The sequence below is a fragment of the Stegostoma tigrinum genome, chromosome 43 (assembly GCF_030684315.1).
Source record: "Stegostoma tigrinum isolate sSteTig4 chromosome 43, sSteTig4.hap1, whole genome shotgun sequence".
Taxonomy (NCBI): Eukaryota; Metazoa; Chordata; class Chondrichthyes; order Orectolobiformes; family Stegostomatidae; genus Stegostoma; species Stegostoma tigrinum.
Window position 1 is genome coordinate 11956562 of NC_081396.1, and position 72089 is coordinate 12028650.

General features: G+C 43.3%; 1 protein-coding gene across 1 annotated transcript; it reads left to right on the forward strand.

Annotated features, from left to right (window-relative positions):
- Window positions 1-26272: 26272 nt before the first annotated feature.
- On the forward strand, window positions 26273-53364 carry LOC132206798 (neuropeptides capa receptor-like). The gene is made up of 2 exons (XM_059641843.1): window positions 26273-26489; window positions 52323-53364. The coding sequence occupies exons 1-2, from the start codon at window positions 26273-26275 to the stop codon at window positions 52946-52948; spliced, it is 843 nt and encodes a 280-aa protein (XP_059497826.1). The 3' UTR covers window positions 52949-53364.
- Window positions 53365-72089: the final 18725 nt, after the last annotated feature.

Below are 72089 nucleotides of genomic sequence, written 5' to 3' on the forward strand. Positions count from 1 at the left end.
GAGTAATTTGACTATTGAAAAACTTAACCTATCCAATACCAACTTAAATAATGAATTGTTCCAATATACTAACGTCCCATAAACATAACCCTTGGCCAAAAGGTAAATCCAAATACAGATATATATAGGCAGAAGGGAACAACATCCAGAGAGAGATTTCAGAGTAAGTCAGTCAGGAATCATTTAATGAAACTTGTCATACTTCTAGTCCTCCAATATCTCATGATTGCGACAGCTAAGCAAAACCCAGAAAACTACTGAACAGGGAGAACTGGCCACGCTCCTTCAGCGCCACTACCTTTACAACCTCTCTTCAAAAGAATGAAGGGCGAAATTGTGGCAGCATGGTGGCACAGTGGTTAGTGCTGCTGCCTTACAGTACTAGGAACCTAGGGCCAGTCCCATCCTCGGGCAGTTGTCTGAATGGGGTTTGCATATTGCCCTTGTGTCAGTGTGGGTTTCTTCTAGATGTGTACAGTCGGTTGATTGGCCATGCTAAATTGTCGGTAGTGTTTCAGGGATGTGTAGATTAGGTGGGCTATAAGAGTTTGGATCTGGGTGGAATGCTTTGAGGGTCATTGTGGGCTTGTTGGGTCACAGGACCTGTTACCACAATGCAGGAATTCTATGAAAACAACTTTTTCAAAGTGACAGAATTGCCACACCTGCCCCTTATAAAGAAAATGAACCACCAAGAAATAAAGATCACTTCATTTTAGAACCACTCCATCTTTCTCCGATAGTACCCTACACGACAGATACCTTCCACTGACTATAAGCATGCAAGCACTCACTGCCACATTCCATTCCAGTCCATTTACTTCTGCCACTGAATGTCTCCTTCTTTCTTCATCCAAGTTGTGACAACTTGGTGCCAATTACTTTACCTTGCCCTGCCGAGTGCACAGTTTTCAAATTGAATGGCGGCAGTAATAAACTCTATCTACTCTGTTTGGAATTTTTGTCCTTACATTTCTCCGAAAACCTTAATAGGTTATGATCAGTATGTACAATTATCTGAGTGGAAAGTTAAATGTTGAAAGGCTGTAATGCCAACACCAATCTCAAAGTCTTCTCAATTGTGGAATATTTCTGTTGATTCAACTTCCTAAAGAAATATCTGATAGGTCTTTCTATTTTCTCACTATCTTCATGTAGGAGTACAGCACCCATACTCACATCACTCGAATCAATAACCACTTTGAATGTTAGATGTGGCTAACACTGAATTAGTGGTTAACCTAGTTTTCAGGCTGTCAAATGCCTCTGACAGCTTACCATTTACTGTAATTTTCTGTACTTCTTCAGTAAGTCAATCGGTGGAGCAACCACACTGCTAAAATTTTGTTTGGATTTCTGATAAAACACACCTAATCCCAGGAATCGTAGTACAGCCCTGTTCATCGATGGTACATGATATGATAATAATATGTCCCAGATATGCGACATGGGCTTTGACAGATTCACTCGTATCCAGGTGTATCACCAAGCCTGCCACTGAAGTTGTTTGAATAATTCAGATAAATGCGCAAATGCCCCTTCCATGTGTGACTGAAAAAACAACAGATCTGCAATGTACGCCACACAAGTGGTTAATCCAGAAATGGCTTTCTTGGTTAGTCTTTGAAATGTGGCTGGTGCAGTTTATATGCTAAATGGCATGACTTTAAATTGGTTTCACCCAGTCGGCATTGTGAAAGCCAAAATTGTCTTTGTTTGTTGTGATAAAGGTACCTGTCCATATTCTCTAAGTCTGATCTTCTCAATGCAGTATGAAAAACATAGAATTGGATGTAAATTAAATTTGCTAATTGCATTGCCTTTGCATTAGCCTACACATAACCATTGGATACCATCTGGTTTTGAAACCATTACTATGGGTGAGCTCCAGTCACTGCAACTCACTTTGTTTATGTTGGCTTGTAGCATGTGTCAATCACTCTTTGAACCTGTGCCAACCTTTGAGGGTTAGGTCTATCAGGATGTTGTCTAATTGCAATAGCATTTCTTGTGTCTACATCATTCATAATTAAGTTCATACTTTCCAGCTTACTCCCACATATCGCTCCATGCAACAGTAATAATTATTTCAGATAATCTCGATTTTCCTCTGGAAACTAATTCAATAATTTATCCGATTTTTGAGACGTTTCTCATTGTTCATTCTAATTTAAGGAACGTTCAATTCAGAATCCTGTAAACTTGGTTCTTCACTCTGTGTTGTAACCAGAAACACATTGCCCTTCCCATCAAAATACCTGTTGAATATTCACATGAGATTTCTCTCTATCCACTGTTCTTATTAAATAATTGACTTTACTCAATCTCCTTTTGGATTGATAAGGAGCACTAATCCGTGTTTTTAAAGGTTCACCTATCAGTGGAAGTGACACTAACAGTGAGTTAGCAAAATTGTGAGATTTTTTATTTATTTTCTGCTTCAAGTTTCATCATATGCTATGATACTTTTTAAATGCTGGCTAGTCAACTTTCCCACACTGTTTAATCATTTCCTAAAATTTGACAAATGGTAAATATGTGATCTCTGAACTCTGACTCACCCATTTCTGCTCAATTAATTTCGGTGGTCCTTTCATGTTATTCCCCCCAAAAAAAATTCAAACGTAGTGAACTTTGTCGATTCATTTTGTGCATTCCTGAAGGCAAAAAAGAATAATTGGAATTCCTTTATCCCAAACATCTGGATAGTCTTGCCTTTTAAGCCCTTAACATGGTCTTTAAAGTTTCATTCCCTCCTTCTAGCGCCACCTGCAATTCGGGATGATTCACAGTGGATTTGAATTGTTTTAATCCGAAACTGTCCACAACTGCCCTCAACAGCTTTGATGTAAAATGTTTGATACGATTGCTACAGTTTGTTGTCTTTTTGTTATATCCCAGTTAATTTCTCTAAACTTACAATATCCACCTTGTCATCCACCTGTTGTTTCCATTCTCCTCAACTATTCAATCAAACATGGTTTCTGAATATCCTGCTTTAACTCTCTTATCTGTATTCTTTGATTTCTCCTCCTGTTTTAGCTTGTGGCTTTGTGACCTTGTTATCACACAGTCAGGAAAAGTCCCGGGATATACTTCCTGTAATACCTCAGTTGCCTGATTTACTATGACTTTTCAACCATTGTAGACAACATTCCTACCAGTGAATCATCCGTATGGCTACAACAGACAATTGTATTCCCAGAGCCGACAACTTCTCCAGTACTCGTTCGACCACTTCTCCAATTTTCACCAGACATTCCAATTTCACTTTATGTATTTGCGCTCTGGTTGCCATGGTGTAATGGTGAGCAAGCTGGTTTCTGAGCCATGTGATCCGAGTTCAACTCGAGGTGCAGCCTATGTCCTGGGGCGGTATGGTGGCTCAGTGGTTAGCACTGCAGCCTCACAGCACCAGGGACCCATGTTCAATTCAGCCTTGGGCAACTGACTGTGTGGAGTTTGCACATTCTCCCTGTGTTTGCATGGGCTTCCTCCAGGTGCTCCGGCTTCCTCCCACAGTCCAAAGATGTATGGGTTAGGTGAATCGGCCATGCTAAATTGCCTGTAGTGTTCAGGGGTGTGTGGGTTATAGAGGGATGGGTCTGGTTGGGATGCTTCAAGGGGCGGTGTGGACTTGATGGGCTGTAGGGCCTGTTTCCACACTGTAGGGAATCTAATCTAATCTAATCTTTTCTGCTAAAGCTGTTTTCTAGTCAATGCCAGCTAATTCTACCCCTATTCTATTTAAATTGCCATTATTTAAGTTCAACACAATTGTTTCTGAGTCATGTTTTTCGATCGTAAAATGAATGCTACTTTTATGTTGCATTCACTGTTTCCTGCTTGAACTTTATTTTGAAATCCTTGAAGAAAATTGCTTCACTGTACATAGCTAGATCCAAAATAGTCCAGACCTTGGGAGAATGTATGACATATTGTTCTGGAAAATTATCACAAATACACCTTGTGTGTACTTCTTCATATCTACAAGTACTAATGCAATTTTCCAAATCTGCATGATAACTAAAGTTACATATATTGAAGCTGGTGGCTTTATATTTTGATGCACTGATCTTATATTGATTTTTTTTTTCTGTCCAATAGTAAAACTCTATTTTCTGAAGAAGGGTTTCCAATTTTCCTGCTCGTCTGAAGCAGCCCAGTCTGCTGTGTTCCTCCAGCTCCGTACTGTGGTGTTTCTGGCTCCAGCATCAACAGTTGCTGCTATCTCTGAGTGATTTATAACTCTATTTAGGTAGCTATTGACAAATGATACCAATTTGTTACTTCTGTTATCTCGTACCACCATTCAAATGGATTCTTGGCCTCTTGAGTCAACATTATATCTAACTATCTTATTCACCAGGTCTCCAACTTACAAAGCCACTGCGTCATTCTTTCCAATGGCGCCATATCCCTAAGTACTTCATTATCCATCTCATATCCCATAGCAACACACAGTCAAGGTTTCTATTCTGATCATTATTCAGTGCATGTGGTCAGAAGTCATTGTGAAATCTTGTCACAAACCTTTCCAATAATGTGTATTAACAGTAAAGAAAATTCCTGTAAAATTACTGTTAACAGTTCAGAAAGTTACTTTTGGTGTGCTCGCATGTTCTTCTTTGTATTTAAATTCAAAATTAACTGATCAACTTAATTATAGTTTCATGTGACCTGCAGAGCTTCACATCAATGTTGTTGCGTTAACAGTGGACAGGATCACTGCCACAATGGACAGAATCACTGCCACAACATTTCTTAGTACGATCACTGGCCTAACTTAGCATGGGTAGATTTTGTGTTGACACGCCCAATTGCTTTGATCCCAACTGACAGTAATACTGGCCAAGTCAGAACTCAGAATTTAAACCTGTGTTTTCAGATCGTAAGTTACTTTTGTTTTTGAAATTATTCTGTCACTGAAAATATACACAACAGACTGACAATGCATTTTCAATTCTTTCCCAATTCATGCTCACTTCAGACAGTCATTCCCAGTCATCAGCACGGTGACGTTCACTTTAAAATTTCTGAATCGACTTATTGGGTCCTTGTGATGCATTTCTGCTTATCCACCAGATTACGCTGATGGCTGCCAAAAAAAATTGTATTTAAAGCACTTAAAACCAAAAAAAAAGCATCAATTCTTCATAACTGAAGTTTATTAATAATAACAACGGTGTTGATGATAACAACAATAACAACAACATTGTACTAAAGAGCTTCATAACAAACTTGGCTACAGTTAAATGCAATCTTGATATATCCAATTCCATATCAAAGAAACATTCAAAACAGAATCATTACGTCCAGAACGTAAAGTTTCAAATGCAGAAATATGCTTCAGCAAGCCTAAAGACAGCATTGACCAATGTCTAGTTTGGCATGATTATTGTTTGGTTGGATAGTGTAACTCAATAGATTCTACTCATCGTCTAAATACCCAATTCAATGCAGTAACATTCGCCTTACACAAATTGACTGTGGCCCCATTATAATCACCCTGTTCAAATAACATTCAGCCAGCTTGCTGTCTGCATTCACAACATCCTATTGAGCAGAGATAATGGGAACTGCAGATGCTGGAGAATCCAAGATAACAAAGTGTGGAGCTGGGTGAACGCAGCAGGCCAAGCAGCATCTCAGGAGCACAACAGGTGACGTTTCAGGCCTAGACCCTTCACTGACATGTAAAGGTAATTTATTCTTATTTTTATGTTCTTTTTCAAAACTGTGAGCTGGATTGAAAGGAAACTCTTGAAGCTCAACAACTTACAAGGATTGCTGCGTGTAGCAGAAACAAAGAATTGGATACCTTTTGCCTGCCACATTTGTGTAGTGATGATTTCCAGTGGTGTGCAGACAAACTGACACAAACAGGATATTTAAAGGTGCAGCTGATAGACGTAAAACTTCCTTCACAGTCCATAGATGCATCACATATGATCCTGGTGCCTTGTAAACATGAAGTGTAATCATCTACCCATGCCTTTTTTGTTGATTTTGAGCATTTCTAGCTACCAAGTTTCTTCCTCTATCTCCATGGCCTGAGCAGCATCTGGTTATTTTGTATCAACTGGTGCAAAGTGACCATTTAATAACACTTTTTTGTTTTTTTAAATTGGCTCAACACCTCCTTTAACCACTCTCATCCCTCTTATTTGCCTAGAGATGACTTCAAGCTTTCAATTTTTGTTAACCGATCATCTTTGTACATTGTTATTCTTTCTTTCTCATTGTCATTTTCAACAGAGTCTAAAACCTTTTGATAGGCCAAATACTTTTCATTTGAACTTGCTATTTTACACCTGTTATCAGCACACCTTTGCTTCATGTTGTGCATTTCTGCCTCTTTGTTGTTTGAGAACTCCAGGTTTTCTTGTCCCACGTTTCCCGTTGTAGAAAATACATCTCCCAATACTCAAACCACCTGCCATTAGAAGGTGGTTTGTTGTTCATTTGGTGTTTTGCTTGTCAACTTCTGCTTATGTTGGAAACAATTACAGTTATTGTTGGGCCGAATGGCCTTACTTCCACTCCTATGTCTTATGGTCTTATGGTTATTCAGATTCCTGTCCACTTCAAATAACAATAAATGTAACTCGATTATGCGTGATGAATCCAAACAGTTTTTTGATGGATTTTCCAACGTTGAATACAACTCGTAAATGAAAAGAAACCACTGTAACTTTAGATTGTTTCAGCTTAGGCTTGCAGTACATTTTGAGCACTTGTCAGAACGGAGTAATACTGGAGTTGAAATATTAACCTTCTTCCTGTGTTCAGAGATGCTGTCAACCTGCTCACCTTTTCCAGCATTCCCTGTGTTTGTTTCAGATTCCTATGAACCACAGTATTTACAGTTTATCATGCTAAGGATAACTGTGTCAAACAGTACTGAAACCAACATTACTTTAAATTGCTAGGCTACACATAATCACATTTATAATACACGTGAACAAACAGAATTTAACCAGGAAGCTGTACTGGCAGAAGGCACTGGATTGAAATTTGAATAGAACGAAGAAAACACCTAGCAACGCCCACCAAATTAAATCGCGCTGATCTTAATTGGATCATGTGGAATTTTCCAACTGCAAAAAGAAAACGTTGGTATTCAATGTAAATATGCTGAAAAGGACATGTCCACAATTAACATAATGGCTATTACTAGAATAGTCTGCTCTGAATGCAATAAGGATGATGGGCGCAAAAGACTGGAGATAACTGAAAGTGAGCAAACCTGCCCAAAGCCAAGTTGAGTTTAATCTGAAGATATTTGGAACAATGTTGCATCAGATAAATGAATACCATTACACAGTCGGTGTGTGTGCGTATCTTTATCTCCACAGAAAATATCCATTTCTTTGCCCAGTCAGAAGTGAACTATGCTGCGTTTGCATGACTTTAAGTTCCAGGCAGTCTTTGTTTCTACAAAGACATGTAAATACAATAACTCTGCGTTGTCTGGATACTTACTTTTCAAACACTTGCAGGTCACAAGGAAATACTCCCATCCCATTACAACATTTGCAACAGCTGGGCAATAGCCGCATTAATCATTTTGTTCCATAGTTTTGTCAGCTGCAAAAGATTATAGCATCTAATTAAATCCCTGGAGCCACTCAGAAGACATAAATAAGTACATTTTTCAAGGAAATGCAAAATGCAGTTTGTTCTCCTGAAAGAAATGCACGGAATTCCAAGAGGTCTGGTTTTTGGCATTTACTATCCCATCCTTTCAGCAGTCGGAGTTCCAGGTAATGTTCTATCATTAGTCAATGCAAGAATCTATTGTCAATTCCATTATCTTTAAGTATGGCTGTTGTATCTACTTTTCCTTGATGCACTGATTGCTCCCACATTTATTTTGATTGTCATTAATTACTTCATCTTCAATACTAGCCCTCGTACAATAATCTTCGATTTCTGTATCATTGATATGTCTCATTTCAAATCTCAATCAACATTTCACATGCGGAGTCGGATATATGTAGCTTTATGCTTAATTTCCAAATGAGAACCACATCCTAAATTTTGAAAACTTACACAAAACATATTAAAATGCTTAATTGTTTTGGAAATTAGAACACGACATTCCATGTTCTATAAATGTATGTTCACTAATTCCATCTCTCACATTATTTCAGCGAACTTTGCAGTAATTGTGATCCTGTCTCGAAGAAGCTGTGGTCTCTCTAGATGTATAATTTGTCACCTCGTCGCCATGGCAGTGACCGATCTTTTAGCCATTATCATGACTGTGATATTAAACAGAATTTCTGGGATATATTTCCTGTTTATCACCCGATATGCAGTGTACATTCTGCCTTAAGTTATGCAGCCATAGACAGCTCTGCCTGGTTAACGGTTGTCTTCACCTTTGATCGATTTGTGGCTATTTGCTGCCTCAAGGTGAAAATAAGATATTGTACCGAGAAAACAGCTGCTTGGGTAAATGCAATAGTGTCCACACTGTCCTGTGTAAAGGATACCTTTGTATACTTTGTATATGAACCAAGACACATAAGTGATAATGTTCCCTGGTTCTGCAGCATAAAGTTAGAATTTTATACTTTATCTGCATGGTTTGCATATGACCTAATTCGTTGTATTTTAACCCCTTATCTTCCATTCATTCTGATTTTACTGCTCAATGCTCTGACTGTCAGACACATTCTAGCAGCCAATCGATCCCGCAGAAAACTCCGAGCCCAGAGCAATGGAGAGAATCAGACTGACCCAGAGATGGAGAAGAGAAGAAAGTCAATTGTGTTACTCTTTACCATTTCAGGCAGTTTCATCATATTATATTTTTTATACTTTATCATGGCTCTTTATGTTCGAATTGCAAAGATTACTTACTTCTCAGGCTCTGTTTTCAATGAATCAACATTTATATTTGAGGAAAGTGGGTATATGCTTCAGTTTTTGAGTTCTTGCATCAATCCATTTATTTATGCAGGGACTCAAAGTAAAGTGAGAACTGAGTTAAATAATGGGATTAAATATCCACTAAATCTACTGTTTAAATTATTTAAAATTTGGAAAATGTGAAATCCTTCACTCAGGGAGCCAAATTACCTCTTCAGATTTACATCACATTTGATCATATTTCCAAGGAGCACACACTTTTAAATCAAGGTCTGTTTTCATAACCAAGAATATAGAAACGACAATACGTAAGCATACCATTCAAATGTGTCAACGATTTTCACTTAACCGACTGTTGTCTAACTGGTGCTGACTCAGCCTGACACATACACAAAAAATTCTCAGCACTGAATGGAGTTGGATCAGCACATGCTATGGCTGTAAGGGAACAGTTCCTTTATCTGATTAGCAAATTGAATACATGAATTTCTGCATAGCCTAACATCTGACTGTCTATTCTTAACACCCTCCCTCAGACTGGAGCTTTGTCTTCACTCATCCTCTGGTATTGTGCATTATTATATGTCATAGCATCTTCAAAGTTTGCCAGATGTTTGCACAACTTGCTCTGCATCATCACTTACCCATTGCCTTCATGTCAATCCTAGAGTAAAAGAAGTGGGTTGAGGGTAGGGATTTCCCAACAATTCCACAATCTTCAGAGGTTCATTGACGACAATTGCTATTGACTCGAACTGATCTTCAAATTCATCTGTGCTATGCTCACAATCTTGAGTCTGTGTCAATAGTTTGTATCTACGATTTTTTTTCATACCTCCTTTTTCACTCATATTTGCCTTTTTATAGCTTCCTCTTAGATATTCTGTAGCCCTCTGGTGTTTCTGTTTTATTGAGATCTCTATCTGACATGCATTCTTTTCTGTATCTTTAACACATGCTGTTTACTGCGTGCTAGCCAAAATTCACAGGTTTTGTTTGTTCCACCCTTTGTCTTGATTGAACATGTTACCCCTATAAACTCCGTATTTACTCCCTGAGTCCCTGCCACTGCTCTGACATAGATTTGCATGAAAGTGACTTCGATTAAATCATATATGATTTTATTAAATTTGCCCTTCCTCCAGTATAGGACTTTGACTTCATGTCCATGCTTATACTTTGCCTCAGCAGAATCGGATTTGACAAATTTATGATCACCGTCCACAAAGTATCCCTGGACCACAACCAAGACATCAACAACTTTCCTGACTCGTTACCTAAAATTTGGTCCAGGAACATACATTCTTTCTTGCACTACCTTTTCTGTATTGGCTCAAAATACCTCCTGCAGCAATTTTAAGAATTCCCCTTCCTTTCAACCTTCCTCAGTATGACTACGACATTTAATGTTAGGTAAGTTGAAATACCTTATTAGAAATCATCTATTGCTATTGCACTTCGGTGAAATTTTCCAATGTATCTTTCAGACTTTTGGGGGGTTGTTTTTGTACACTTTTAGCAATGTGATTTGTCCTGTTTGGCTTTTATCTTTTTTCCAAATATGGTTTCATTTGAGAGGGACTCTAAGATAACATCCCTTCTTACGGCTTCATTTAGTTCTCAGGTCAGTGTTGCAACACCGTGTTCACTTTGACCTGTTTTCTTGTTTTGGTTGAATACCATATATTCTGCAATATTGTGCTGCACATCCCGTCACCATATCAAAAACTTCTCAGTGAAAGCAATTACATCATGTCCCCATGTTCTAATTTGTGCCATTAATATACCACTTTTTAAAATTTTACAACATCAATGTATCAATGTGTTTAGTTTGTGACCTTAATGTCCTCCCCATGTCTGAACATATATCCTCAATGTGATGCCATGTTGTAGTTTGGGCCTGTAGATGTTCTTTCTGTGTGTTCCAGTGGGAACTTCTGGAAATTTATTTTCAATGCCTGTTTCCTTCCTCAAGATTCTGTTTTCATGTCATCATTATCAGTTGCTAAAGTAGAATGGATTGTCTGACCTATAACTGCCTTTCACAGTTTTACATGTCTTTTTGATTTGCTGTTCGAAAGCTCGACTGGTTGATTTTGTTATCCATGGATGGTTCATCATTCTCACATACTCTTTAATTTTGAATGGAATAAAGTTTCACTGAACATTATGAAACCTTCACTTAAATGTTTGCTACTGTTCATTAGCGATTACCTCCTCTCAATTGATGTCTGCCAGCTCCAGCATCTGACCCTTCATAGGTCTGACAGTTCTGCATAGAACGTACCGTCTCTGGCTCTCCCCTTTCCCCTTGTGTTTTCGCAATCATCCTCTGCAAGTAAATGTATTTATACTATTGAAAGTCAATCCATAATTCACACTATGTCCTTAACTGTGACATCAGAACATGTTTAAATGGTCACAGGCACATTGTCTTCATGTGGCTGGCAGTAAACGTGTAACTGATATTTGCTATAATGATGCACGGAAAGGCTGCTATTTGTTTTGATGAGCAATGCTGACACCCCAGCAATACCTGGCTTGGAAACCGTTAGGTTTATTCGTGATTTTACGGATGCATTTGCGAAATTGTGCTCTCCCAGGCCGGTGGTTAAGGTCAATATTCATCCTTCTGTGCTGGAGCAATATTGACAAGTGAGACTGACTCTCTTTCCTCACATCCTCTTACTTTATTGGTTATTTCTGATGTGTTTGCAAAGCAAATTGCCTCAATTCTTCTGGTGAAAGTAACAATCCTGTGAATTCGTGCATTCTGCCTTTTGTGCAGACAGGTTCTCCTAAGAACAGGCGGATGCTTTTGTTTCTGCAGTATTTCATATCATAATTCCTGGCTGCATCATCGAACAAGTTTATCAGAAAGCGATGGTGTACTTCCGCAGTGAAGTGGCAACCATACCTTCATTGATATTCCTTCAACTGGGAAGACTCTCATGGACTGGTTCTCCAACTCAATAGCCTTCAATTAAATGGGCTTGTGTCAATGATATTTCCAAATCTACTCCCACAGCTATCCCACCTCCTTTCTGTCCAGAGTTAGGAATAGAATCATTTTGGTGACCAGTAAGTTCACAGCCTGTTTTGTCAAGGAGGTTGCTCTCTACAGAGTGACCGATACTTTTGATTTTAGGTTCATTTATTTTTTATTTCGTATTCTTCTGTGACAAACGTTTATTTCTGAGAGGGTATAAACAGAGATGTTCTGTTGCAGCAGTTTCCAATTTGTTCAATCTGAATTTCTTCACGGATATTGCATTTCAGTGAAGGACATCATTCAAGCAATACTTCCTTTGATATTAGGCAAATTGTAAATTACATGGATTTCCAATTCGTCTCAACATTCGTTCAAGTTCCTTTGTTACCGATTGCGAGTTTGAAGGCAGAAAATCCGCCAGTTGTCAATAATAATATGGGACAGACTCCCAAAATAAGATGGTTTCTGGATGAGGGAGCTCCCAACAACAAAGCACAACATGGAGAAGCCACTACTGGTACACATAAACAGATGTTTCCACGCCTGTAAAGAAAATGCTGCATGATAAAAGTCCTGCAGGTGATTTTCAGGGATGCACAGCGACAAAATTTTGGGAGAGATTCAAGAAGCATGCTGGTCTTTTGACCAAAAATTGCTTGATGCGGTGATCCAGCCATTCACATCAAACCATCTGAAATAATTTGTCCTGCCCTTGATTCCTTCCCTCTCTGGGAACCAGCAATTCAAGAAGTCATGGCATTAATGGGAAGTGTCTTTGTCCCATTTACACATTTCACTCAAGAGTGCCTGACCTTACCTGGCAGGCTTCGAAGTTCTGGTGGTAAACCCCAGCCTATTCTACCCCTGCCTATAGCTCAAAATCTCCAATCTGAGCGTAACATAACGTCCCAACTCCTAGCGTCAAAACACTGATCAGTGAAGGTGAACATATTCAACAGATTCCACATTACCTGGTCTACCTGTGATGCCACTTTCAAGAAGCTATGTAGCTGCGCCTGTACATCTCTGTTTTTGACAAAACAGCCAGTGCCCAACTATTAATTCTGTAAGTCCTGCCTTGGTTTGCCTTTCCAAAATACACCATCTCAAATTTATCTAAATGTGACTTAATCTGACATTTCTCATCACATTGCCTCATCTGATCAAAGCCCCATTGTACACTGAGATAACATTCTGCACTGTTCATTGCATCACTGACTCTGACAAAATGTGCAAACTTACTAAACATATCTTTTTTATTCACAGGAGCCCAAAAATCAAACTCCATCACCACTGTCTGTCTTCAAGCTATTTTATTTATCCAAATGACAGGCAGAAAGAGAAATTGATGGAATGCTCAGCAGGTATACTGACATCTGTGTAGAGAGATTAGATTGGAGAAAGGTGGTGGAATATTGCTGGTGGCAGCACAAATGCGGGCTAAAGATGCCCTGGATGTGATCATTGTTGGGAGGCTCGGTGAAGACAATAAAGATCATATTGCTGTTATTGGATAGAAGCAAAGAGGTGAGGGCAGAAGTACAGGAGGTGAATTGGACCCACTTGAGGCTCCTATCAATCACAATGCTGTTGAATCCTCGCTTGAGGACAAAGGTCGACATTTTATAGCCCCCCTCCTGTCAATTATTGTTGGCAACATTAAAAAGAACAAAGAACAAAAAAAAAGCACAGGACAGGCCCTTCGGCCCTCCAAGCCTGCGCTGATCGAGATCTTCTGTCTAAGCCTTTCATCTATTTTCTAAGGGTTTGTATCCCTTTGCTCCCTGTCCATCCATGTACCTGCCCAGATACATCTTAAAAAGACACTAATGTGTTTGCATCTACCACCGCCGCTGGCAACGTGTTCCAGGCACCCACCATCTTCTGCGTAAAGAGCTTTCTGTGCATATCTCCCTTAAACTTTCCTCCTCTCACTTTGAACTCATGACCCCTCGTAATTGAATCCCCCACTCTGGGAAAAAGCTTCTTGCTATTCACCTTGTCTATACCCCTCATGATTTTGTAGACCTCAATCAGGTCCCCCTTCAATCTCCATCTTTCTAATGACAATAATCCTAATCTACTCAACCTTTCTTCATTTTTAGCACCCTCCATACCAGGCAACATCCTGGTGAACCTCCTCCCCACAATCTCCAAAGCGAACACATCCTTTTGGTAATGTGGCGAACAGAACTGTACACACTATTTTAAACGTGGCCGAACCGAATTCTTACACAACTGTAACATGACCTGCCAACTCTTGTACTCAATACCCCATCTGATGAAGTAATCATGCTGCATGCTCCTTGAACGCCCGATTGGCCTGCATTGCCACCTTCAGGGAACAATGGACCTGAACACCCAGAACTCTCTGTTCATCAATTTTCCCAGGAATTTTCCATTTACTGTACAGTTCGCCCTTGAATTAGATCTACCAAAATGCAACACCTTGGATTGAACTCCATTTGCCATTTATCTGCCCAACTCTCCAATCTATCTATATTCTGCTGTAATTTAACTTATGCAATTGAGATGGAGGAACTGGGAAAATGGAATGGAGTGTGTTTTTTTTTAATGGGAAGCAGGCTGTGACGATATATAGTCGAGGTAATAGTGGGAGTCAATTGATTTGTCTTGTACAAATTAGAAACTACCTGTCATGTATCTGCAGAAAATGGGAGAAGGATGGCCATCCACAGAAGATGACAGACTCAGAACAAAAACAGAAATTTCCAGAAAAAGTCAACAGATTTGTCAACACCTGTTGGGGAGATAACAGAGTTAACATTTCTGTCATTTGATTCTTCGTCATAAACTGGACTTAAAACAATGAATCTGCTTTCTTCCCAAAGATGTTGCCAGACCTGCAGAGGTTTGCCAGAAATTTCAATTTTGTTTCAGATCTTCAATTTCTGCAGATCTTTTTATTGTTTTGCTGAGAAGTCATCATCTTTATTGGGGATGTGTCCGCTTGGCACATGTGTGCCTCTCATATTGACAGGGGACAATATTCAGCATAATGCATGCACAGCCTTCATTAAACAATAGGACAGAAGTAATGATTTAAACAGAGAAACTTCAACCAGAAGACATGCATGTCCCTTCTGAATTACTCTCCAGGCCTGAGAGTGTGGGGTTTTCTTTGTAAAATCCTTTAACAGGATATTAAATGAGAGGGATTTTCGAATGGGAGACTCATCAAAGCTTACCTGAAGTTCTGACAGAATTAAACGATTCCTGTGGATCTGAATCCTGTCAACCTTTGACCATGGAAAGATTCAGGTTTGTCTGTTCTGTGAATCAAAACTTATGGAAGCAAGGCAGGAAAACATTTCGAGGAAATGGAGAACAAGCGTGTGCATTTACGAGATAATGGGAACTGCAGATGCTGAAGAATTCCAAGATAATAAAATGTGAGGCTGGATGAACACAGCAGGCCAAGCAGCATCTCAGGAGTACAAAAGCTGACGTTTCGGGCCTAGACCCTTCATCAGAGAGGTTCTCTGATGAAGGGTCTAGGCCCGAAACGTCAGCTTTTGTGCTCCTGAGATGCTGCTTGGCCTGCTGTGGTCATCCAGCCTCACATTTTATATTCTGTGCATTTATGATTTGGAATACTGCTCTACCAGGAGTCAATCTCCATTAAGGCCAATGTGGGTGACAATGAAAGGAGTCTGGTGCAGGTATTGATACCAGCAGCATTGGCCTCATGACTTCAAGCTGTTTCTTAGACTGAGTTTAGAGAATGTGTCAGAGTTGTCAAGTATGCAGTTCACAGATGAAAGGATGCAACTTTTAGGGACAGATGAACTGAGGTAAAATCAAAGTTGATGGTATCGAAGACATCGTTGCTAGGCTTTCCCGATCATTCACCCCTCCAACCACATGATGTTGCTCAGGTGCACTCACCGTATCACAAGTCCCACGGCACCATTTCAGTTACTCAAACTGATGCCACTGACACTTTTTCTGAGATACAGGGAAATCTGATCAAGATCTGCAATGTTCAGTCTCATTCTGTTCACAGTCTGCTGAAGCACACTGATATTTTCGGCTCTGTTTCCTGAGCTTGGAGTCGGCATCTTGGTGATGATGGGACATGTGAGTGGAAGCTCATCCTGGAGTGAAATATGTCGCAACAAGATTACTACCAGTCTGGTAAAACCACAAGAAATTCTCGCACAGAGGCATTGAGATGGTAGTGAGGGAATGAAATCTATAGTAGAAAAAGATTACATGGTTTCAGAATCCTCACAGCTTAATTGGAGTAAATTTCTGCTCATCCACTACTGGATGTCAGAATGGTCTGTGATTTGGAGCGAACATGGAAGTGATGGTGTTGATACACCCCTGTTACCCCGGTCCTAATCGATGAGGAGTTTGAATGCTTCAGAAAGTCTATTAAATGTTGGTTGAGTTGTCGGTATATACCATCGTCTTGAGCAGTCCTTCCCCACTCCCCCCCAACATATGTCCCCTTGTTTCACTACCACCCCATTCTATCTTTCTACTTTTGCTACCAGTGAGTTCAGAGCTTTGTGTGGACAGGATAGTAGGTTCAATTTCCAGAAGGAAATTATTGAATCACTTGAGTTTCTAATAAAACTTCAGAAGATATAATGATCATGTTATTGATTGCTATCCCTGAAAATTGCAAGAATCAGTCAGCTCAATTTCTCTACTACTGTTTGTATTTTATGAAGGCTCACTCACCCTCCATTTTAGTTCTGTTTTCCATCCATTACACAGGGCATGAAAACATGACAATTTGGGGTCTAGAAACTGATACTTCGCAGATTCTGATCGAGTTACCCAAATTAATGTAAGATGGCTAGCATCAAATTTGAACATGTAAGTCAGAAATGAAGCACCATTAACAATGGTGAGACGTTGAAGGTGTGTCCTGCGTGTCGACAAGACTTCAGACAAATATCTGGACATAAGAACGCTGACAGTGCATGGAAACTAACTAAAAAAAAATCAAAGTTTCCGTAGAGGCTCAGCAGATCCGGCAGCATCTGCGAAGGGAAAAACAGAGCGAACATATTGTGTCTTGTGACCTTTCCTCAGAAATGATGGTGTTGGGGAAAACATCAGTTTATATGCAGACAGTCGGGAGGTGGGTGTGGTAGGGAGTAAATGATCGGGTAGAGCCCAAAGAGAGAGAAAGACAGTTGGTCAAACAAACAAGTTGCTCACGACCAGGCTGGGAGAGTGATTAGTTATCTTTGGGGACAGTTAGTGACTAACAACAGGCGGTGTGTAATGACAGGCTATATGGTAACAAGGCCTGGTGTGTTGGGTAGGGGGATGGGACATGGGAGAGTTTAGGCTCTAAAGTTATTGAACTCACGTTGAGTCTATTGGGCTGTAGGATCCCTAAACAGAAAATGAGTCCTGTTGCTCCAGCTTGTGTTGGTCCTTGATTGAACACTGCAGCAAGCCAAAGACAGAGGTATTGGACAGGGAGCAGGGTGGTGCATTCAAGTGGCAGACATCAGGTAGTTTCGAGTCTTTTTTTGGGAGCAGAACATAGATGTTCTGTGAAGCCATCACCAAGTCTATGCTTTGTTTCCCCAGTGTGGAGAAGATCACAATGTGAGCAGTAAATGCAGCAGACTAGATTCTGGGAAGAGCCTGTGATGTGTTGCTTCTTTTTCTGTTTTTATGCAAAATTGTGAATTCTTTGGTGTGCATTGAGGTTAGATGAATGTATGAAGCCTTTCCTGTAGTGAGAGCATCTGAATGATCTCTCAACAATGTGAACATGTTGGTGGGACAAAAGTTCACAAGTTTTACAGCAATTTCCACAATCCGAGAGCTTAAAATATCTCTTGATAGTGTGGTGTCTCAGCTTGGTGGAAGAAGGGGTGAATCCCTTCCCATCGTCGAAGCAGTTGAACAGCTCCTACTCAGTGCAGATGGGAATATGAGTCCAATCCCACAGTCTCCACATTTCCATGGTTTCTCCCCAGCATGAATGTGTTTATGTCTCTACAGGGCAGATGATCGGCTGAATTCTTGTCCAAAAACAGAATGCGTGCTTGGTTTCTTCCCAGTTTAACCGAATACATTTGCCCCTAGGATCAAAATGCGATGTTATACAGGTTGTGAAAATGGGGATAGTCTGTCAGACCCCGATGGATGTTTGGTTTCAGTTTCATGACTGAAAATCTTCCCCCTTTAAAACATTGGAATTTTAATTGAAAACAGAATTAAGGGAGTGAGGGAAACCCAAATAGAAAGGTAAGCTATCAAAATGAGCTGAATGAATTGATAATTTGTGGAACTGGGCACTGAAAAAAGTTACCATCAGATTTTCCAGATTGTTCAGAAAATCTCAACTGGTTCACCAATTTCGTTCAATGTCGAGAATCTGACACCCTTCTGGATATAAACAAGACTTTCCCCCCGTTAGGAGCAAAGAAGTCAATGAGACAGGCAGGGAGTATGAGAGACAGGTTTTATAATTTGACAAACTAAGTAAAAATTGATACAATTGCCCAAACCTGCGGCCTCCACTGACGAGAACAGCCATGGCAGCAGGTGGACGTGGACACCATGACCCGTTAACCCAGTGCTTTTAAATTAAACATTGTAGAAACAATTTAACATAGCTTTCGACAATGATTAATAATTGAATATCGAAGAACTTTCCAATATGAGGAAAGTCCAAACTGATTATGCTGAATATTCCTTAAATAAAGTGCACAAACCCCTCTTGGAGAAGCAGCAGGATTACTGATTCCCTGCCTGTGTTCCAATCAGCCCCAATTACAAGTTGAACTCGGACCTCTACGGAATCATGCATTCTACTCTTCTCAATCTTTTGTATTGATTTTTCTTTCTTTCATTGTTTGGATTATTCTGGAAAATCATTCCCACATAGAACAATACAGTGCAGAACCGGCCCTTCGGTCGTCCATGTTGCGCTGACCTGTGAACTAATCTAAGCCCATCCCTCTACACTATCCCATCATCATCCATATGCTTATCCAAGGACTGTTTAAATGCCCTTAATGTGGCTGAATTAACTGCAATGGCAGGCAGGGCATTCCACACCGTTACCACTCTCTGAGTAAAGAGCCTGCCTCTGACATCTGTCTTAAATCTATCACCCCTCAGTTTGCAGCTATGCCCCCTCGTACAAGCCAACGTCATCATCCCAGGGAAAAGCCTCTCACTGTCAACCCTATCTAATTCTCTGATCATCTTGTATGTCTCTATTAAATCCTCTCTTAGCATTCGTCTCTCCAATGAGAACAGACTTAAGTCACTCAGCCTTTCTTCATAAGACCTTCGCTCCAGACCAGGCAACATTCTGGTAAATCTCCTCTGCACCTTTTCCAATGCTTCCAAATCCTTCCTGTAATGGGGTGACCAGAACTGCACGCAATATTCAAAGTGAGGCTGCACTAGCATTTTGTACAGTTGCAGCATGACATCACGGCTCTGGAACGCAATCCCTCTACCAATAAAACCTAACATACTGTATGCCTTCCTAACAGCACTATCAAACTGGGTGGCAACTTTCAGGGATCTATGTACATGGGCACCAAGGTCCCTCTGCTCATCCACACTACCAAGAATCTTTCCATTCACCCAGTACTCTGCCTTCCTATTATTCTTCCCAAAGTGAATCACCTCACTTTATCTGCATTGAACTCCATTTGCCACCTTTCAGCCCAATTCTGCAGTTTATCCAAGTCTCCCAGCAACCTGCGACATTCTTCCACACTGACCACCAATCCACTGACTTTAGTGTCATCTGCAAACTTTATAAACCATCCACCTATGCCTGCGTCCAAGTCATTTATAAAAATGACAAACAGCAGTGGTCCCAAAACAGATCCTTGAGGTACACCACGAGTCATCGCACTCCAGGCTGAATATTTTCTATCAACCACCACTCGTTGCCTTCTTACAGAAAGCCAGTTTCTAATCCAAACTGCTTAATCTCCTTCAATCCCATGCCTCTGTACTTTTTCCAATAGCCTACCATGTGGAACCTTATCAAAGGCGTTACTGAAGTCCATGTACACCACCTCAACTGCCCTTCCCTCATCCACATGCTTGGTCACCTTCTCAAAAAACTCAATGAGGTTTGTGAGACACAACCTGCCCTTGACGAATCCATGTTGACTATCTCCAATCAAATTGTTGCTTGCTAGATGATTATAAATCCTATCTCTGATAATCCATCCAAAGCGTTTCCTACAACAGACGTAAGGCTCGTAGGTCTATAATTAGCTGAGGCATCCCTACTGCTCTTCTTGAACAAGGGCACAACATTTGCAATCCCCCAGTCCTCTGGTACTAAACCTGCAGACAATGAGGACTCAAAGATCAAAGCCAAAGGCTCCGCCATCTCCTCCCTAGCTTCCCAGAGAATCCTCGGTAAAAATCCCATCTGGCCCACGATATTTATCTACCTTCACACTTTCTAGAAGTGATAACACCTCCTCCTTCCTAACCTTAATCCTTTCAAGTCTATTAGACCATAACTCAGTCTTCTCCTCTACAAAATTCTCTTTTTCCTGAGTGAAAACAGACCAGGCATATTCGTTGAGCACCTTTCTGACCTCCACAGCATCCACACACAACTCCCCACTTCTGTCTTTGACTGGCCCTATTCCTACTCTAGTCATCCTCTTATTCCTCACATACCAATAGAAAGCTTTAGGGTTCTCTTTTATTCTTCCTGCTAATGTCTGCTTATGTCCCCTCCTTGCTCTTCTTAACTCTCTTTTTAAATCGTTCCTAGGTTGGTATGGTAGCTCAGTGGTTAGCACTGCAGCCTCACAGTGCCAGGGACCCGGGTTCCATTCCAGTGTCGGGTAACTGTCTGTGTAGAGTTTGTACATTCTTTCTGTATCTGTGTGGGTTTCCTTTGGGTGCTCCCGTTTCCTCCCACAGTCCAAAGATGTGCAGGCTCGGTGGATCAGCCATGCTAAATTACCCGTCGTGTTCAGGGGTGTGTGGGTGATAGGGGGATGAGTTTGGGTGGGATGCTCCAAGGAGCGGTCTGGACTTGTTGGACTGAAGGGCCTGTTTCCACTCTGTAGGGAATCTAATATAGCTAATGTGTACCTCTCCATTGCCTCATCTGAACCATCTCCTTGCAGCATCAGATAAGCTCCCTCTTCTCTTTAACAAGGGACACAATTTCTTTAGTAAACCACAGTTCCCTTAACTTACCACTTCCTCCATACCCATCAAGACATGCAATATCTGATGCTTAAACCAGCCCACATTTTGATTGTCCCCACCCCCTGCATTTTGCTACTCCATTCTATGCCTCCGATGTCTTGCCTAATCACGCTATAATTGTTATTCTCCCATCTATAACTCTTGCATGTTCCTATCTCTTTCTATCACTAAACTAAACGTGAGTGAATTATGGTCATTCTCTCCAAAGTGCTCACCTACCACTAAATCAAACACCTGGCCTCGTCCATTGCCAAGTACCAGCTCCACTGTGGCCTCCCCTCTTGCCGGCCCTTCAACATACTGTGTTAGGAAACCCTCCTGCGCACATTGGACAAAAACTTATCCATCCAACATACTTGGTTTATAGCATTTCCAGTCAATGTTGGGGAAATTAAAGTCTCCCATAATGACCACCCTGTTCCTTTCACTCCTGCCCAGGATCATTTTGCCAATCCTCTTCTCCACATCCCTGGAACATTGAGGAGGGCTATATAAAACTCCCAGCAGTGTGACCTCTCCTCTCCTGTTTTTGACCTCAGCCCATTCCACCTCAGTCGGCAAGTCCTCGTCAAAAATCCTTTCAGCCACCGTTACACTGTCCTTGGCTAACAAAGCCACATCTCCCCCTCTTTTACCACCTTCCCTGATCTTTATGAAAGATCTAAATACTGGAACCTGCAGCATTCCTAATTAAATCCTGATTGAAGTAGAATCCGGTGATTGTTCTACCAATTACCCGAATTTCATTAAATACACTTTGTTTAAAGAGTCATTTCGAGGCAGTTGTACATCACAGAAGAACAGGAATTCATAACTGATTGTTGTAAAGTGTGTGCCCTTCGCTGGGCTAAGCTGTCTCCCCAGGCACCCAAAGTATTTGTTGGGTATCAGTGAGCTTCAGAATATTTACAGAATATATGCAGGCCTTAAGGATATCATGAGCTATCCAACAGCACAATTTGGAGATAAACAGATTGAGTGGAGGTAGACTGAGTGAGTGAGAGGGCAATAGAAAGAAACACAGAGACAAAGAAAGTGAAGGGAGATAAACTGAGCGAGGGGAAATAAAGGAGCAACATGCTGAGCAAGAGAACAAGCTGTGTTAAACAGGAAGTGTTGGAGATAGATTATGATACAGGATGTGAGGAGATAGACAGTGACACTTAGAGGATGCATGGTTTTTTTAGAAATAGCCTGGAAGAAGAATAGAAGCAACTTAAACAAACACACACTGTGTGAGAAACTTGGGCAGAGAATCTAAATCAGGGGGATCACTGAGAGTGGTGATCAGCTGAGAATTTAATAATGATTTATAAAGAATGAACACCACTTCCACGGTTTTGTAATCTATGTTTCTGTTTCTTTTAAGACAGTTATGAGAGCATTTTAACTATTTTTATTTGAAAGTTCGGAGAGGTATTAGTGTGCACAGAAAGAGACTTTCTCCACACATTTGGTGTGGAATTGACCTGTGAGTATTATCTCCCCTCATTCGTCATTGTAGATGTCTCCCTGAATCTGTTATCAAACAAGGAAGGCAGTTTTTCAGGACTGCAACTTTGCCTCCACGGCGGTGGAGAATGCCCTCGACCATGTCTCTACATTGCCCGCAACTCATCCCTCACACCCTGTCCCTGCAATAACCACCAAAAGAGAATCTCCCACATCCTCACATACCACCACACCAATCTTCGGATCCAATGCATCATCCTCCAACACTTCCGCCATCTGCAATCCAACCTCACCACCAAAGGCATTTTTCCATCCCCACCCTTGTCTGCTTTCTGAAGGGATCACTCTCTCTGAGACTCCCTTGTTTGCTCCAGACTCCCCTCCAACCTCAACACACCCAACACTTACCCCTGCAACAGCAGGAAGTGCTACATTTACCTCCATATCTCCTCCCTCACCCCCATCCCAGGCCCCAAGAAGACTTTCCACATCAAGCAGGTGTTCACCTGCACATCTGCCAATGTGGTATACTGCATCCGCTGTACCCGTTGTGGCCTCCTCTACATTGGGCAAACCAAGTGGAGGCTTGGGGACTGCTTTGCAGAACACCAACACTCGATTCATAATAAACAACTGCACCTCCCAGTTGTGAACCATTTCAACTTCCCCTTCCATTCCTGAGAAGATATGTCCATCCTGGGCCTCCTGCAGTGCCACAATGATGCCACCCAAAGGTTGCAGGAACAGCACTTCATATTCTGCTTGTGAACCCTGCAGCCCAATGGTATCAATGTGGATTTCACAGCTTCAAAATCTCCCCGCCCCCTACTGCATCCTAAAACCAGCCCAACTCGTCTCCCAAACCTGTCCATCCTCCCACCTCAAGGGCACTACCATTTCCTACCCACTAACCTCATGCCGCCCCTTTGACCTGTCTGTCCTCTCTGGACTGACCTATTCCGCCCTTACCTCCTCATCTACACTCACCTCAACTGGCTCCATCCCCGTCTCATTAACTTGTCTGTCTCCTCTCCCCATCTTCGATCCACCTCCCCCTCTCTCCCTGTTTATTTCAGTACCCTCTTCCCCTCCCCCTTTTCTGATGAAGGGTCGAGGCCTGAACAATCAGCTTTTGTGCTCCTAAGATGCTGCTTTGCCTGTTGTGTTCATCCAGCTCCACACTTTGTTATCTAAGGCAGAGCAATGTTCCAATACTGATGACTGGTGAATATCATTGACCTCCCTACAAGTCTGAACAGACATTCCCATCACAGACAAAGGGGGCAGCTATGGGTACTCGCAAGGACCCAAGCTATGCCTGCCTCTTTGTAGGACATGTGGTACAAACTCAGAAGCTACACTGTGCTGATCCCCACCACTTCCCCATTATATCAATGACTGTATTGGCACTGCCTCGTGCTCATACGAGGACCTTGACCAGTTCATCCACTTCACGAACACATTCTATCCGAACCTTAAGTTCACCTGGGCCATCTCCAATACCCCGTCTCCCTCCTGGACCTGTTTGTTTCCATCGCTGGAAACCACCTGGAAACCAATATCCATTTCAAGCCTACCAACTCCCACAGCTACTTAGAATACACATCCTCTCACCCAGCTACCTGCAAAAATGCCATCCCATGTGCCCAATTCCTTCACCTCTGCCGCATCTGCTCCCGAGATGAGGCATTCCACTCATGGGCATCCCAAATATCCTTGTTTTATAATGTTCACAACTTCCCCTCCACAGTGGTTGAAAACACCCTCGACCACATCTCTCATGTTTCCCGCAACTCATCCCTCACAACCCCTCCCCGCAATAACAAACAAAACAGAATCCCCCTCGTCTTCACATACCATCCCACCATCCTTCGGATCCAACATATCATCCTCTGTCATTTTTGCTATCTGCAATCCGACCCCACCACCAGAGACATTTTTCCCACCCCAACGTTATCTGCCTTCTGGAGAGACAGGTCTCTCCGTGAATCCCTTCTCCACTCCATTCTCGCCACCAGCCCTGCCACCTCCAGTACTTTTTCCTGTAACTGCAGGAAGTGCCACACCTGTCCCTACATTTCCACCCTAATCCCATCCCAGACCCCAAGAAAACTTTCCACGTCAAAGAAATGTTCACCTGCACATCTTCTAAAGTGTTATACTGTATCCGCTGTTCCTGATGTGGCCTCCTCTGCATCGAGGAAACCAAGCAAAGGCTTGGAGACTGCTTTGTGGAACACCGATGCTCATTTCACGACAAATGACTGCACCTCCCAGTCACGAACCATTTCAACTCCCCATCCCACTCCTTGGACGACATGTTCATCCTGCCCCCCCCCCCCCCCCGCCAGTGCCACAATGATGCCAGCTGAAGCTTGCAGGAACAGCAGCCCATATTTTGCTCGAGAACCCTGCAGCTCAATGATATCAATGGGGACTTCACGAGCTTCAAAATCTCCCTGCTTCGACAGCATCCCAAAAGCAGCCCAGCTCGTGTCCGCTTCCCTAACTTTATCCCACCTCAACACCCACCCTAACCTCCCATCTACCAGTCTCACCCCAACCTCCTTGACCTGCCCGTCTTCCCTTGACTGACCAATCCCCATCCTAACTCCCCACCTACACTCACTTTTACTGGCTCCATAAACACCTCCTGGACCTATCCGTCTCCTGTGCACCTATCTACTCCTTTATCCATCTTCCATCTGCCTCTCCCCCTCTTTCTATATAATTCAGAATCCCCTTCCCCTCCCCAATATCTGAAGAAGGGTCCAGACCCGAAATATCAGCTACCCTGCTCCTCTGATGCTGCTTGACCTGCTGTGTTCATCCAGCTCTACACCTTGTTATCTATCCACCAGTTCTCTCTGTTTTTTTTTTGTTGCTCCACTAATGTCATGTGCATACTTTGATTGAAGTCCAGTAAACGATCACTTGGCCATATTTTATTAACATAGGTAACATCAACAGCACCGACATCATCAGCCCTCTCCGACCCTGGTATAGCCATCTGAATTCTGCTTGTCAGGTACCATTCTCGATTTACATACTTCTTTTTTTAAAATAGTCTGTTGTAAACCTGTAAATCTGTTTGTCAACAGATTTTCCTCTCCAATGACAGACGTTCAAATTGCCATTAATCATTCACTTGTATTAGAAAGAATGGGAATGGCCAGTTGTTTCGGGATGTATACCTCATTTTATGAATACAGAGGCATATCTATGTTCCGAGAGTCCTCTGGTTTCAGTCTCAGATCTCAGGTAGTTTGAATGGTATACACAATTTCCAACATTGCTTCCGACAATGACCTTTATTTATCCACACAGAGTGTGTAAATTTTCTACCTTATTTTAAATGTTAAGGGAAAGTTTTCAATCAAACAGCGTTTATTAAACCTGAGATAATGGGAACTGCAGATGCTGGAGAATCCGAGATAGGGTCTAGGCCTAACACGTCAGCTTTTGTGCTCCTGAGATGTTGTTTGGCCTGCTGTGTTCATCCAGCTCCATGCTTTGTTATCTGGGGTTTATTAAACCTGTTTGTTTAGTAACCACAATTAATGCTGGTCTCCATGGATCCTGAATCTGTCACTGGAGGGCTTTTTCTTCTCTTCTAATAAGGAACTTCGTGCAACATGTTATCCCATGGTATGACTGGGACCCTGCACGTATCAGCAGCTCCAGACAGAGGGGAGTAGAGATCAGAATTTGAGAAGTTTAGATTGGAATATTAAAGCAATGGAGCAGAATCTGAAAGCAACACACTGGAATGTTACAACAAGGTGTCAGTATCTGGGAACAATAGGCTGGGCTTTTACACCAACAGATAGGAGTATTTCCGAGGGTCTTTTCTGGCTTTCTCTGAATGGGCTAACATTGGCATCGCGGATAAAATATGTATTCTGGGTTATTCAAGGTGGATACTATCCAATCCTCGCTATTGTTGGTGTTCCTGGTAAGTCAACCGTTTGAAATTAATTGCTGCTCATAATTTTTACATTTTGTGAAGATTTTTCAATTCCAAACAAAAGTGGAATTCCTTGAAAATTACAAAATACAAACTGCAAATTACTAATTACTAATGACTGAGTGTAAACCCCTCTTTCACCAATACCAGATGAGGAATCAGGCTGTTCACAACCAAATTTTTACCTTGCACCTCTACAAACATCCAAATCATCGCAAGCATCACCGTCATAATATTGCTGCCTTCACCTCAACGTGGTGCAGCTTCCAAATAAATCATCACTCTTGTGAATGTTAAATCTAGGTTCAAATGTGGGAAACTTCTTTTTACTACACTCCTACTTAAAAAAAAAACACAATTACACCTGAAGTGGGAACTCTTTCTCCTTTCTGTGGCATTTGCCAGATGGGGAGAGTATTGCGTCCTGGTCAGGACATTGATGAGTAATATTCAAGTCCAGGAGAATAATGCTGGGTCATTAGTCCATATCCCATGAATGGAATTAGTGAAGTTTAAATCGAGACCATGAAACCATCATCATATGCTGTAAATTGGCATCTGTTTTACTCAGGCTTTTTAATGAAGGCAAGAAGCCATGGTTCCCCTGTCAAGTCTCCTTGTGACCCGCAGACCCACACCAATGCATTTTACTGTTTACTGCCCTGTTGAGCAGCCAAGCAATGTACCCAGTTCAAGAAAAATGTCAGGATTGGTGTAAGATGCTGGCACTAACAAGAATGCACACAGCCTATAAAAGCATAACCAAGTAAAGATCGACCCCTTCCCGAAACGTCAGCTTTTGTGCTCCTGATATGCTGCTTGGCCTGCTGTGTTCATCCAGCCTCACATTTTGTTGTCTTGGATTCTCCAGCATCTGCAGTTCCCATTATCTCTAGACCCCTTCCTTTGTCTGTTTCCCAAACCTGATGAGCCACTTCCATTCAGTTATGTGAAAATTCCCTTTTCCAGTTGGATTTCTTTCTCTTTGTGTCCCTGTCCCGAGCGTGATCGTCTTAGGATGTCAACTTTCATGCCAGCTATATTGATGCAGTGGCAAAGAAAATGGTGCAAGGAATGCTTATAGTCCAGTCAAATCAGTGTGTAGAGAGGGAATAAGATTCTCAGCAAAAGGAAAAAACTGGAGATGAGTAAATTGATGGAAAAGGGAGTATTAAAATAACATTGAAAAACTTGTTGACAAAGTACGTGTGGTATTGTGAACAGATTCAGTCGCTTTTGCAAGGAAAAACAATCTTTGGCCTGGAGCGAGAAAAAATGACTTTCAGCAAGCTATTCCAATGGATGATAGCAGCAAGAGGAATGAGTGAAAAATCTCAGCGTTTAGATGGTGAGGGAATAAAAGGTGATTGCTTTGAAACCTGACTGTTATGGACAATCTTTCACGAAGTCCAAAACAAACCGAGATAGTGTGATAAGTTCTCTGTTTGTAACCAGGATATAGAATTTATAATCGTTTAAGTGCATTCGCTAATTCCCAATGTTGATTGAGAGCCACCCAGGCTCAGAATGATGGCTCTCTCTCTAAATATTTTGTGGCCCTGCACTGAACTTCATGTTGTTCACAATCCCTACAATTGCCACAATACTCTCATTCTGAAACAGCAAGCTATTCCCACCAGATTCTGATCTTCATAGAGAACTCGAGTTTGTCATCTCAGATATCAAGTGTCTTCTTGAGACGTGAAACAAAACATTTGACCTCTCACTCTTAGCGAACGATATTAAAGTTTCAGGTGTGCACAACAGGCAATGGAGCCATGAGTAACAAACAGGAACAATTTACGTGTGTTACCTCTTCTCCATTTGCTCATCATGTTGCAGTGTCAGGAACCTGCTCTTACCCCAGTACAAGTGACTTGAAGGTTTGAAAGGTCTCTTCTTAATCCATGGGACAGGTTGAATGACATATTTGTGATCTCTCATTGCTGTGTAAAAAAATCTCATTGTGACTATCCCTCTTCTTGTCCAATACTTTCGATGGGCTGAATGGCTTTCTCATAATCCTGCAGATTTATTTATAACTGTGCATGTCCGCTGAGCATGATCATCTCAAGATATCACCTCTTATGTTGGCTTTACTGATGCAGAGATACAGAAAATGATGCAAGAATCTTTTAATTGAAGGACGCTTGCATTAATCCAAAAGAAAGAACTGGAGAGGAGGAATGTGATGGAAGAGGAAGCATTGTGATCAACACTGAAAGTTTTACTGGGAGAGAATTGTTATGTTCTGTCCATATTTAGTGCACTTTGTAAGGGACGATTTCCTTGGCTCGGAGAGAGTACAAAGAGGTTTTACTTGCCTCATCCCTGTACTGACCGTACCATGAGGGGAATGTAAGGAAATTGAATGTTTAATCTGTAGCACTATGAAGAACTAAGAGGCAATTGTTTTGAAACTTTCTGTGGAATAGGCACGAATTAGAGAATGGGCGAACCCTCTTCTTACCCAAAAGCTTTGATGTGCTGAATCGTTTCCTCATATTCCTGTGAAACCAGATGAGGTGCTGAATGAGCTCTTCGTTTTAACAGTGGATATACGCAGTGTCTGGCAGTACTATTGCTGACGATTTAACAGCACAAGCTTGAATACTTTCCAGGTCTTGCTGCACATGGACATAGACAGCTTCAGGAGGGAGGGGTGACAAATTGTTCTGAACATTGTAATCTGCTTTGAACATCTCCCCTTCTGACCTCATGACGCGGTAACACCATTGATGAGGCAGCTAATGATTGTTGTGCTGAGGAGGCTACCCTAAGGATCTCCTGCAAAGATGTCCCATGATTGACATGATTGACATCCACCAACCACAGACATCTTCCTTTTTGCTATAAATGAATCCAACCAGCGAAGCGTTTATAACCCATTCCTATTAAGTTCACTTCTGTTTGCGTTCCTTGATGCCATCCTCACTCAAACATTGCCAGCCAATTTAGCCCATGTCTTCCCTTCTTTTGTTATTGTTAACAGGTCATAGCGTGTGTGGGGAATGTTTTCTCAGATGGAGTGCAATGACTGTGAAGAATTCTCTAATCGAGAATGGTAGAGATGATAGAACATTGAAAGTATTCAAAGAGGAGTATCTACCTGCAAATGAACTGAGATTTATGAATAATTAGCCATGAAGCAGGACTTATTGAATGACAGAGTCTTAGAGCTATTTAATATGGAAACAATCGCTATGCCCCAACTCGTGCACGCCAACAAGTCTTCTTCAACTGAACCAGTCCCATCTGCCTGCCCTTGGCCATTATTTTCAGAAACACTTTCTATCCATATACCTGTCCAAATGCCACTTAAATGTTGAAACTGTTTCACCTCCATTACTGCCTCTGATTGTTCAATCCAAATACCCACCACACTCTTGATGAAAAAAGTTGCCCCTTCGGTTCATTTTGAAATTTTATTCTCTCACTTCAAACTCATGGAGTCCAGCTGTGGGATCCTCTGCTCTCAGGCAAAGACCTTGACTCTGCACTTTAACGATGCCTCTCATGCTGTTATAAATCTTTAAAGTCTATAAGGTCACTCATCAACCTTTTATGCAAGAGGGAATATGTCCCAGGGTATCCACCTGAATGGCAGTAAATTGGGAGAGGGGAGTGTGCTCCGAGACGAGGGTGTCCTTGTGCATCATTCGCTGAAGGTTAGCATGCAAGTGGAGTTGTTGGTAAATAAGCCAAACGGTATGTTGGCCTTCATTGCGAGACGTTCTGAGTACAGAAGCAGGGATGCATTGTTGTCGTTATACGGGGCCTTTGTGAAGGGACATCAATAATACTGTTGCAGTTTTAGTCTCCTTCTGTCAGGAACGGTGCTTTTGCTCTCAAGGGGGTACAGAGAATATTTATAAGGCTGATTCCGGGACTTACCTATGAGGAGAGATTGATTACGTTAGAATAGTCTTTGATGTAGTTCGGACAAATGGTAGGGACCTCACTGACACTGATAAAATTTTAACAGGATGAGACAGTGCAGATACAGGAGGATGTTCCTAATGATAGGTGTGTCCAGAACCAATGGTCACAGCCTGAGGATTCTGGATAGATCACTTAGGACAGAGATGTGGAGACATTTCTTCACCCAAATGGAGGTGATCCTGTGGAATTCACTACCAAAGGAAGTAGTTGATGCCATAAAATTGAACGTATTCAAGAGACAGCTAGATATACCACTTGGTGCGAATGAAATCAAAAGTAATGGTGCAAAAGCAGGATTGGAATATTGAGTTGGATGATCAGGCATGAATGGCGAAGCAGCCTCGAAGATTCTAATTGCATCCACCTGCTTCTGTCTTCTATATGTCTAGTTTTCAATGTTTCTAACCATATAACACAAAGTTTTCAGACTTGGTAACATTATTTAAAACATTTTTGCACCCTTTCCAGTTTAAGAACATCTTTCTTAAGGTAAGGCAACAGAATTGTATGCAGTGCTCCAACTGAAGCCTAACCATTGACTTCAACAGCCGTAAACCAACGTCCAATGCCTGCAGTCAATGCTGTGATGGAGGAAGGGAAGCATGCCTAATGTCTTCTTCACTGCACTGTCTACTTCTGATTCCACTTTCAAAGAACTATGTACTTGCACCCCACGGTCTATCTGTTTGCCAACAATCCATTGGGACCTACTACTAACTGTGTAAATTGTGATGTGGTTTGCTGTACAAAATGCAACAAATCACATTTGTTGGCATGAAAACCCATCTACCATGCCTCAGCCAACTTGCTCAGTTCATCAATATCTCTTTGTCCACTGAGTTAACCTTCTTCATTGTCTGACATATAAGCAATTTTGGTGTCATCTGCAAACTTATCAGCCATGTCACTTGTATTCTCATCCAAATCATTTATATAAGCAATGATCAGCTGTAGATGCACCGCTGAGCCATGAGGCACGCTGCTGATCACAGGCCTCTTTCAAATTTCTTCCACCACTTTCTGTTTATTACTTTCAAGCCAAGTCTGCATCCACTTGACTAACTCTTCCTAATCCTATTTTATCCAACCTTACTGACTTGCCTGCCACGAGGATCCCCATAGAACGCCTTGCTAATGTCCACCAGCAAACATCTATTGCTTTGTCTTCATCTATTTTCTTGACCAGAGCCTCAAAATCTCTCATGTTTATGAGATATGATTTCCTATGCACAAATGCACGCTAACTCTCCCAAGTCATTCAATGACTTTCCAAGTGAATCAAGATGCTGTCTCTCAGAATTCCTTCCCACAACTTAACCACCAATGTAATCAGGTTCACCGGTCTTTAGTTCGCTAGTTTTTTAAAAAATATTACAGCATCTTAAACAATCTCGCCGCCTCTCTTCAATAATGTCACAGCGTTTTTCATCATCTCGTTTTCCGGGATCTCACCCATGGCTGTTGATGTTATAAATATCTCTGCTGGGGCCCGACAATTGACACTCATTCTTCTTTCAATGGCCCAGGTGACAATTCATTCATTCGGGCACTGAAATAATGGCACAGAGTCTGGTATCCCATCACAACGTCTTTAGTTACTCGAGTATGGATGAAGTAGTCCGAACTGAGGAGATCAAATCTCCTAGTTCCATTGGTTAGCCAGGTTTTTCCTGATTGGCCCAGTTTAATAACCGACCTCATATTCAACAACACCAACATTGTTCTAACCACTATGTCCATTCCCCCATTAAATCACAGATATAGGCGTTAGAGCTTTTCCTAAGACATTCTCATCCTGAAATAATGGGAACTGCAGATGCTGGAGAATCCGAGATAACAAAGTGTGGAGCTGGATGAAAACAGCAGGCCAAGCAGCATCTTAGGAGCACAAAAGCTGACGTTTTGGGCCAAGACCCTTCATCAGAAAAGGAGGATGGGGGAAGGGTTCTGGAATAAATAGGGAGATGGGGGAGTTGGATCAAAGATGGATAGAGGAGAAGATAGGTGGAGAGAAGGCAGACAAGTTAAAGGGGCGGGGATGGAGTTGTAGAGGTGAGTATAGGTGGGGAGGTAGGGATGGGAAAGGTCATCCCTGGGAGGACGGACGTGTCAAGGCGGTAGGATGAGGTTGGTAGTTTGGAAATGGAGGTGTGGGGGAACAGGTTGGGGAGATAGGAACGAGCAGGGCTGATTTTTGGATCCAGTTGTGGGAGGGGAGATTTTGAAGCTTGTGAAATCCAAATTGATATCATTGGGCTACCGGGTTCCCAAACGGAATATAAGTTGCTGTGGCATCGGGTGGCATCATCGTGGCACTGCAGGAGGCCCATCATAGACATGTCATCTAAGGAATGCGAGGAGGACTTGAAATAGTTTGCAACTGGGAGGTGCAGTTGTTCATGCAAACCATGTGTAGGTCTTCTGCAAAGCAGTTCCCAAGCTTCCGCTTGGTTTCCCTGATGTGGAGGAAGCCCCAAAGGCTACAGTGGATGCAGTATTCAACATTGGCAGATGTACAAGTGAACATCTGCTTGATATGTAAAGTCTTGTTGGGTCCTGTGAGGTGGGTGAAGGAGGAGGTGTGGGGGCAAGTGTAGCACTTCCTGCGGTTGTAGAGGAAAGTGTTGGGTGTGGTGGGATTGGAGGGGAGTGTGGAGTGGACAAGGGAGTCATGGAGAGTGTGGTCTTTGGTGGTGGGGCCAGATTGCAGATGGCGGAATTGTCAGAGGGTGACGTGTTGTTTCCGGTGGTTGGTGGGGTGGTATGTGAGGACAAGCGGGATTCTGTTTCGGTGAATATTGTTTGGAAGGGTTGTGAGGGATGAATTGTGGGAAATGCGGGAGACATAGTCAAGGGCATTCTCAACCACTGCCGGGGTGGGGGTGGGGGGAGGTGGGTGGGTGCAGAAGTTGTGGTCCTTGAAGAACGAGGACATCTGAGAGGTACAAGTGTGGAACGTCTCACCCTGGGAGCAGATGTGGCAGTGGCGAAGGAATTGGGAATAGGGGATGGAATTTTGCAGGAAGCTGGGTGGTTGGAGGTGCATTCTAGGTCGCTGTGGGAGTTGGTGGGTTTAAAATGGATATCGGTTTCTAGGTGGTTGCCTGAGGTGGAGACAGAGAGGTCCAGAAAGGTGAGGGATGTGTTTGAGATGGTCCAGGTGAACTTTTTATTTCTCCCCATCCCCCTTTTCTGATGAAGGTTCTCGGCCCAACACGTCTGCTTTTGTGCTCCTGAGATGCTGCTTGGCCTGCTGTGTTCATCCAGTTCCACACTTTGTTATCTCACATTTTCATCCCGAGCCTGGTTCCTCCAATTCGAACGTTGACATGGTATAATGTACCGGGCTATAGACAGCCTCTTGCATTTGGAGCATAGAACATAGAACATAGAACATAGAACATAGAACAGTACAGCACAGAACAGGCTCTTCAGCCCACAATGTTGTGCCGACCATTGATCCTCATGTATGCACCCTCAAATTTCTGTGACCATATACATGTCCAGCAGTCTCTTAAATGACCCCAATGACCTTGCTTCCACAACTGCTGCTGGCAACGCATTCCATGCTCCCACAACTCTCTGCGTAAAGAACCTGCCTCTGACATCCCCTCTATACTTTCCTCCAAACAGCTTAAAACTATGACCCCTCGTGCTAGCCATTTCTGCCCTGGGAAATAGTCTCTGGCTATCAACTCTATCTATGCCTCTCATTATCTTGTATACCTCAATTAGGTCCCCTCTCCTCCTCCTTTTCTCCAATGAAAAGAGACCGAGCTCAGTCAACCTCTCTTCATAAGATAAGCCCTCCAGTCCAGGCAGCATCCTGGTAAACCTCCTCTGAACCCTCTCCAAAGCATCCACATCTTTCCTATAATAGGGCGCCCAGAACTGGATGCAGTATTCCAAGTGCGGTCTAACCAAAGTTTTATAGAGCTGCAACAAGATCTCACGACTCTTAAACTCAATCCCCCTGTTAATGAAAGCCAAAACACCATATGCTTTTTAACAACCCTGTCCACTTGGGTGGCCATTTTAAGGGATCTATGTATCTGCACACCAAGATCCCTCTGTTCCTCCACGCTGCCAAGAATCCTATCCTTAATCCTGTACTCAGCTTTCAAATTCGACCTTCCAAAATGCATCACCTCGCATTTATCCAGGTTGAACTCCATCTGCCACCTCTCAGCCCATCTCTGCATCCTGTCAATGTCCCGCTGCAGCCTACAACAGCCCGCTACACTGTCAACGACACCTCCGACCTTTGTGTCGTCTGCAAACTTCCTGACCCATCCTTCAATCCCCTCGTCCAAGTCATTAATAAAAATTACAAACAGTAGAGGCCCAAGGACAGAGCCCTGTGGAACTCCACTCACCACTGACTTCCAGGCAGAATATTTTCCTTCTACTACCACTCGCTGTCTTCTGTTGGCCAGCCAATTCTGTATCCAAGCAGCTAAGTTCCCCTGTATCCCATTCCTCCTGACCTTCTGAATGAGCCTACCATGGGGAACCTTATCAAATGCCTTACTGAAGTCCATATACACCACATCCACAGCTCGACCCTCATCAACTTTTCTAGTCACATCCTCAAAAAACTCAATAAGGTTTGTAAGGCATGACCTACCCCTCACAAAGCCGTGTTGACTGTATTTGATCAAGCCATGCTCTTCCAGATGGTCATAAATCTTATCCCTCAGAATCCTTTCTAACACCTTGCAGACGACAGACGTGAGACTTACCGGTCTATAATTGCCGGGGATTTCCCTATTTCCTTTCTTGAAGAGAGGAATTACATTTGCCTCTCTCCAGTCCTCAGGTACGACTCCAGTGGAGAGCGAGGATGCAAAGATCTTCGCAAGTGGCGAAGCAATTGCATTTCTCGCTTCCCAAAGCAGCCGAGGACAAATCTGATCCGGGCCTGGCGACTTGTCAATCTTAATGTTTGACAAAATTTTCAGCACATCAGCTTCGTCTATCTCTATCCATTCCAGCATGCACACCTGCTCTTCAAAGGTTTCATTCACTACAAAGTTTGTTTCTTTCGTAAAGACAGAAGCAAAAAACTCATTTAGGGCTTCCCCTACCTCCTCAGGCTCCACACGCAAGTTCCCTATGCTATCCCTGATCGGCCCTACTCTTTCTTTGACCATTCTCTTATTCCTCACGTAAGTGTAAAATGCCTTTGTGTTTTCCCGGATTCCTTCTGCCAAGCCTTTCTCGTGCCCCCTCCTGGCTCTCCTCAGACCATTTTTGAGCTCCTTCCTTGCCTGCATGTAATCCTCTCTAGCTTAACTTGATCCTAGCTTCCTCCACCTTATGTAAGCTACCTTCTTCCTTTTCACTAGAAGCTCCACCGCTCTCGTCATCCAAGGTTCCCTAATCTTACCCCTTCTTGCCTGTCTCAGAGGGACATATTTACTCATCACTCCCAACAACTGTTCCTTAAACCGTCTCCACATGTCGATAGTTCCCTTACCATGGAACAACTGCTCCCAGTCCATGCTTCCTAACTCATGTCTAATCGCATCATAGTTTCCTCTTCCCCAATTAAATATCCTCCCATTCTGCCTAATCCTCTCCTTCTCCATAGCTATGTAGAATGTGAGGCAGTTATGGTCACTATCACCAAAATGCTCTCCCACCACAAGATCTGATACCTGCCCCGGCTCGTTTCCGAGCACCAAGTCTAGAATGGCCTCTCCCCTCGTCGGCCTGTCAACGTACTGCGTTAGGAAACCCTCCTGAACACACCTTACAAAAACAGCTCCATTCAAATCTTCTGCTCTAAGGAGGTTCCAATCAATATTAGGAAAGTTAAAGTCACCCATTACAACAACCCTACTGCGTGCACACTTTTCCAAAATCTGTCGACCTATGCTTTCTTCAATCTCCCTGCTGCTATTGGGGGGCCTGTAGTAAACCCCTAACGAGGTGACTACTCCCTTGCTGTTCCTAATTTCCACCCATACTGACTCAGTAGGCAGATCTTCCTCGACAAAGGAAGCTTCTGTAGCTGTGATACCCTCTCTGATTAGTAGTGCTACACCCCCTCCTCTTTTTCCCTCCTCCCTATTCTTTTTACATGTCCTAAACCCTGGAATATCCAGCAACCATTCCTGCCCATGAGAAACCCATGTCTCTGTTATGGCCACAACATCATAGCACCAGGTACTGATCCATGCTCTAAGTTCATCACTTTTATTCCTGATACTCCTTGCATTAAAGCAAACACACTTTAACCGATCCCTTGGTTCCTTCCCAGGAAAATCCTTCCCACTAGCTGGTCTACCTCTTGCTATTGCCTCACCTGCATCAACTCTCACCTCTGGTATACAGCTCAGGTTCCCACCCCCCTGCCATACTAGTTTAAACCCTCTCGAACTACTCGAGCAAACCTTCCACCCAGGACATTGGTCCCCTTCCAGTTCAGATGCAACCCGTCCTTCTTGTACAGGTCCCACCTTCCCCAGAAGGCATCCCAATTATCAACATATCTGAAGCCCTCCCTCCTACACCAGCTGCGTAGCCACGTGTTCAGCTGCGCCCGCTCCCTGTTCCTCACCTCACTATCTCGTGGCACCGGTAGTAAACCAGAGAACACTACTCTGTTCGTCCTGCTCTGCAGCTTCCATCCTAACTCCCTGAAATCACTTTTTATATCCTCAAACCTATTTCTGGCTATATCATTTGTGCCAATATGTAACACGATTTCTGGCTGTTCGCCCTCCCCTTTTAGAACTTTATACACCCGATCGGAGACGTCCCGGACCCTGGCACCACGGAGGCAACATACCTTCCGGGAATCCCGATCTTGCCCACAAAATCTCCTGTCGATTCCCCTAACTATCGAGTCCCCTACCACGAGTACTTTTCTATTCTGCCCCCTTTCCTTCTTTGCCACAGTGTCAGGCTCAGTGCCAGAGAACTGACTACTATGGCTTTCCTCTGGTAGGTCATCCCCCCCAGCAGTATCCAAAACGGTATACTTATTGCTGAGGGGAATGCCCACAGGGGATCTCTGCACTGTCTGTCTGTCCCCTTTCCTCCCCCTAACTGTAAACCATCTATCCTCGACCTGAGCCTTAGGAGTGACCAGCTCCCGATAACTCCTCTCAATTACCCCCTCTGCCTCCCGAATGATCAAGAGATTTTCCTCCTCTTCTACAGCCTGTAATGATATCGAGGTTGCATCCATCTCACAATCTTAGATTTGCTCTACACTAGATGGAGCGGAGAACCTCAGGTTTTTGACAGGACTCCTGGATGTTTTGAAGGGCCAAAAATATCCTGCTCCTGTCTCGTCGGTAAGATAACAGCGTTTAGGTGATTCACATGTTTGATCTGTACGCTTTCACCTGCCTGAACTTTTTAAGTGATGAGGTTTGACCTCGCATCAATGTCACCTTGTATCTACGCAGGGCAATTTCCATGGTTCTGGCTCAAAACTTCATCACTGAATTAAATTGCCTCCCTTGCTTAGAGGAGGCAATTGGCTGGTATTGGCATCCCTGCTGCTGTTTATCACCCTGCCACACCCCACCGTCCAGTGGTGGAGGCTGATGATATCTCAAATGACAATCTTGTATATCGACATAAACTTTTATGTGTACTCATTGCAGCGTACTTCTGGGACTCCTCTTCCTCTCACTATTGCAGGCATGTGTGGCTCCTGTCCAGCATTGCGAAGGTTAGCCCCTCCCTCCCCTTGCGCCAACTTTGCATACAAGTCCTTGTGTGCTGGATTGACTATTTATCCAGCTGTGAGAAGTGGTTTGCCATTTTCTAAAAATCCCCACAGAGGTGAATTGAGCTGTTAGGCTTCATAATGGGTAAGAATGGCACTGTCACATTCTAAAAACTGTGAAAGTTTGATAATTTCTCATCTCTAGCCTCCTGATTTTCACCTCTACTTTTGCCTTCAAGATAAATGGCACCGGTGGGCCTTGAAAAATCTCTGAATTTTCGCTGATAAACATGTAAAGTGATTTCGCCCCTCTTCTCGCCGCAAACCCATCCTGAAAACTTCCTGGGTATTTCACTAGGACTTCACTGAGGCAGGTAGTTTCCAAACAAAAAATGTTGAGCTACTTCAGCCAAATCTTTCATCACCAATTCCACCCCAATGGGTTTGGACCGAGACTTTGATACTATCAGTGATAAAGACAGCAACTTATTTTCATACAAGGCCAGAACCGAAGTTGTACCCTTGTTCAATAACTGTTCCCCGTGTATGTTGTCAGTCTAGCTGAGGTCTTGTACAAACTTAACGGTTGGAGCCCTGAGAGTAGCTTGATAAAGACCAATTCTGAAAACACGGATATAGCTGCACCAATATTGACTTTCACAGGATCTGAGTGGCCATTTAACAAAATATTAATGTTAATTGGTTCTGATTTGGATGTCACTAAATAATTTAGTTGTTCCAATAATAGGTAGGGGGAGGAAGGTCTGCACTGACCTTGGTACCAGCCTACGAGTTTATGCTGGCCGTCTCCATTCTCTATTCACTCCTCTCGGGTTTCCAGCCTGCTCCGCTCTGTGCCTCCAGCTCGCTCTACCTCAGGAGAAAAGACCAAAAAGGGGGAAAAGCAGAATAAAGGAAATAAACAAAGGAGTATCTGCACCTTGAATGTCCTCCTTTGCTGCCATCTTGACCAGAAATTATCTGTTGTTCAGTTGGCAGTTAGTCATTACTTGTGTCAATGTTTTAGTCTCTCCTTGGGGAGTGAATCTATATTTTACTTGCTCACATGTGAGAATTTGCTCAGATTTCATTTGTTCGCTGTGAAGTGTGTTTCTATGACAAGTTTTATGTTTATATATAACGCCAAACCTGAAAATAATTGTAAGTTATGTGTAAGACGGTATGGAACACCAATTCGATGTGGAAGGTTTGGTGTAGTGTTCAGAAAAAAATGGCCGATGAGGATTAATACAGTGAATTATAGAAATCTTCTAGTGAGGAAGCAGTCCAATTGCCCTATCGAATCGACACCAATGCTCAAAATAGCATCACACACAGACTTACACCCCTAGCTGTAAGCCTGCTTTTTCCATGGCCAACCCACCGTACATACACATCCCTAGACACTATGGGCAGTTTATCACAGCCAATCCACGGATCATGACATTTTTAGACTCTAGGAGGAAACCAGAGCATACAGAAGAAACCCATGCAGACAGAGGACAGTACCTGCAAATTCCACATAGACAGTCGTCTGAGGGACAAATTAAACCCGGGTCATTGCCACGAAGAGGCAGTAGTATGAACCAGTGAGCCACCGTGCCACCTCTTAAGGCAAATTCACCCATGCAAAGCATTCGATCCACATCTCCTAAGCGACTGTAGCCTAAATACAGCGCCTTAGCTGGTTCTGCCACAGAAGCAATGAACATTGAAAGACAAATTTAAAAAGGCTGCACCATTATAAAGGTAGCGCAGGAACAGAGGGCCGGTATACATGAGCACCGATTGTTGAAGACGTCAGGGCAAGTTAGGGGAGCAGTAAATGGATCAGATTAATTTCATTATTTGAGCTTTTGAAGGAATAAGTGCAGGAGGGAGAATCTGGGTGGTGGTGGAAACAATACATCATGAAGCCAAGATAACAAGGCGTAGAGCTGGATGAACACAGCAGGACAAGCAGCATCAGAGGAGCAGGAAAGCTGATGTTTTGGGCCTAGACCCTTCTTCAGAAAAATTATGACCCCAACCTCTGCCCTCTGAGATCCTGTGATTCCATTTTTACCAGCTTGACTCAAAAAAAAGAGTTTGTTTCAGGGCCACAGCAACTGAGCTGAGCCAAGTGAAAACAGAATTGAAACTGAGTTCAAAGAGAATTTCCCTTCACTGAACATTGCTTCTTACTCGTTCAGTGAATCTTGTATGTTTCAGAATCTCCACACAAGTCAACCCTGTCCTGTCTGGCTTATTCTAAGGTCCTCTCGGAATTGCGGATTGAGTGACGGAAACAGATGTCATGTACTCCACCAGTTGGCTTGGCCTTTTCTCTTCCAGGACAAGCTCTTGTTATTTGAGTGAGAGAAGAGGAGGTGGAAAGTGAGAGTGGGAGAAACAGAAATATATTTCAATACTGCTGGTGTATGTGATGGGAAAATGCTGAGGTGTCAAGACAGCGTCAGCAGACAGTGCTTAATTCATTCAGTGCTGAGAGTGTACAGGTATTGTGAATCTGAGAAAGAGAAAGAGACTGAGTGACGGAAGGTGATGAATGCAACAGTGACAGTGATGGGGAACGAGCCTTGTTTAGAAGTAAGTGCTGGAACAGGTATACAGTCAGTGTGGAGGAAAAAGGACAAGTCGACAACACTTACCCTGGCAGAAACGGCACGGTTATTGACGTTGTTCTAGATTTTGGGACATTTCTTCAGGCAGCTGTGACCGCAGTGTCCTAGGTGGTGATTTCAGAGCATTCTTGGTGAGTCTGGTAGCATGGCCTTCTCTGGAAAGACAATGCTCCTTCTCTGCACTCGCCCATCCACCAGGACCTTCAAATATGGTGCAATTGGCTCTTAACCGACATGCTAAGGGCAAACATTTCAGGGGAGCCCCTAACTGAGGAAGCTCAACCGTGCGCCCATTAGTCTTTTAGAGATGGCATTAAAGCCGGGGTCATGGAATATTCATGGCATTTGGGCGATGGTGAGCACCTCCAATCATATGGAGATTCGAGCTGGAACGGAATAAGAAGGGCCCGTCATTGCATGGGATGATGTAGAAAGTTAATAAGAATAGTTTGATAAAATAACAACAGAAAATTATCTTAGGTGAATGCACATGATCCCATGTGTCAAACTCAATGGAATTTGTACTTAGAAATTAAATAAATAATTGTTACATTCAGGCCAAAGTGTCGAAAACTCTGCAGTCTCCATTCCCACTTGCAAATGTACTGAAACAATGTGGATCCGAAACTCTCCAATATCTGAATTCACACCTTGTGCAGGTACCAGTCTTGAAATATGGCCCATATCATGAAATGTTTTTAAATATCTTCATTTCAGTATTCTCAAACATTTGAACATGTCTTTCCATAATATTGTCTCTCAAGCTCTCCTCTCTATCTGTAACCCAAACCCCTTCCATTTCCCCATGGAGAGGTGATGACAGAGTGATATTATCGCTGGACCGTTAATCCAGAGACCCAGGTAATGTAGTATGAGAGAATCTGGTAACTGCAGATGCTGGAGAATTTCAAGATAATAAAATGTGAGGCTGGATGAACACAGCAGGTCAAGCAGCATCTCAGGTGCACAAAAGCTGACGTTTCGGGCTTAGACCCTTCATCAGTAGACAGTACATTTGTCAATCCTGCCACAACTCCTTTCGAAAGTCTTTGAAAATTGATTGTTGCATTTTTCATTCCAAAGGGCATTTCGTTCAATTCTTATAGCCTATTTGGAGTGACAGAAGTAGAAACTTCTTTTTACCTCTCTCTGATGAAGGTACTTATCAATAACCATGCAGCAAGTACAGATTTGCAATGTCAGTGGCTTGCCCTACCTTTTCCACACAGTCGTTGGGCCTTGGGATTGGGTATGAATCTGATGTTTTCACAGAGTTAGCTTTCTGATAATCTAAACAGAACTACTGAGTCACATCAGGCTTGGGAATGAACATGATCAGCATATCTTCTTGGAGTTTCACGTCCAATTTCTTCTGAGCCTATGCTGCTTTGAGAGGATTTAGGGGTGTTTTTGTTAGCAAAACAGCATCCCTTATGCCAATCTCATGTACTATAGTAATAGTCCTCCCTGTTCTATTTCTACATAGGTTCCCAAGGCGTTGCAACAAGTCTTTCAATACAGTTCTCTGTTCCTGGGACAGATATCTCACGACCATATTCCATTCTTTCAGGGCTCATTTTAATTAAGTTAATTTGGAGGCTCGTCAAAATCCAAATCATCTGGATTTGATTATTCATACTGAGAGATCAGAGTGTGACTAATACCCCTTTCTCCAATTCTCTTTCTCTGTCAAGGGAATGTTTCAGCACATTCAAATGACATATTCGATTTGTTTTCATTTGGACATCATTACCAGATCATTCAGTTTATTTAACATCCTCTCAATTTCATATAAACCACTAAAAATGCTTTGAAGGCATCTCCTTTCACTGGAATCAGCACCTACACTTTATCCACAGGAACGTATGAATTTTAGATTTCTCACCTGCTTCTGGCTTCATTCTGCACTCTACCACCTTTAAATGTTGTCTAGCTAATTCATCTACTCCGGTTAATCTTCCTTTCACCTCAGATACAAAATCCAACAGTGAGATCTCTGACATCAAATCTATCAACTTTTCCTTAATTCATTTCAAATTCCTCTTACTATGTGGCCAGATATTAATTCAACTGTGATAAGCTGAGTAGATTCCTTTGGAGCATCTCAAATATCAAAAAATATATACATTTATTTGAGACACCTTTATCCCAAACATTTGGTTAATTCTGTCTAGAGGTCTACAGTATGGTCCTTAAGGCCTGATGCCACCTTTCCAATGCACCCTGACTTTCAGGATGGCACACACTGGATTTAAAGCACAGGATTCAGAAGCTACCCATGACCTTCTTAAATAATTTGGCAGCAAAACTGGACCATTGGGATGACGGAATCTCTCTTAGTGCAGATCGGGTAAAGAAAGACAGCAACCCCTCCCACCTTATCAGCCTGACATTTGTAATGGAATTGGCTCTCGGAAATCTTGCAGACACGTCCATTATGGTTTGCAAATAATGGTTCCACTTTTAATACTGGGGAGGGGCCTACACAATCAATCATAACTCGCATGAAAGCTTCTTGAAATGTTGGAATTGGAACCAAAGGTAATAGTTTTAACACAGCCTGTGGGCTTTCCTATCATCTGAGATATATGATAGGTATGGCAAAATTCAACTCCACCTTTAAGGATTGCAGGCCAATAGAAATGGTTCTACACCTTTGACTGAGCTTTCCTCATTCCTAGGTGACCTCTTACAAGTAACTTGTGTGCTATCAGCATTAATTCTTGTCTGCATGCTGCTGACAATACAACCTGGTGAAAATTCGCCCATTTCCCATCTGCACCGATCTGCCACGGTTTCCACTTCTGCTTTATGATTTTATCCTGACTGTCATAACATTCTGGAATATATTCTGATCACTTTTCCAAATAGGCTTTCTGATTTAATTTTTTTTATCATTTCATCTTTTGTTGTTGTTGTTGTTGTTGCTGTTGCTGTTGAAAGTCCATTCATCTGTCATACCATAAACACTTGTTTTGATTTGTTCTTTGTCATTTCATCAAACAGAGTGTCAGCTAAGCGGATCACAACTCCTTCACCTTTCCTCCTTGTTCTCCCTTCTTTTGTGTTAATTTATGACTGTGGAGTCTTGTCACCACAGAGGCCAGAAGATTCTTAGGTGTTTTCTTTTTAACTCTTTATTTTTCCAGTTTCCTTTCAGCTTCTCCACTACAATAGGCATTACTCCCAACTTTGTTCCGGCTATATAGCTTTCAAGAACGAACAGAATTCCTGGAATAGACACTCTCCAAATCACTCCTGCTATCACGTCCCCAGTCTTGATTGGACTTTATAACCTTACCTTACACAGCGGAACATTAACTTTCTCTCCATTTATTTCACAGATTATCACTCTTTCTGGTAACATTTCAAAAGGAATGCAAATGTTTTCATCTTTTACTAATAGAGGCTTAACAACTCCCATCTCTTTCAATATTTTAACTTATTTACATACGCCTCCTGTTCTACCAGAGGAAACTTTGCCCACACATTTGATGAGTTTGAAGAGATTGTGTACTTTCTTACTTTTCAGCTCTTGACTAGGCTGTCCACTCTCCGGGCAGTTCTTCGACTTCTCTTGCCATTTCCTACACTATTCTCAACAAATACCCCTGGCTTGGCCTCTTCCATCATGTCATTTTCCCCAGTGCCTCTCATAAACCAACAGCGTTGTGATTTCTGTATCTCATCTAATAAAAGAGAAAACAAATGAGATCTTTCACCTCTTTTCCACCACCTTGGGCTTCTTTTCACACACCGTGGTTCACTGTGGTAAATTGTTCCCCGGGTCTACTTTTTTTGCTTTCCATTGAAGGATCTCTCTCTTTCCCAATTTCTAATCCATTCAGAATGAGATTGCGCCAGAAACTAGATTTCAATGTGTGCACTAAAAGCCATTCATCCAAGATCTTTGCAGCCCTTTTCACTGTTTTAACTTCTGTTCTTCTACATGAGTTCACATTAATTATGGAAGTGAGTTTTTAAAGTCAGGCAGCAGAATAAAATGCAATGGTGGCATTTATTTTGAGAGGATTAGAATATAAAGGCAGTGATGTTCTTCTAAGGATTTGTTATGCTCTGGTCAGACCCATTTCGAGTATTGTGAGCATTTTTGGCATACATACCTGAGGAGTGATATACTCGCCCTAGAGTCAGTCCAGAGGATGATCCCCAATATGAAAGTCTTAGCAAATGAGGAGCATTTGAGGACTCTGGGTCGATATTCGATGAATTTTAGAAGCTTGATGAAGGATCTGATTGAAACATTCAGAATACTGAACGGCCTGGACAGGGTGGACGGTTAGAAGTTGATCACATGAACAGTGCCTGAGTTCAAAGTCTTAGAGTAAAGGCAAGACTGTCCAGACCATACTGAATTCCGAAAATGGGATCAATGGTGTGACCTGTCCTTTCCTGTTCCACAAAACAGATACATGTGTTGAATTACCACCTCCTTCTCCATAAAGAGTTCTCAAAGAGTTTGTGCCTTTCTTTAATTGTTGTGTTATTATTCTATTGCAATGATCTCCAGTCACTTTGCAGCCTCTTACTGTTCCTGTGTTGCACAAATGAGAATCAGAATGGATTTATCCTGCTGTTGTCTAACAAGATGCTGGTGCTGCACTGCCTTCTCTGGGTCCCGTATTGTCGGATTTTGGGCCTGATAGGCCTCCTCCTCGATCTGTATATCAGGCTGAGGTGCTGAAGTACCTCGTACTGTTATGATGTAACATAGTCAAAGGCCTGAATATCCTTCTGTTGTTGCTGTGCAACAGGCTCAGGAAGTGGAATGGATTCCTCCATTTACTCTGTAATTGGCTTGTGCTACTGATTTGTTCCGGTGTTCTATGCAAAAATAAAGCCATCTTTCATTCCTGTAAACTCCAATGGGTATTGGATAAACCTTGCATCCTTCCCTCATCAATTAACAACTTAATTGCAGGAATTAATTGAGGGAAATATGTCTGAGTTGCTTCTAGTGCAACAATATCTTTGTCAATGAGGAGATTAAATCTGTACAGATGTGATCTCAGCAAGATCTTGTACGGTGACAACAACACTTTTCCAGCACGCTGTAGGGTAACCATATAGATTAGAGCAGTGTAAGCTGTCTGGAGTAACGTGTAGCATTGTTGAAATATCATTTACATATTTAACTCCAAAAGCATAATGGGAGATCTGGTGAAAATGTTACATTGACATAGAAAGTCGAACAAAAATAACTGGACAGCACAGACAACATCCTTTCAGCTCATGCTGCTGTGCTGAGCACGATGCCAAATCAAATAATCCCTTCTGTCTGTGCTAGGCCCATATCGCTTCATTCCCTTGCTTATCTATGTGCTAAATTAAAAGTCTACAAATGGCCCTATCATATCTGCCTCCACCCCTTCCTCTGGCAGCACGTACCACACACCTACCACTCTGTTTAAAACAAAAAATCTCCCCCTCACATCTTTGCACTGTTTCCTTTCGAACAACCTTAAATGCCTGCCACTTATGTCAGGTGTTTCAGCTCTTGGGTAAAAAATGTTATGACTGTCAACACGATTGATGATCTCAAAGTCTTATCGATTTCTATCAACTCTGCTTTCATCCTAAGCTGCCCCAGATAAAGCAAACCGAGTTCTCTAGCCTGTCATTATATTTAGTATCATCTAACCCATGCAGAATCCTGGTAAAACTCTTCTACACCGTGTCCAAAAACTCCACATCCTTCCTGTGATGTGGTGATCAGGAGTTGATGCAGTACTCTAATAGCAGCTAGAACAAAACCTTATGAAGCTGCAACATGACATCCTGACTCTTGTACTCAATTCCCCGAACAAGAAAGGCACCAGCCATACGCCTTCGTTCCGACCATATCCAATTGCGTGGCCACTTTCAAGGACATACAGACTTGACCCTGCAGATCCCTTTGCTCATTTATGATGTTCAGGGTCCTGCCGTTAATTATTTACTTCTCCTTAACTTCTCTCCCAGAGTGCAACTCCTCACACTTACATGAAATAAAATCCATCTGACATTTCTACGCCCATTTCTTCAACTGTTCTATACAAAGCTGTATCCATTGACAACCTTTTGTACGATCCACAACTCTCCCAATCTTTGTATTATATGGAATTTACTGATTCCAAGCAGCCAAATCATCATCGATCACATGCACCTTAATCTTTTGAATGAGCCTACCATGATGGGCTTTGTCGAACACCTTACTAAAATCATTGTAGACAATATCCACTGCTCTACCCTCATTGATCTCCTTTTTCAAATCTTCCAAAAATTCAATCATGATGGTAAGACATGACCTCCAAGAACAAGTTTTCTCAAATATCCTGAGTGATTGTATCTTCTCCCTCGCTACGCTGTTATTTTGAGTGCATGGCTAGAATGCCTTGATATTCTCTTTAACCTTTTTTGCTAAGGTCATTTCATGGTGCCTTGTTATCCTAATTCCCTGCTTGAGTTCTTCCCTGATTTCTTTATATTCCTAACAGGCCATATCCGATTTTGGTTTCCTAAGCCAGACAAATGATTCTTTTTCTTGTCTGACTGAATTCTTAACCTCCCTTCTTATCCAATTTTCCTTGTTTAGATATTGTTGTCCTTCCTCCTTGCTGGAACATGCCACTCTTGAACGTTTGTCAGCATATCTTTAAATAACTCCCACATACAAATTTTGGATTTGCCTGATAACAACTCTTCCCAATAAACAATTCCGAAGTGTTGCCCCACACTGATATAATTTGGCCTCCCCAATTTAGTTCATTACAACAGAGTCCTGTCTTCCAGTTTATCTTGGCTGCCATAAAACAGAAGGCGAAGTGATCCCTGTTTCCAAAATGCTCTCCTACTGAAAGGACAGCCATGTCGTCAGGCCTATTAGCCAGCTTTAGGTCCAGCAGGGCCCTCGTCTAGATATACAATCCACAAAGTCTTTCAAGAAACAGTCTTGATTGAAATTAACAAATTCTGCTCCATCTAATCTTGCTGTAAGTGAGCTCTGGTCAATATTGGCGAAGTTAAGGTCATCCACTATAACAATCATCATTTGATGGCATCTTTCCATAATCTGCCGACACATTTGAGGCTCATTGTCTCGATGACTCCTTTCGGGGACTATAGTAAAATCTGATCAGAGTAATAGCAGAGTTACGTTTAGAAAAAATGAGTCAAATGCAGCAATGTAGTCTCAACTCTCAATCATATTAGACGGAATCAAGTTGAACCTAATCTGCATTATGCAAATGATTGCTAATGTTATGAAATGTAGATTTCATGAACATATATGAGACGGTTTAGTTCAATATCATGTTCAACACCGAGCTAGAATTCAGGCTAATTTGGAATTGCTGGTGTGTAAGCTGAAGAGCTAATTGAAACCCTTACTGAAAAGGAGCTTTTGGGAATATCGATCTTAATATTTTGAATTTTACATGACTTCTGAATAAATTGGCCTCATTGAATTTGAAAATTACATTGTAAGGTTTAATGGCAGATAGACAATTGTTGTTAGTTATAGATGCATTGTTAGGTTTATAGCATGCATATATATTTCAAGGCATAGGCAACAAAAGTAAAGGTAACTCAACGATGAATAACAAAATAACTTCAAAAATTGCATTGTATCAGCATCAGGGAAACAGTTAGAGAAAACAGGGAAATGGAAAATTGATTGCCGTTCAGAGAGGTGAAGCTTGGTCTGGGGCAGTCAGCATGACTTTATCAGAGGAAAGTCATGACAAAGTGGAATTGTTCTGCATAGTTTGTCAGCAAAACCTTTGACAAAGCCTCAAATGGAAAACTAATAAGGAATGTAAAATCTCATGGTATGAAGCAACTTGGCAACTTTCATCTAAATTGGTCTCAGTGGCAGGAGACAGAAGGTGATGGTAGAAGAAGGTTTGTGTGTTTGGAGACCAGAGTCTGATGTGCATTATTGTCCCTTCCCTTACAATTTGTGGTATTCAGAAATTATGTTGACCTCAGTTTGAAGGGGTGTGGGGCTCTTTTAAGTCAGGTTGTGTTCAACAGAGTGAATGGCTGAGTGGTTGGCAGTGTGGTGGACTTTCTCATGTGACAGGAAGATGTAGATGAAATGGTCAGATGGACATGTTAATGGCAGATAGAATTTAAACCTGATAAATATGAGGTGATGCAGTTCGAAGGAAGGAACCAGAGAGGGAAATCTCAGTGAATGACAGCTGAACAAATTGCACAAGGCTGGTATCTCGCCATGTAGCTACCCTTTATACATATATCCAAAACATGTTTACTTTGAAAAACTGGCACATAGCCAAACCCAAGTCTAAGACATCTCTGAATTGGCTGTTTATATTTGTCAGACCACACTTCCTGATTGGTTAACAGCTCCGACCAAGGATCTGATAGTCCACGGGTTCCCCTGGAACTGATACCAATCACTATATTGCTGCAATCTAACTCTGGGGATGTAGGCCTGTTCTTTCTCTTGTGACGTTTCCTGGGATATTTTTGAACCAGGCCTGATATCTCTGATACAGTCTCAGGAATAGGCAGCCTGTATCAGACCACAACTCGTCTCTTGCATCTGGAGTATCTGAGAATTCTTTCCTGACTTCCTGGCGGTAATGGGACAAGGTCTGCATCCATCTTGGAGTTGGACGTTTTCGTGAATTTAAACAGACAGATAGTCCTCACGATTTCTGACAGATTTTCTGGTTATTCTGATGGGCGAGATATGTTTTGCTTTCCTCATTTCAGAAGAAGGGTCTATCCCTGAAACAACAGCTTTCCTGCTCCTCTGATGCTGCTTGGCCTGCTGTGTTCATCCAGCTCTGCACCCTGTTATCTATATTTTTTTTTAACATCTAGTTTGCTTTGCAGCAGTTTTGAGATTTTTCTTCTTTTTTCAGGATCACCTCACGTATCCGACATTCAGATATGACAGGACCGGAGCTCACATGGACCTCCTCTTGTACACATGCCAGGCCATTCCTGCTGTTAGAGCACCAAATTCGTCACCTGAAGTAAACTGTCTTTTTTGTCTAGAGGTGACATGCTGCAGGCATTGGTGTTACCACCACTGATTCACCTCAACCTGTGTCTGGGAATATCAGGTATAATGTGATGCGGAATTATATTCCTGACTGCAGCTGCCTGAAATTGCAGAAGAGCTTCTCCTGCAATCGAACAGAAAATGGGATGGTTTGGTTTTGGGTGAAGATGCAGGACATTTGTTGAAGCCCGCCTTCAATGTTTGGACTGTTCTTTCCGCCAAATAATTGGTCAATGGATGGTATGGAGCTGTTTGAGTATGCCAAATGCCATTCAATATTTGGAAATATTAAAATTCACTGTTGATAAACGATGTTCCATTGTCTGTGTCCAATAATTCTGGAAATAGCGGAGGCATTGTTTGTGATCTTCCAAAAGTCACTGGAGTCATGGAAAGTCCCAGATGATTAGAAAATCGCTGTTGTAACCTCCTTGCTTAAGGAAGGATCAAGACAAAAGATGGAAAATTATCGGCCATTTTGCCTCACCTCGGTTGTTGGTAAAACCCGAGAATCCATTGTTAAGAATGATATTTCTTAATTCTCGGAAGTGCAGGGTCAGATTAGAACAAGTCAGCATGGATTTAGCAAGGGGAGGTCATGCCTGACAAACCTGTTAGGATTCTTTGAAGCGGTAACAAGTAGTTTAGGCCAGGGAAACCCAATGGATGTTATCTATCTAGACTTCCAAAAGGCCTTTGATAAGGTGCCTCATGGGAGGCTGCTGAGTAAGGTTAGGACACATGGCTTTCGAGATGAGCTCTTGGCGTGGATTGAGGATTGGCTGTCTGACAGAAGGCAGAGAGTTGGGATAAAAGGCTCTTTTTTGGAATGGCAATTGGTGACAAGTGGCATCCCGCAGGATTCAGTGTTGGGACCGCAGTTGTTCACTTTATATATTAATGATCTGGATGAAGGGACTGAGGGCATTCTGGCAAAGTTTGCCGATGATGCGAAGATAGGTGGACAGGCAGGTCGTACTGAGGAGGTGGGCAGGCTGGAGAATGGTTTATACAGTCAAGGAGAGTGGTCCAGGAAATAGCTGATGAAATTCAATGTGAGCAAATATGAGGCCTTGCACTTTGGAAAAAAGAATGCAGGCATGGACTAATTATAGTGTCGATAAAATTTTAAAATGTTGGCAGAGATAGAATAATGTTTCAATTGTTGCAGAGGACATGTGGCTGCTGCCTCAACAGAGACAGCCCTGGGCCACCACACCTCGGGCGATTGACAAGGTGGAGAATACTTATCCTTGGTGGTAAACTTTGTCACAGTGGGAATTGAACCTGCATTGTTAACCTTCCTCTGCATCACAAACCAACCATTCCATTGATCTAGTGGGAGAATATGAAACTGGTTTCGGGAGAAATAGGTAAAGACGAAGGACAACAGTAAGTTTGATAGCCATGGAGAAGGCGCAATGCAGGTAAAATTCAAAATAATGGCTGAGGACACAAAAGGCTAGAATTTGCATTTCATATTGGAAAAGTTTTCAGAGCCTGCCTTTGGCTGAACAAAATAAAGTGAGGCAAGCGAAAGAACCAGGTATACTAATTGTGATTGGATATTGATAACGTTAAAATAAGTATGTATTTTTCAAAGTTCTGTGCATAGTACGCTTATGATGGCATTAAAATATGAATCTGACGTGACTGATCGTAGGGAGAGTCCGTTGTGGTCGAAAATAGTTCCCAAACACATACTTGAGAAAAACCGAGTTAAAACGTGTCTGAGATTCGCCTGGTCATGGATAGGAAGCCAAGGGGTTGAATGACTGAAAGCTCGTGTAACATGGAGGTCAGGGCACAGTCATACCCGCCATGATCTGTTTGAATAGCAGAGGAGGTTTCGAGGTCTGAATGTCACATAATGAACTTTAATCGTAAGTGATTAAATAAAAACACTCTGCTCCTTCCGATTTAAAATTACTCATTGTGGGAACTGAAATTTTGCTGAATTTGGGAATTGTTGGGAACAATGTCTTGAACATTCTCGAAGTGACATCCATTGTGAACGGTAGTAGGTCAGTTAATTGAACAAAATATAAGATCTGGAGAGGAGAGATCCAATTTCAGGTACGTGGCATTCTTTTGAAGTTCACTCAAGCAGTTAAAGTGATGAATATGCTTTCCCTGCGCTTACATTTCCTCACCTCAGAGTGTCGACCACAACTTAAACTAAAAGACAGAAATTTCCATACTCTGTTGTCTTCAATGAATTGCGAGAAAATCTTTCAGGATGACAATGTTTACAGCCTCCACATTAGGAACTGTGTTGAAATGAGCTCTGCCTGCTCGTGAGTGACCGAGTGCATGGGACTTTTCTAGATATCATCTGCACTTATGAATGCATGACTGTGCATTTGGGAGGGAGTGTTTCTGATGATTTACATGACATTTCTGGAACTAGCTTCTATTTTGTCAATAAATCTTTCAAAATAGTGACTCATTTGATTCTCTCATGAGGTCCTCAATCAAACTGATAACATTGTCACCTGCTTCACAATTTGTTTTTGTTTGCCTTCTTACAGTTAACGTCGTAACGATCTTTGTCCTAATAAATAAAGATTGTGGATTGTCCGCATGCATCAGTCGTTACCTGGCAGCCATGGCAGTGGCGGATCTACTGGTTGTTATCCTCGATGTGATATTGAGACACATTCCGATTGTTTATCAGGAACAATTTTATTTCCGGAAGTCCATCCCCATATGTAATATCCATGCTGCTCTGCTTTATACAGCTACTGACTGCTCTGTCTGGTTCACCGTCACTTTCACATTTGATCGATTCGTGGCAATTTGTTCCCAGAAGCTGAAAGTAAAATATTGCAGTGAGAAAACAGCGACTTTGGTTGTAGGAACAGTGACTGTGCTGAGCAGTGTAAAGAACGTTTTTTGGTATTTTATGCTCGCGGGTCGATATATGCTGCGGAACAATCCTTGGTTTTGTTCTGTAAAAATATACACTTTTAACTCTCCTGTCTGGGTCACAATCGAGTTCCTCCATCATATTCTGAACCCAGCTCTTCCATTTCTCCTGATTCTGCTGCTTAATGTTTTTACCATCAGATATATTTTAGTGAGCAGCAGAGCCCGCAAAAGACTCCGGTCTCACACTAATGGGAACATTCAATGTGATGCTGAAATGCAAAACTGAAAAAAATCAATCATTCTACTTTTTGTGATCTCGGCCAATTTTATCCTCTTATGGTCAACGTTAATGGTATATTCTATATGGATCCGGATGTGGTATTTTGGGTACAGATCTATGTACCTAGAACCGTTTGTGGCAGAGTTGGGCTTCATGCTGCAGCTCCTCAGTTGCTGCACAAATACCTCGATTTATGCCGTTACCCAGACAAAGTTCAGACAACAGCTGAAGCATGTGCTGAAATATCCCTTTCTGCAAATTGATAAAACAGTCAAATTCATTATTTAGCCCAATCAAGATTTACTCATTTCCGTTCGTTTTCACAGCAATGAAGAAACCTGCTGCTATGGTGACAGACCGAGGATAATGCTGGCTGGTGAAATCTTATCTCACAGGAGCCAAAGAGAAAAGCCACCATTTTATGAACTGTATCTGTAACGGAAGGTTGTAAAAAATAAAATTGTTCGACAAAATGTGCCAAGCAGCAGAACTAACAATATTTTATCTTTTTTTTGTGTTGAAAAAAAATCTGAGCTGGAGAGAGACAGAATCACCCTGAAGCCTTCACAGAAGCGGGTGCGGGAACTGAACAGTGCTCAGGGTTTGGCTTTCACTTATTCTGTCCTTGGTCTCACCTCTGGTATCACAAACTCTGACTTGACCTCAACAGAATCCATTTCTCGCCCTTGCTCTCTCTCCTTTCATTTCTCCCTCAAACTCTCACAATGTCCCTTTCTCCAATTTTCTCTCTCTCTCATTCACTGTTCTCCCTTCCCATTTTGTGCTTCACACTCTCTCCGTTTTGCACCTCTACTTTTGAATTTCCTCCTTTCCCATTTTCGTCATGGTCTCTATTACTCTCTTAATCGGTTCCTTTCACAATCTCTGTTGCTGCGGTAACAGTGTGACCTGTCACCATAGACCGTTGCTAAGTGAACAGAGGAGAGTGAACCTTCAGAACATTGCATGGTAACATTGTGAAGCTTTGGCCAAATGCCATTGGTAGCTTTAACAGTGGGTGTGAGACCAGTTACCATTGTGAGACAAACGTTGTGGGGTTGTATTATACCCTGTTACTCGGGCAAAGGTGTGGAGGCCATTAATTGGTCAAAATGTTCAGTTCAGACCGCAGGCTCTTACAAGTGGAACAGATTGAGTGTGGGAACCACTGTTTGTAATGAGTGAAAGTGGTGTGGGTGAGGTCAAAGCCTGGTGCGAAGGGAGAAGGACAGTTTGTCTGCAGCAAACTATTAGTAGGGAAGCAAGGTGGGTTCGGATAAGTGACCAACTTTAGTGGAACATTGTAGTGGTGGGCTGGAACATCATTGCCTTTGGAATAGTATTGGATGGGAATAAAGAACGTTGCTTGGGGAAAATTGCATAAATTAGACCGCAGGATAGTACAAAGGAAAAAAAAAGGGAGCTTGAGAGGCAGGGCGTTGCTGGTGAACAGTATGAATGAAGGGAGAGAGAGAGGCTGTAATTCAATATTTTGTTTCTCGCAGAACAGAATAGGGGTGGGAATACTGGCTGGTTCCAGGGGAACAGAGTGGGCGTGGGATAAATGGGCATTGTTTGGCAATTAAAGTGGATGTGTGACCAAAGGGGAACAGAGAGGTGATGGATTCACAGATAACAGGCTCCTGGCCATTCTGGGATGAATAGAGAGGTGGTTGGTTCACAGGGCATTGCTAAGACGCAGAGCCCCTGAGAGTTGGTCCGGGAACTGAGTGTGATGGGTCCACAGGCTTTGGCAAGGGAAAACAGAGTGAAAGTGGAACAGCTTCTGTTGCTATGTGGTGGATAATGTAGAAAGCCTTTGCAAGGGGAATGGAGTGGATGCAGGGCGTCAGGCCATTATAGAGGGTCATTGCGTGGTTCGGATGATATGTCGTTGCTAGAGGAGCTGGTTGAGTGTAGTACCACTGGCCATTGTTAGGGCAACAGTTTGGGAGTTGGACCACTGGCTGTTACTCAGTGAACAGAGTGGGGGAGAGACAATTAGGCCATTGAGGGAACAGATTTGCTTTGGGATCAAAGTATGTTTGGGAGGGAACATTTTGAAGGTGGGTCGACAGACTGTTACCAGGGGAACAGAAATGTGATACCAGAGGCCGTTGCTGGAAGAATAGAGTGGATGTGCAGATGCAATCTATGGATAATAGAGGATTATGGCTATGGGGCAGCACGCCATTGGTCAACGTGCAAAGTGTGGATGGAGTTGTGGGCCATTGCTACATGAAGAGTGAGACTGAGATCACAAGACATTGCTCAGGAAACAGAATCCATGTGTGACTACCAGCCATTGAAGAGTAGGATCGAAAATGGTCCACACGCCATGACAGGGGGAACAAATTGAGTATGGGATCACTGCCTGCTGATAAGGAACAAAGTGAGGCTGGGGCAGCATGAAATTCCTCTCAGGACTCGTTGGGTGTGGAGTAACAGTCAGTTATTCTGGAGCAGTGTGAGCTGGGGCACCAAGCCTTTTCTAGGAGAACAAAGTAGGGGTGTAGCAACATGCTGTTGCTTGGAATACAGAGTGTGGGTGGAACTACACACCGTTTGCTAAGAAGCAAGGGAGTGCGACACTACTGCCTGTCGCTTGGGGATCAGAGAGTGGTCAGAAGACAGCCCATTGCAAGGGCACAATGTTGCTGTGGGACCACCATCAGTTACTCAATGAACACAATGCTAGATCGGAGTGGTGAACATTGCTACAATTAAAAGAGGATGTGGGTCCACAGGAATTTGCATGGGAAACAGATTCATGTGAGACCATGGTCTGTTACTTGGCAACAAGTTGTATAAGGATTCATAGGCGTTTGCTTGGACAACAGAGCGTTCATCCAGCTTCACACTTTATTATCTTATATAGGATCATTGTCTCTTGCTTTGTCTGGTAGATTGTTCCAACGCAGTCCACTGTAGAAAAAAAAACATCATTCCATTTACTGCATCTCTCATTTTAATTTTCAAATAATGCAGACATGTTCGTTAAAAGTGCAAAACAGCAAAGCTAAATACTGTTTGTTGAAGAAAGTGAGTTACAGAGAGAAAGACTTGGATCTCAGGGAATGCCAGGGGGCCAAGACTGAACTCAGGAGCTGGGATCAAAACACTCTTGTTTTTCTCTCTGATCCAACTCACTCCTACCAGACCTCATCAGAATGGGGTGGCACGGTGGGTCAGTGGTTAGCTCTGCTGCTTCACACTGCCAGGAACCCGCTTTCGATTCCAGCCTCAGACGACTGTCTGTGTGGAGTTTGTATATTCTGCCTGTGAATGCTTGGGTTTCATCTGGGTGCTCTGCTTTTCTCCTACAGTCCCAAGATGTGTAGGCTAGGTGAATTTGTCAGGTTCATTTTCGGAGACCCCTCACGACTTACTGCAATAACAAGACACTGACCTATTTAGGAAAACACAAATCCTTTTATTACAAAGCAAGTACAAGCTGTGGAGAATCACTGTACTTAACCCGGCACAGCGTGCAGAGTCTCGCAAGTAATTCTCCCCAAGCAGCGGACAGTCTGCGCTTTTTATACTTTACTAAGTGCATAATACAGAAAACAATTTCACATCTCACAATGACATGATACATGAAACAATTACTGCAGCAGACAAAGACTGGATACAAAACAATTATTGCATCAAGAACGTAGAAGACCAGGATATAGTATCGATTGCTCGTGAAGTAGCTGCTAAATGGAAGGAGGCGATTTCAAGTTGTTGTCCGGGGCAGATTCTGATTTCAAGTTGCCAGTGTGTCTGGCGAGAACAAAGTCAGTGCCCTGGCCCCTTTGTCAGCGACAGAAGTTGTATGCTTTCGAGGTTTCACAGCTTTCCAAATTTTCCCCACCTAACCCTATTTGAAACAGTTTGATTCTAATTTTAATTCAGTCAGGAAGCTTAAGACAGTGTCTGCATTCCGGTGTGTGAGAAGATAAGGAGTTACAAAAGCTTTAAACTGAATTTCTAGCTGGGCAGGAAGCTACGGGGCAGTGCCTGCATACCTATGTGTAGGTAGATAAGAGTTTACTTCTATAAATTAAAGTCTCTGCATAAGAATCAAATGCAGATAAAAGACTTTAATTTATAGAAGCAAAGAAATCAATGAGATGTTATCACATTAACATCACAAATTGGCCATGCTAAATTGCCCAATGGGATGTGTGGGTTATAGCGGGATAAGCCGATGTGGGATGCTCTGAGCTTCGGTCAAAGACTTGTTGGGCCAAAGTGCCTTTCTTCTGAAATGAAGAAAGCAAAACATATCTCGCCCATCAGAATAATCAGAAAAGCTGTCAGAAATCGTGAGGACTATCTATCTGTTGAAATTCACGGAAACCTTCAATTCCAAGATGGAGGCAGACTTGGTCCCATTTCCGCCAGGAGGTCAGGAAGTAATTCTCAGATACTCCAGATGCAAGAGATGGGTTGTGGAAAAGATGATGGAGAAAGTGGACAGATAATTCAGCAATTTTGGAACTGAAATTATTTTCTTAACTTAATTAGCTGACATCTGCATCTGTTTCCTATCAGAAGCAAAATTTTCCTATGAAGTTCTGTGCACGAGACAACACTGACTGAAGCACCCAGTTGCGGTAACCAGTTTTCTGGCTTTACATTAAGTATATGTGGAATACAAAATGCAAATTTTCAAAATGTGAGAGGCTGTTTTCTTTCCTTTTCTGTATAAAATTTGTGATGAACTAAGACCGCTTCTCCGAGTCACATCAACATTTCCTAATTAGAATGACCATCTATGTCCTCTTATGAACCCATAATTGTTTATTTGGTGAAGTAAAACTGATACGCTGAATTAACTCATCATGCTCGTTTCGAAGCAAGAATTATTTTGTTTCGAATAAAAGGCTCAAATATTTTCTGAAGCAAGCAGGTTTTCAGAAAAATCATGCAGTTCATTTTTAAAACCGAATCTCAATCGAACTTAGACACAGAGACCAGCCCAGCATGGAAACAGACCCTTCAGCACATCTCATCCATGCAGACAAGACATCATAAATTAATCTAACCCCAATTTCCCGCATTTTTTTCCATATACCTGTCAACCATTCTTACTCATATGCTCATCAGATACCATTTTAATGTTGTTGTCATAACAGGCTCCATCACTTTTTCAGGCATCTCATTCCATACACGCATCACTCTCTGTGTGTAAAGATTGCCCCGTGCTTCCTTTCCTGTCTCACTTGAAACCTATTATCTATAGTTTTGGACATCTCCTACCTGTGGTACGGACCTTGGCTGTTCTCCATATCGATGTTTCTCATGATTTTATTAACCTCATTAAGAACAACCGGCAGCCTCCAAAGCTTAAGGGAAAATAACATATTCAGCCTCTCCCCATAGATCAAACATGCCAACACTGGCAGCATCCTTGCGATTTTTTTTGTATCATTTCATATTTCACAACACTATTTCTATAATTTGGAGATTAGAATCGAATGCATCATTTTCAAAGTGGTTTAACTGAAGTCCAGCACAGATGCAACTTGACCTCCAAACTCCTGTACTCAATACACTGATCAATAAAGGCAAGCACACAAAACACCGTAAATAACTATCCTGTCAAGCTGGGACTTTACTTTCAAGGAGCTATGGACCGACGGTCCAAGTTGGCTTTCGTTCACCAACGCTCCCCGCGATCTAACCAGTTAGCACAAACATCCTGCCCTGACTTGCTTTTCCAAAATTCAGCTCCTCGCATTTGTCTAAATTAAACTCCATCTGTAATTCCTCAGTCCCGCAGTCCATCAGATCATTCTCAATGTAGTCTGAAGTCAGCTTCTTCTGGATGTGAGTTTGCTCGCTGAGCTGGAACGTTAGTTTTCAGACGTTTCGTCACCCTTGTTTTATTTGAAAAAATATACTTTGTTCATAGAATGTACAAAAAATAAAACATTTATACATCTACCCAATCATGCAAGCCGCTCCAGGTTACCCAGGGGGTACGTACACCAACTAAAGGCAAAAACAAACCAAAAAAAAACACAGTCCCCGTTGGCCCCCTGACCAGTTGAGGAAGGCCCCAGCAGGGCCCAGTTACCAGATAGGGCCCTTGTTTCTATTCTGGACGAGGGGTTTCATACCGTGGTCTTTGCCCACCACACCTTGGCAGCGGCTGCCCCAAGCTTTCGCGCGTCCCTCAGCACCTAGTCCTGGACCTTGGAGTGCGCCAGTCTGCAACACTCAGTCGGGGTCAGTTCTTTCAGCTGGCAGACCAGCAAGTTGCGGGCAGACCAAAGAGTGTCTTTCACCACATTGATTGTCCTCCAGATGCAGTTGATATTGGCCTCGGTGTGCGTCCCGGGAAACAGCCCATAGAGCACGGAGTCCCGTGTCACGGAACGGCTCAGGATGAACCTCGACAAATGACACTGCATCCCTCTCCAGTCCTCCTGTGCAGAGGCACACTCCAGAAGGAGGTGATAGACAGTCTCATGCCCCCCCGCAGGCACCTCGAGGGCATTATGCCTGGGTGCAGAGATTCCACGTGTGCATAAAGGATCTCGCTGGCAGAGCCCCTCTCACCGCCAGCCAAGTAATGTCCATGTGCTTGTTTGAAAGTTCTGGCGATGAGGCATTCTGCCAAATGACTTTGGCAGTCTGCGTGGGGAACCACACAACAGGATCCACCCTCTCCTTTTCCCGAAGGGTCTCGAGGATACACTGCCTGACGGCCTTGTGGTCAAATGTGCTTCCTTTCAAAAATTTCTCCACGAAGGACCGGTGGTACGGGACGGTCCAACTACTCAGAGCATTCCACGGCAATGAGGCCAGGCCCATCCTTTGCAACACAGGGGACAGGTAGAACCTCAGTAAGCAGTGACACTTGGTGTTTGTGGACTGAGGATCTACGCACAGCTTGATGCAGCCGCACACAAAAGGTAGCCATCAGGGCGAGGGGCCCATTTTCCAGGTCTTTGTACATGGTGTCCCTGTGGACCTGGTCCATCCTCGACACCCAAATGAAGTGGAAGATGGCCCGGGTAACCGCAGCAGCGCAGGTCCAGGGAATAGGCCAGGCCTGCGCCACATTCAACAGTACCGAAAGCCCCTCGCACCTGACAACCAGGTTCTTACCCGCGATGGAGAGGGACGGGAGCGTCCACGTGCCCAGCTTCTGCTTCAGTTTGGTGATACGGTCCTCCCAAGTCTTAGTGCACGCCCCAGCTCCACCGAACCCAATACCCAGCACCTTCAGGTAGCCTGTCCTGATGGTGAAGGGGATGAAGGAGCGGTCGTCCCAGTTCCCAAAGAACATGGCCTCGCTATTACCCCGATTGACTTTGGCACCCGAGGCCAGTTGAAAATGGCCGCAGATGTCCAACAGCCTATTCACCGACCCACGATCGGTGCAGAAGACGGCGACATCATCCATGTACAGGGAGGTCTTGACCTGAAGGCCTCCACTGCCTGGGATAGTCACGCCCTTCAGGCTCACATCCTTCCTGATGGATGCAGTGAAGGGCTCCACACAGCACACGAACAAGCCAGGAGAGAGCTGGCAGCTCTGCCTGACTCCAGATCTGATGGGAAAACTGTCCGATTCCCACCCGTTGATCAAGACTGCGCTACCGATGTTGGTGTAGAGCAACCGGAACCAATTGCGAATGCCCTCTCTGAACCCCAATTTGGAATGGACATCCCTCATGTAAGCATGAGAGACCCTGTCGAAGGCCTTCTCCTGGTCCAGGCTGACGAGGCAGGTATCCACTCGCCCGTCTTGCACATAGGTGATCGTATCCCTGATGAGTGCGAGGCTCTCAGTGATCTTCCTGCCCGGCACAGCACAGGTTTTGACAGGGTGAATCACCGACTCCAGGACAGACCTGACCCGGTTGGCTATGACTTTGGCCAGGACTTTGTAGTCCACGTTCAATAGTGAAATGGGATGCCAATTCTTAATTTCTTCCCTCTCCCCCTTCCTCTTGTAAATGAGAGTGATGATGCCCTTCCTCATGGACTTGCACATTTAGCTTGCCCGAAGCACACTATCGTACACCTCCAGCAGGTCCTGGCTGACCAGGTCCAACAGAGCGGAATACAGCTTGACTGGTAAGCCGTCGCTCCCGGGAGTCTTATTCCTCTCAAAGGACTTGAGGGCTCTTGTCAGCTCATCCAGGGATATCGGCCGGTCCAGCCACTCCCTCGTGCCATCATCTAAGACCTCCGTGACAGACGACAGGATCGACTCAGAGGCTGTGCTGACCGTGGGCTTCACGTCATGCAGTCCGGCATAGAAGAATCTGCTGATCCTCAAAATGTCGAGCCGACACAACATCACTGGGCCATCACTCTCCTTCAGCCAGCTAAGCACAGAGCTCTCTTTGTGCACCTTCTGAAAGGAAAAATGCGAGCATGTCTTGTCCTGCTCCATGGAGCGGACGCTGGACCGAAAGATTATCCTGGAGGCCTCCGCAGCAAAGAGCGAGGCTTGCTGGCCCCTCACCTCGTGGAGGCCCTCCGTGACATCGACCCCCATCAAACTGCAGAAGAAGCAGTTTCTGCACCCTTTTCTGGAGTCACAACAGCTTTTCCCGCCTGTCTCTCGCCTTCTGAACACTCTTGAGGACAAAGGACCTCTTGGTGTTCTCCTCCACTGTCTCCCACCAGTCGCCCGGAGACTCAAAGAGTGGTTTCACGGTCCTCCAACCTGCGTACTCGCTCTCAAGCTCCTCGATGTTCTCTGGGGTCAACAGAGTCGTGTTGATCTTCCACGTCCCCTTGCCGGCCGGCTGCTCATCCTGTAAGTGACAGTCGGCCAGCAGGAGGCAGTGGTCAGAGAAGAACACCGGCTCGATGCCGGTGGACCTGACCGAGAACACCCGTGACACAAACAGGAAGTCTATCCTAAAGCGGATAGGCCCGTCTGGCCGCGACCAGGTGTATCTCTGCTGCGCTCCGTCTGCAGGGGCGCTGAAGACGTCGAGCAGCTTGGCGTCCTTCACCGTGCCCATCAGGAATCTGGACGTGACGTCCAGTTGACTGCCCCCACCCGCTGTCCCCACGCTGGATCTTCCATCTGCATCGATGATGCAGTTGAAGTCTCCACCTAGGATGACCGGCCTGGACGTAGCCAGCAGGGGTGGAAGCCGCTGCAGGACGGCCAACTGCTCACTCCGTACCGTTGGGGCGTACACGTTGATCAGTCTCAGGTGAGTGTTCCTGTAGGTGATGTCAGCCACTAGGAGGCGCGCCCCCACCACCTCCTGAACTTGAGAGATGGTGAAGTTGCACCCCAACAGCAGAATAGCCAGTCCCAAGGAGCCACAGTCATTACCCCCCGACCAGATCGAAGGCACATAGGTCCAGGTGCCCGACCCTTTCCCGTACCTGCTCAGGTGCAGTATCCCGCACTCCGGCAGAAACAGGAGGTCTGCCTTCACCGTGGTTAGGTAGGCCAATGTGGACACACATCTTGCGGTGGACATGACGCTGCGCACATTAACCCTCACAACTCGTACCCCCATTGTGGGCAGTGACCGCAGTACCCTCCCCGAGTCCAAGGTCCAGCCCCTCCATCTGTCCCTTCATGCCCATTGCCCAGACGTACTGCTGGACGCTCTCCGGGGTCAGGGAACCATCTGTGCTGCCTTCTGGGTGGCATTCGCCCTCGGGGGTACGGAGGCAGGAGAGTCCGTCTCTTGGTCAGGTTGGGGGCACATTGTTTCCTGCTTCCCGCCTGCAGGTTCCAGGGTGCCCTCCAGGGCCCCAGCAGTGCGTGGCTGGTCCTTGGAAGGAACCTCAGGACACCTCCCGTGACCTGGAAGCGGGGTGCTGCCATCCTTCTCAGTGGAAGTCTTCAGCTTCTGCTTTGGTCGGGCCTCCTCTTAATCCCCCTCGTCAGAGGAGCTCTTATAGCTGCCCTGTAGCTGCTTCCTCCCACCTGATGGTTGCAGAGCTGGGCCCCTCCAGCACGCCTTCCTCCTCACCTTTCGGACCGTTGTCCACTCCCCTGGGTCACCAGTCGCCTCCTCCATCGACTCCGGGTTGTCGGCGGGGAGCGGAGCCTGCAAGGGCGCTTTGCTGGCCTTGGGCCCATCCTGCAGGGCTGGGCCCTCCTGCATGACCTGGCCCTTCAGCAGATTGCGGGGTCCTTGCGGGGGCCTGGTGCCTTTGTCTGCTCCGGGGGGGCTTGCCCCGCATTGCCCCTGCCGACGACCTGGGAGTAGGTGGTCCCCCGCTGCGGGCATGCCCTATAGAGGTGGCCCGCTTCCCCACAAAGGTTGCAGCTTTCTTCTTTTGGGCAATCCTTTGCAAGGTGTCCCTCCTCCCTGCAGTTCCTGCAGATGGTGGCTTTGCAGTCGGCCGCCACGTGACCTGACCTACCACAGGCATGGCAGACTTTAGGTTGCCCTGCGTAGGTCAGGTAGCCCTTGTTCCTGCCGATCGCGAAGCTGGACAGTGGGTGTATGATGTTCCCGGCCGCACCCGTCCTCAGAGTCATCCTGACCTGGCTCTTACTTGTCCACATCCCGAAGGTGTCCATTATGTTGGTTCGGTCCCCTTCCACCTTCACGTACCTTCCAAGCAAGGTCAGGACATCAGCTGCTGGCACATGCGGGTTGTATATGTGTACAGTCACCATACGGCTCCTCTGCGCTGGAATCACGAACAGCGGGACTGCGGTCAGTACAGAGAGGGGGCCCTCACTTCCTTTTTCCTTGAAAACCTCCAGGAAGCGCTCGCAAAGCTTGGCGCTCCTGAAGGTTACATCGTAAAAACCTCCTCCGGGGAAATCCTGCAGGCAGTAAATGTCCACACCAGCGAACCCACAACAGACCAATAGGGCCCTCTTCACAAAGAAGGTGCGGTCCACAGATGCAACTTCATCCACCCTCTTCACGGAAACACAGATGGTGTTCCAGACCCCCTGACCTGGGGCATGAGCTCTCACCGCAGCCATCGTTGCAGGTTGGCTGCTCCCCTGAACCAGCGTTAGACCGAAGCCAGCATTAAGATCCATCGGTTGCAAGGGTGCACAGCCAACCCGAAGTCTTCCTTCCAGCTCCAACACAGCCATGCTCTCCTCTTCTCGGTCCACAAAAGAGTGGGTCTTTATTTTGTCCCGGATGTAAGCTGGTTCACTGAGCTGGAAGGTTCATTCCCAGTCAATCCGTCACCATTCTAGGTAGCATCAACAGTGAGCCTCTGGTGAAGTGCTGGTGTTCTGCCCCGCTTTCTAGTTATCTGTTTAGGTTTCCTTGGGTTGGTGATTTCATGTCCTGCGTTGGTGATGTCATTTCCTCTTCTTTTTCTCAGAGGATGGTAGATTGGGTCCAAATCAATCTGGTTGTTGATGGGGTTCCGGTTGGAATGCCATGCTTCTAGGAATTCTCGTGCGTGTCTCTGTTTGGCTTGTCCTAGGATGGATGTGTGTCCCAATCAAAGTGGTGTCCTTCCTCATCTGTATGTAAGGATACTAGTGGGTCATGTCGTTTTGTGGCTAGTTGATGTTCATGTATCCTGGTGGCTAGCTTTCTGCCTATTTGTCCAATGTTGTCACAGTTCTTGCAATGTATGTTGTAGATGACGTTCGTTTGGCTTGTTGTCTGTATAGGGTCTTTAAGTTCATTAGCTGCTGTTTTAGTGTGTTGGTGGGTTTGTGGGCTACCCCGATGCCAAGGGGTCTGAGTAGTCTGGCAGTCATTTCAGAAATGTCTTTGATGTAGGGGAGAGTGGTTATGGTTTCTGGGCCCGTTTTGTCTGTTTGTTTGGGTTTGTTGCTGAGGAATCGGCGGACTATGTTCATTGAGTACCCGTTCTTTTTGAATACGCTGTATAGGTGATTTTCTTCTGCTGTTCGTAGTTCCTCTGTGCTGCAGTGTGTGGTGGCTCGTCGGAATAATGTTCTAATGCAGCTTCGTTTGTGGGTGTTGGGATGGTTGCTCCTGTACTTCTGTATTTGGTCCGTATGTGTTGTTTTCCTGTAGACGCTGGTTGAAGTTTCCCATTGACTGTTCGCTCTACTGTGACATCTAGGAATGGCAGTTAGTTGTTTGTTTGTTTGAAGCTTCTTTGCTGACCACTAGACCTTCGGTTTTGGTATCATCTGCAATCTTAGGAACCATACTTGCTGTGTTCACATTCAAATCATTTAAATAAATGATAAAAAAGTAGAGGACCCAGCATTGATCCTTGCAGCACACCACTGGCTGCAGGCCCCCTGTATGGAAAACAATACACCACCTGTCTTTTCATCTCAAGCTTGTTATGCATCAAATTGGAAAGCTCTAACTGTGTTCCATGTGACCTAACACTGTTAGCCAATCTACCATGCAGAACCTTGATGAACACCTTCCTAATGTCAATACGGATGACTTGCAATGCTCTAACTTCATCAACCCTATTTGATACTTCTTCAAATATCTCAGCCAATTTAGTGAGATACAACCTGTCCACACACAATACCATTTTGACTAACTTAATCATCCTGGCCTTTCCAAAGTTATTTGAATACTGTCCCTCCGGATTCCTTCCAATAACTGGCTCACCACTGATGTCATGTGTACTGGGAAATTGTTCCCAGCTTTTCCTTACTGCGTTATCAGCTGTGATTTGCCTTGAGTGGTTTCGTAGATTCAGAACGGATGACATAAATACGAACAAAAACAAATTTGCTGGAAAAGCTCAGCAGGTCTGGCAGCATCTGTGAAGGAGAAAATGTTAACGTTTCAGGTTCGGTGACCCTTCCTCAAAACTGATGGTGGCTGGCAAAATGTCAGTTGAGATGCAGAAAATAGGGAGGGGATGGGATGGGAGTAAACGATAGGATAGAGCCAAAAGAGAGAGAAAGACAGTAAGACAGACAAAGGAGTTTCTAACGATCAAGCTGGGAATGTGGATAGTTGTTTTTGGGGACTGTTAATGACTAACGACAGGGGGTGTGCCACAGCAGGTTATGTGGTAACAAGGCCTGGTGTGTGGGGTTCGGGGCTGGGACACGGGAGAGACATGGCAGTCACAAGTTCAAATCTTCCTTAACAAACTACCTCTTTGAGCACAAATTCGTCACTTTTCATATCATCTTCCTGTACGTTCAGTGCCTTTATTTCTCCTATATCAAACGTTCTTAAGACAGGTAACTATTAAAGGCGTGAAGAAAATACAAGTTGTTGTCGTTGTTACTGGAAATTGCTTTGATATATTCTCCCTTCTTCTCTGGTCTCTCTGTTGCTTCTTAATTAATATTAACAAAATGATGCATTAAAAGAAGAGGCTCTGGTCACTGTTTATGTGCCACAAAAATGTACAAATTAGGACGAGGGGGTGGGAATCAGACTGTCAAGCCTACTCTACTATTTAATATCTTAAAGAGCTGTACAATTATTTCCACTCTGCTCTCTCTGTTAGTAACCTAACATGAATTTTCAACTGTACTAATGAAACACCTGGAAAGGTTCATCATAGCAATGTTAGTCACAGACTGAAGTCAGAGTTCTATAACACAAAAAGAAAGATCCTTCAGCCCAGCAAATATAAACCCATTAAATTCAAATACCGAACTGTGCTAATTCCATCTTCCAGCATTTGCCCATAATCATGCATGCCTTGCTATCACAAATGTAGTTTGTCACAGAATTGACATTTAAATTTTGCACGTCTCAAAAAAATATTTTGTGATTTTCTTGTTTTGATTGGGATCCAGATGGCAATTGATTTTGTGACTCGAGGCCAAGAATGGCAATACTGGAGAAGGTCACATTCGGTAACAATACAGAATGGCAGCGTGGCTGAGCAGTTTTTTTTTCTAGACAATAGGTGCTGGAGTTGGCCATTTGGCCCTTCGAGCCAGCACCATCATTCGTTATGATCATGGCTGATCATCCACAATCAGTATCCTGTTCCTGCCTTATCCCCATAAACCTCGATTCCACTATCTTTAAGAGCTCTGTCTATCTCTTTCTTGAAAGCATCCAGAGAGTTGGCCTCCACTGCCTTCTGGGGCAGAAGATTCCATATAACCACCACTCTCTGGGTGAGGAAGTTTTTCCTCAACTCTGTTCTAAATGGCCCACTCCTTATTTTTAAACTGTGTCCTCTGGTTCTGGACTCACCCATCAGCGGAAACATACTTCCTGCCTCCACAGTGTCCAATCGGTTTTTAAGGTTATAGCTCCTAAGGAAGCGTGATGTCGCATCCCGTCACCACCGCTTTCGCTCAAGCTTTTCTTGGCGCGCCAGCTATGTTTAATTCTCACGCAGAGAAAGAAAAGGCGATCTCTTTTGATCAGAACAGTCTTTGCTGAGCGATGGTTCAGGCAATCGTCCCCTCTCACTGGGATGGCCTGTTCATAAAGACTGTGTATGGGAGAAGATTCAGTCGGACTTTCTAACCTGGCGAGATAATGACAACTTCACAAGCGATTTCAGCAGTAAGACTTCGCCGCTAATTACTTCCAGGCCTGAATTCTTTTCATTAGATTCCTTTGTTACGAATGTGAAAAAAAACTAACAAAGCATTTAGCGTTAATATCCTGCATAAAACTCAAATAAATCGGCTTTGTATTGAGATTTGTAATATCTGTGAACCAATTTACTTAGCTGTGTAAAGCTTCCACTTTCCAACGGAACATCTAGCTTAATTTTCACTTCATGTGCGTTTTGTTCTGATCTTCCACTCCTAATGGGCAACCAGTTTCCTTTGTTCTGCTGCCACATTTCCATACATTCACTTTGATGTGAACAAGTTTGTGTTCATGAACGTTTGAAGACTATTGGAAGTACTGTGCAGACTCAGAAGAGTCTGCTTCAAGATGGAGATCGTACAGGCAGTAATTGGATTATTGGGTGAAAATAATTCTGTGCACTAATTGCAGTTATATAACCAATAAATAATTCGAGGGTGAAACTAGCGTGTGAAAGCTTTGAAGGAACATCATCAGGAATCAAGCTCTTGAGAGAAATATCGCAGTGATGCAATTAGCATTTTTTCTAAGGAATGAATATTCATCCCAAAATCGGAGTCTCAATGTTTGCACTGTCTTTCTGAAACCTTCAGTTCCCCAGTCCACATTAGCAGGTGCGGAAGTTCATGAAGTGACAAAAACGGGACTTTTGATGTTCTATCAGACTTAGTACACGGTAAAGCGTGGGACAGTTTATCACATTAGCCTTTCCTTGCGTCATGTCAGGTCACCTCAACGTTAGCAACCCTTTTGTCCGAGCAAGTAAATTTCATTTTCAACAGCAGCCTTCGCATAAAGTTGGTCATTTATGCCATCAGCACAAAGCAAAACTGGAAAGGTCTGCATTGCAGGAGGAAATCTACTTTGATTCAGAACTCACACTCCACCTTTTGCGCTGGCTCTGACAGACGCTGAAACTCGCCCCAAAGCTATGTTCATCCTTGAACATAATGAATAACATAACCGCGACTGCAGTAAAGACTTCTGCAGATTCATTAAGATCTGAGAAAAGAAATTCCTCTTCATCTCTTCAATTCCTGTTCTTTGCTCTGAGATTACAGACTCTGCTTCTGGATACTCCCACCGGGGTAACAACCTTTCTGCTCCTACCATGCCTAATCCCTCAAAACTCCGGTTAAACAAAAGCCACCTGTTTCAAGGATTTTACTCTGCTTTCGTCCTACTGTTGCTGCTGGACATACCGAGTTTTTCCAACCCTTTTATTTTCTATGTAGTATCCTCAGTTCTTCATTGTAGTTTGCAGGTTAAAATCTTGTATGTTTAAATAAGAAGCTGTTTTCCACGAATGAAAATGTCAACTCTAAGTGCCTCTCTTTCCACTCACCCCAAAATCTCATCAGTTAAGTCACGTGATTCTGTGTTGAACTGAACGGCTCTTTAAATATACCATTTAGAAATCCCAGTCATTTAAGGGGTCAGTGCTGCTTCACGGAAAATGAGTTGACTATTTTGGAATATCTAACTTTGAGATATGCAACCCTCTTGTCCGAGCAAGTAAATTGCATTTTTTCAACAGCAGCCTTTGCATAAAGTTGGTCATTTATGCCAACAGCACAAAGCAAAACTGGAAAGGTCTGCATTGCATTGGATAACTTTGACTGCAAAGCTCCTGTTAATCCTGAAATGATCTTCGTTTTTGTAAAAACAGTAGATTAGAAATTACATTTCAACAATATTCCCCAGCACAGCTTTGAAAGAATTAAAATAAAACATAATCTGTCAACTGCCTTTGCGATAGCTGCCGATGTCACAAACGTTTGCCTACTACCCCGCCCCCAGGTTCTTAAAGTGTGCGAATTGAATTCTACTTCCAGTTGAACAATGCAGCAGTATTTTTCCCAATTCTTACAAACTCAGACTTCCCAATCAGAGGTAGTACTGAAATGTCACTAATGTTCAGCAATAGAGAGAGAGAGAGAAAAATGTCATCTGCTAAAACAAGTGATGAAAATATGGAGACAGGTTCATTTCAAAACATAGAATCTGGGCTTAATAACTAAAAGGAGTGGACAGGTGTCATTGATGCCAATCTGTCATCGAAGTGCTCTTGGTTGGATGTTGTTGCAATCCTGTCAATCTGTTCCAGTGCAGGAACATCACTGACATTAAACAACAATGTGAACAATTGCAGCACGTACCTGCTATTATGAAAAAAAAAGAAAAAATCCGATATGACCAGTGTCACTGCCACATCAATCTGACCTCAATCATCAGCAAAATGATGGATATTTTCCTTGTCAATGCGGTCAAGCAACCGTAATGCAGCAATAACCTCTTCAGTATTTCTCATTTTGGGTCACAGCGGAGTCACTGGAATCCTGGGCTCATCAAAAATATCTTGGACACATTATCAGACAAAACTTTAACAGAATCAGTGATATGACTGCAAAAGCAGGTTAGAACTTCGGAATTCTGCAGCAGATTATGCACTTACTGCTTACAGTCTGTCCACAACTGAGGCACAACAGATTTGATTGGATTCTTCCTGCTGCCAGGATGAATGCAGCTCTGAGAGTGTTCTAAAAATCCAGTCAGGACAAAGCACCCCTGCTTGATTGCTTCTCCAATCTGTGTACTTCTATTGAGGCATTACATATGGAATAAGGCTGTGGTTTGAAAAATAACATGGTTCGTGGTCATGGGCAGAAGGCAAGAGAATGTAATTAGGTGAGATGCTCATTCAGAGAATCAGTGCAGACACAAAGGCCTGAAAAGCATCCTCCTACTTTGTACGAATTCTGTGATTGTTGTAACATCAGCCAACTTCATTTACTGTATTGCTGATACACGTAGATACAGTTTTTCACATCAATGAGATGCAATGCAATAAACCCATGCTCCTTTAATAGCACATTACAAAAAATGATCATTACCAAAGACAAGGGAAATCACAGCAAACACTTTGGAGAATCACCCTTTGAAAACTCACTCAAGTTGCATACAACTCAGATTTTTAACTCCACCAATATTGTTTTATGGACATTTGGTCAAAATTCTGAAACCCTTACTTAACTCCAAAGACAATAATATTTCAAAAAGGCACAACAGGTAGTGTGTTTTACAATTTCAATGTCAATCGAACACTGGCAAGAGCCACATAGCTTGAAATGAAACACACACACCAATGTGGAAACACAATCCCCCTTCATATAGAGAGCAATGAATCACCACAGTTTTGCTGGCAATGTGGGGTCAGGATTTATAACTGGGGAAGATAAAAGATGAAAAAAAGACCTTTCTGCTGTACTTAGATTCACCTACTCTAAATTTCTACTCTTGTGTTTTACTCATGTGTTGTAAAGAGTCCCAGTTTCAATCCTTACCCTTCTCCAGAGTTGTTTAATAAGACAGATAAACAGATTGATAAGAAAATAGCTAGCGAGAACTTTGCATTTCTGGTTCAGTGTCTGTGCCCTTGACACTTATCAATGAGTGAATGGAACAGTTGTTCTCTACTTTATTTCAAGATGTCGTAAATAGCATACACATCATTCACATCTCTCTTCGACATTCTTTGCTGAATCCATTTTGATAAATTTCCTTTGCATATTCAGAATAACCTTCAAATTTTTCTTGATTATTGTGGTCAGAAGTGGAATAAAAATAGACTTTTGGCCTAAGCAGGAGTTTATAAATGTTCAGCTAAAGTCCCTACTCTTTTTCCATAAAACTACTGCTTATGAATCTCAAGATCTCGTTTACTTTGATAACACCACCCTTCATCTATCCTTTCACCTGTAAACTTCTCTGCACTCGTGTTAATGAGGAGAGTCAACACCGCTTGAATCATTAATTAGATACTTATTATGTTTAAAATAGAATATCTATGACTTTTCAATGTTGTCATTGATCATGGCTGTGGGATATGACAACTTTGCCACACCAAACTGAAATCCAATATTAAGAGATTCTGCTGGTGAAATTCGGGAGATAGGGCAAGGAGTCATATTGGACTCAAAATTCTGTTTTTTTCTCATAAAAGCTGCCAGACTTGCTGAGTTTCTCCAGAATTTTGTCTCTTTTAATAAATATATCCATCATCCACACTATGTTGTCTTTTATTGCCCTAAAATCAATGTGTGTAGTCCCATCAGGGAGATGAGTTCCACCTGCTTATTATTTGTAAGGTGTTCTTACACATCTTATCAAATGGAACAGTAGCACATTGACCAGTCAGGTATTTTGCATGTTATGAAAGTGTTGCAATCTTCAGCTCCAAATCCACCAGCATGGAAAAGTAAAGTCATTGGAACCACGATGTGTGTATTCTTAATGGAGAGATTTCTTTTTAGACTCCTGTGTGATTGGGGTGATTCTTTCATTCATGCCAAGCAATGAGACATTGTCGTTTCATCATAGATTCTACTGGTTGGAGTTGAGGATGGCAGAATGACTCAGTGGTTAGTATTGCTGCCCTACAGCACCATAGACCGTGCTCGATACCAATCGCAGGTGATTATCTGCGTGGAATTTGCACTCTCTCTCCGTGTCTGGATGTGTTTCTTGCCGGTGCTCTGGTTTCCTCCCAAAGTCCAAAGATGTGTAGGTGAGGTCCATGGAAAATATTAAATTGTTCATAATGTCTCAGGATACGTGGGTTAGGTAGATTAGCCAAAGGAAATTCAGGATTTAGGGCACCATGCTGGGTCTGTATGGAATGTCTTTTGGAGGTTCAGTATGGACTTGATGGT

Bases quoted from the DNA above. Each gene is read 5' to 3' on its own strand.
- LOC132206798 (XM_059641843.1), top strand. From the start codon at position 26,273: ATGGAGCAGAATCTGAAAGCAACACACTGGAATGTTACAACAAGGTGT. The intron at 26,490-52,322 runs GTAAGTCAACCG...GCCTTCTTACAG, and splicing joins CGCTATTGTTGGTGTTCCTG to TTAACGTCGTAACGATCTTT.